Source organism: Condylostylus longicornis, unplaced genomic scaffold (assembly GCF_029603195.1).
Source record: "Condylostylus longicornis isolate FDR11 unplaced genomic scaffold, ASM2960319v2 ptg000020l, whole genome shotgun sequence".
Classification (NCBI taxonomy): domain Eukaryota; kingdom Metazoa; phylum Arthropoda; class Insecta; order Diptera; family Dolichopodidae; genus Condylostylus; species Condylostylus longicornis.
The window spans coordinates 807,288-879,376 of record NW_026577989.1 but is presented as its reverse complement, the minus strand read 5'-3'; the positions used below and the strand labels follow the sequence as shown (position 1 = coordinate 879,376).

Here is a 72,089-nt window from a genome sequence, read left to right as displayed (position 1 = left end):
AAAAACTTTTCTTTTTACTTTGTATGTATGGAAAAGTTTAATTTTATTACTTGTAAATTTTACAGATCTTAGAGCTTCTTTCAATAGCTAAATGATCTTGAAAAGGACCTTTTTTTTTTTTTTGCCTATTATTATCATTTTCCTTTTCTTTATTTTTTTTTTTTTCATTTATATTTTCCCATTTAATTTTATAACATCTTGAAAATATTAAATACATATGAGAATTTGTAAATAAATTTAATATTTTATATTGAAATTTTATTTTTATTTTTATATGCACATACTTACTTAATATATATATACAAGTACAGGGCCAAGTATATATATTTAGGACAATACTTTTATATACAAAATATTTTAAATGTGAAGGAGAGAGAGAGAGAGAGAGAGAGATTGTAAAACTTAAATATATTAGATATTTAAAGTTTGTTATACATTATAAAAGTATATGTTAAATAAGTGTATGTGTACGTGGGTGGGTTTCAGTAAAAAAAAATTTAAAAAAATCGAACATCTTTTACTGATTTTTTGTACTTGAGTTTGAACATCTCAAGAGGAAAAAATTATATGTAAATATTTTTTTTTTTTCATTTTGATTAAAGATTTTCAAAAAAATTTTTGTTTTTTGATCTAAATTTGCTATATATATATATATATATATATATATATATATATAAAATGATCAAATATTAGAATTTTACCTTTCAATATTAAATTATTATAAAAGTATTTCAAAAAAAAAAAATTCTAAAATTAAATAAAATTTATTAAAGAAAATAATATGCTCATAAAGAATATTTTCAGAAATTTTACAAATAAAAATTTTGACATTTTTGTATTTTAATTAAAAATTTATATGTGCATATAATAATGTCTAGGGTTTTCAAATATGTTATACAAAAATATGTGACATTTATGTGGCATTCTCTAATGTTAAAGAAAATACCTAATGTTTTCATAATTCATAATTTTTATTTTTTTGGTAATTCTCAAACAGTGATAAATCTCGCCTTTGGATCAACCAAATAACTAATACCATATACTTACTATCAGGCCACCAAGCTGAAATTATTTTCCGAAATATTTCAATCGGAGAACATTATACAAAAAAAATTCTTAATGCTCTATATGTTATCGAAGTATTCCGAATGAAGAAGAAGTACAGGGAGAAAACAGCTATCATAGGTAATGAAACATTTGCAACTGGAAAGGTGTAAGAATAAAAGAAGAGTTATTTCATCTTGCAAAGAATTGAGAGCAGTACCATACTTTAGTATCACGAATTCTATAGAATAGTTAATTTTCAATGAACAGAATTCGAAGGGTATGTTACATCCTTGTAAAGGATTGCATTTTAGAAAGAAAAGAAAAAAAATCATAATTTTTATTTGTTATTACAACACTTTAAATACTTCTTAAATAAGAAATGCTACTTAAAAAATTCCAAAAATAAAATTACTGGCACGTGTTATACAAATTTATATTGAAATTCTAAATTGTATAACTTAGTTATAAAAAAAATATAATTAATTAATTTAATTAATTCATAACTATTTATTAATTAATTATAATTACACAAAATGCATAATTTTTTAATAATTTCAAATCAAATTCCGCAAAATTCCAAATAACTTTAATTCTTAAGAATAAATGAAATTCCTTTTATAGTTCTTCAAATATAAATTAACTACATTAATACACATACATATACTAAATTTCATCTGCGTCAAAGAAACATTTGCCAAATATATAAAAAAAAAAACATATTTAACTTCTTATTAATTAAGCATTTGAATAACACAAAAAAATAATATGCAACCTGCATTTTAACCAATTAAACTTCTATTGACTGAATTCAATGTGTGTTTCTAAATACACAATTCATATACATACATACTTTAATAAGAACCTTATAATACTTATTCCAGTCTCGCTTATGTGTATATATATGACTATACACACACTTAAATATTATGCATTCACGTATACTGTGTATAAAGGAATCTACGAATTAAAAATTTAGATATCAAAAATTGAAATTAAAATTGAATAAAATTATGTTCCTGTATATATACTGTATATTGTATATGTATATATACTATATATTAAAGCTGAAAAAATATACATTCAACTTCTTCAAATTATAACTTTATTTTTTAATACAAATTTGAGTTGAATTAACAGAAAAGAGTAGCTAGCTCTCCAGAAGGCAAATAACAAAAGTATTAAAACGTAAATACAAAAAAAAAAATTTGGCTATAAAAAGAACCCTATGAATTGCATGCAGCTTTCTTGCCTTAATTTTACTTTAAATACAAAAATATAGAAAGAAAAAAGCATGTGAAACCTTTTCCATTTTTCTTTTTTTTTATATTTTTTTTAAATTGTGTGTATAAAACCAAAATTTATATACAATTTTATAAAATAATATTTTTAAATATAAAGAAGAAGAAAAAAACAAAATTTCCAACATAATCGTCGTCATCACTAACACTATCATCATCATCATCATCATCATCATCAACATCATCATCTACATAATTTATTATCAATATCATTTTGGTATGATGATCTCTATAGTATCAAAGTCATCATCATCATCACCCATTCTGAAATTTTATATCCCAATTTTTTTTTTTTTTTTGATACACTTTTCGTTTTTACAACTCAAAATCATTTTTAAGTAAGTATGTATGTTTTGTTTTTTTTTTTTCTTAACAATACACTCTTTGGGAACACCTGCTCTTCAATGATGTGGCTGGGGTCTTATTTTGTTTGTTCTTTCTATTTTTTTCTTTATTTTATTTTCTTGAATTCATCTGCTTCACTGTTGTTTTTTAACTTCTTAAGTTGTTTTGTTTTTATATTATTCTTAAATTTTATTCTTATTCCTAAAATAAATTCTCACTTTTTCGTTTTTTTTTTTTGTTCCCCCCCCCTCCCAAATCATTATAATTCCTTACTCGTTATATATTATTCCTCCATCGCACCCTGCTATTCAACCGATATAATTTTTAAAAAACAAAAAGGCAAGAAGAAGAAGAAGAAGTAAAAAAAATGCATGCCGCTTTTGTTCTCTCTTTATTTTTTTATTTTTTTTTATATTATGAAAATGAATAAAATGATACAGAAACAAAATTTAAGAAAAAATAACAAAAAAAAGAAAAAGAACGACGTCTCATGAACTGTTTTGTTTTTTTTCTTATCCAATATTTATAATGAAGAAGAAGTGTATAACAATATTGAGTGTATGTTTGTGTATTTGAGCTCATATAAAATTTCCGATAAAAAAAAAATTTTTTGAAATTCAGTTTTAACTCTTTTTTTTTTTGTATTACTCATTTTTGATTTTTTTGCTCATTTTTGTTTTGTTTTTAACTCTTTTTGATATTATCGTAAATTTCCTTTTTATATTTTCTTACTGGGGTGAAAAACAAAAAAATATGAGAATACATAAAATTTGTGAATAAACTTAAGAAAAAAAATATTGAAAAAAAGAGTAAAATAAAATTTAAAAATGTCAAAAAATATGACATTTTCATGTTCATATGTTCAAAAATGTACAAATGTACAAAGAAAAAAGAAAAGTACAATTCATACAATATAAACTTGCAATATATTTTCTACAATGTATCCAGTCAGTTCAATATGAAAGGATTATGATTATGACTTCAATAAAAATTATTAATTTACTTTATACATACTAACATATTTCAGAGAAAAATCAGAGAAACTAGAAAAAAAAAATACTCACAGAAAAAAATAACAACTACTTACTATACTAATAAAAAATTAAAGGAAATTTCTCATCATTTTGATTCACAAGAAAATAGAATTTTGCAAGAGAAAATTTCAAAATTATTACACAAATGATAAAATGGCATTGTATGAGTATTGAAGCAATTATACTTATATAATATGAAGTTATACTGTTATACTGAATATATAGTTTGTAAGTAGAAATGAATGTCAAAGGTGTTATTCCGAATTTCTATTTGTTTTGTTTTATTTCTCATTTTATATAATAGCAGAAAAAATGGAAATTTTTCAAAAAAAGGATATTTAAGTTTAAGAATAAAGAGAGTGAGTAATCATGAAATTTTTAGTTATATACTCACATTTATATAATATTTTATTTTTTTTTTTTCTGGTGTCTAAGTGGGGAATAAAAAATTTATTATTTTTCTAATAAAAAAATAAATGAAAAAAAAAATATTCTTTTTATGGGTAATACTTAGATTAAATTTGTTTTTGATAATACATAAAAAAAAAGCACAAAAAATTTTTACTTATTTTTCTCATTTCTCATGATTTCTTTAAGGATTTATTGGAAAAAAGCAATTTTTTTTTTTTAAAGATCATTTTATAAAAATAAAATTTAAGTTCTATATTTTTAGTTTTCGTTATTTTTTTTTTTTATATATCAATAATAAATTTATTTTTATAGATAAATTTCACAGTTTTTTTCATTTTATATTTTCAAAAAATAGATGAAAATTGAAATTGAATCATAGAAAAAATGAGAATATAATTTTAGTGGTATTTTTTTTTTCGGTCACTCTTTCTTAGTAAGTCAAAATTCATATTAAAGATATTTGAATTATATAATTTGAATATGGTAGTGTACATATGTATGTATACTGAAAAAAATTGTGGTAAATTTCTATTAAAAAGTGCGTTATTTAATCAAAAAAATGGTGTTCAAATAAATACCATAGAGCTAACAGAAACTTTGAGGGTTGTTTTACTACCCTCACAACAATTCTGCCCAAAATTGCCGTAAATTTCCAATAAATTTTAGCTTTAGTGCATTTAACATTTTTTGTGAGAAATCAACAGATAATTATATGCGTATATAATATACCACAAATTAAGTATGTCTTTTTGTTACAATTTTGTACATCAGTTGAAAAGTGACGCCATTTGGCCAGAACATAATTTTTTATGGGTGTTTTTAATGCAAATTTCTTTCAAGTTCAAAGTTTATTGGAATTGAAATTTAATAAAAGAAAAATGAATAAAATTAAAATTATCAAAGTATTTAATATTGTATATTATTAATATTCTTGTTACGTTAAATACAACCTCTAATTTCAGAGACAGATTTCGAAGGAGAGATACCTTAATTTATAATTTTACATAAGGAGATACCATTTCAATGTTTTTTGAAACATTCTTGTCTACTTTAAAAGTAGTAAAATTTAACCAAAAAATTTTAAACAGTGTCTACATTCTTATTTAAAATCTTTAAATAGAAAATTTCATTTTTAGTTTATTTTATTTTATTTGAAATCAATAAGTAATAAAAATATTTAATTTGTTATTAAAATATTTAATTCAATATAACTAAAAATATAATTTTAAAATAGTAAATTTAAATATGGGACGGCCAGAGAACATTAGAGATCCAAGTCCGATATGAATATTTCCAAAATATACTAAAATTGCAGGGTAATTGCATTATAAGTAATTACAATTACAAATTTTGTATTTTAATTTTTATCAAAAATTTCTCAAATAAATTTAAATTAAATTTTTTTGTTGAAAAATTGTTATACATCTTTTTTCGAGTTATTTAAAATTAGATTGCTTTAAATATGAAGTTTTTCAAATGAAAATTGAAGAAAGAATTTAAATGAGGTCACTTTTAAAACTCACCAATTAATTATAGATATAAACAAAAAACTAAAATATTATAACAAAAGCACATCCCATAGTAACATTTGGGAAAAAAAAAAATTAAATTTTGTTTTAAATTTTTACTTATATGCAATCGGGTTCGTTGCAAAATGGAGTATATTTCATAAAACAAAAAAAAACTCCCGCCAAGCTTCCGTAATTCTCAATGTTCTCTTTTTTGTCTTCCAAACAAAATAAAATATTGCAGAAGAAGATCGAATTTTTTAAAATGCTATTCAACTTTTCAACGTTGTATAAAATAAACAATGCAATTTACAATATAATTTATAATATTAAATTATTTTTATAATTAAATTATTGAAATATAATACCGTTCAACACTTATTAATACCTATAGTTGTACTTTTATTTTCACGTTTTCATTATTGTAAAAAAAAAAATTGAATTTTGTCCTTCAAGTTAACAAAATAGAAGACAATTCAATTTAAAATGTCAAAAAAATATTAAATAATATGAGCTGTGAATTAGAAAGATATAAATTATATACACAAAAACACACAGATAACACAATGTACATAAATAATTTTAATCTTTAAAATTTGACCGATTTCCCGCTAATAAAATTATTTGCGAATATTAGTATAGTGACATTTCCATGTTGGAATAACATTTAAAATAAAAATAAATACCTTAAAAATTTTGAAAAAATTTTTATAGCCATTTTGTTTTTTTAAATCTATATTTTTTATTTTATTTATTTGCATGCATATATTATAAAGAGTAGTGGGTCATTTATCGTTTTTTCTTTTTTAATTTAGTGAAAACTATTTTTGAAATAAAATTGAAAATTTGGCTGATATTTGGGTAGAAAAAACTGTAAGCAATTCAATAAAATGACAATTTTTTGTCATTGTTGAAAAAAGTTTGAAATTTTTTTCAAAAATAAAGTTAATAAACATAACTATTGAGAATTACAATATTACTGTCTAACACGTTATAAATTTATTGATTTTCAACTCGTATTTATTGTGAGTGGCCCACCCGATTTGTATATACATTGTTTATTATTTAAAATAATAAAATTAAAATTTTAATAATGTAGAAAAAAATTTAACCGAAATCGTAAACTATATATTATAATATAACGTCGGTTAAAAAGCAGAAAGCACTAAGTGCATTTTTTGAGAATTCGGATTTCATAGATGAATTAAATCAGAATAATATAATCTTTGTTGTGACAAAAAATCATGCAAATCCAGAATGTAGTTTATAAATCCAGAAATTAAAGAGACCAATCCCATTGCACTAATTGATTAGTTTTACAATTTTACGATTTTTTCAAATTGACTTTACTCAAAACACAGTTTCCTGACTTAATGCTTTCTGCTTTTTAACCGACGATAATATGTATACATATACATTCACATATTTATTTAACATTTATTTACAAAACACATAATAATAATGTTAAGCTAAAATGTTAAAAATAAAATTTATATGGTGATAATTTTTGTTTGAACAAAGAAATCTCATGTTATTATGAATAAATTAATAAAATACGAATTAATGAGTAAAAATTACTAAGGCTTACTGAAAAAAAAAAACAAAATGGAATTGAATAAGTATATTTAAAAAAAATATGCAATTTTTATTATTTTTTTATCGAACAAAATAAATAATAAATTTATTGATCTTTTATACTTAGTTAATAGTATTGTAATAATTTTTAAACCATTCGAATGAATTCAATATAATTTGGATTTGCTTGTATATTATAAGCAATAATAATCACTTATTAAAAATTTAAAATAATTTACAAAAAATATATGTATAAGTAAGTATTTAAAGAAAATATAAAATTGAATTTAATTGTGATTTGCAAATTTAATTTTTATTGTTAATTTCAAATGACGCTTCTGAGGAATTCATTACCCATATACGAATACTTATAATTAATTTTAAATATCAAATGGTTTTGAGTTTTGTTTTAAAAGAAATATGTATTGTACAGTAGCTTTATTTATAAGAAATTTAATTTATTGCTTTTATTAAAAGCGGCAGGCTTAATATTAATTGGGGGGTTCAGAAACAAAATGGCTTAAACCTCACTCCTAAAATTTTTAGGTTACTTTTGCACTGTAAAAATATTAAATTTTGAGTTTAGGCCAAAAAAAAATAACGAAATATAGGAAATATTTGCCTTTTTTCTCCCTATATAAAAAAGGCAAGATTGCAAATAGAAATATGCTACCCTTCAACTCACACAAATCAGTTCATGACAATGATCTAATTTAGTTCGATTATAATTTGATTTAGAAGCTGAACTAATGTTTAAAATTTGTAATTGTTTTGTCACTATACTGTTCGTATTTGCATCGGAATGACATATGGTATCACCTGAATCCAAAATATTTCAACTTAAAAAAATATAATTTTCTATTTAATTTCTAATCTTATACTATTGTCTAATAATCATAGTTTTAGTCTAGTCATAAAATTAGTCATAAAAGATCTTTTTTTAATTTACGCAACAACAACATTACTGTATTACCAGACAATAATTTTACGGTTCGAAAAATAAAATTGTTTCAAAAATTTCAATTTTCATTAATAGCCAAATATTAAAAATTCTTTATGAAAACTGGTTGAACTAGTTGTTTCCTTAATTCTACCTTTTTTTTTCGATAAAATCAATACTATTGTTGAGTGCAATTTTGACAGATCTTATTTTGATCTGAAAATGTAATGCGTTTTTGTGACAACCACATTACGACAAAAAGCAAATCCATTTCGTGTAGAGAAAGATCTACTCCCATATTGTCAGCAAATTATTTAAAGATAATTGCAATTATACTAAAAATTTTACTTTATACCTTAAAATTTAAATTTTTACTTGTATATTATTCGTGTATATATGTATGTACACACAAATAAAATTTAATATACTTAACATAAAAATTGAGAAATTTAAATAAATGAGAATACGTGATAATTATATTAAAATAAATAAATTCAAGGACTTTAATATTAAGTGAAGTGTTGCGGTTATATTGTAAAATTCACCACATAAAATTTAACATCTTTACATTTTAGAAAATTTCTATTCTTATTCATATGTACATAACTTATCTATTTTTAATTAAATTTAGTTATAAATGAGATATATACTTTAATGATTTTGAAAATTGTTTAGGTCACACCGCATATATTTATTAAGACGGTGTAATATTCAACCCGCATATTGTGTCAGAATTTAATTCACACACTTATTTCCACTTAAAATTTATGACCCCAAAAACAAAGAACGGAATGAAAAATAATTGATGTTTTGGAATAAAATGTATATTTATGTATAATATCAAGCTGTTTGGAATCGAACTCAACATTACCAATGAGTAGTACAAATACAAATGATCAACTTTAATAACTAAATTTATGAAATTCTGAATTAAGCACGAGTATAATAGTAAATTCATTTTAGTCATTAAAACTAGAAATTTTTAATAATTTCACTCATCTTAATAATTTTGTTAAATATCAAAAAATTTAAAAAGAAAAAACTTGTAAGTCGTCTTGCAATTTCCTGTACTAGTAAAAAAAAATTTTCTACAAATAAACTTTCACTGACTTTTTTATAATACAATTAGGTTACAAAAATTTTTTTTAATAGCACATCAATATAACATTAATATTATATGATAGAGTTAATTGCTGATAAGATCTTATAACTTAATTTAAGACAAGCCTCTAAAAAATTGTTAAGTAACTTGACTAGCTAAATTTTTTTTACAAAAAAATTGCAAAAATCATTGAAAACCGTGCATATTTTTCCATTTTTTTAATGTTTTAATTTTTCCAGATACACTTAATTATTTTATTTTATTTAATGAACTTTAAAAAATAATGAAAATATAATATTCATCATAAATTTTATCATGATATATTATGATTTTTTTATTAAAATATGAAAAAAAAAGCACATGACAAAAAATTTCATTAAATTTTTTTTAAAATAAAAGAAAACAAAATGGGAAAAAAAATTCATTGTTGCTGACTAAAAATGTCAAGATTAAAATCAAAATATTAATTGACTACAATATGTGGTGTTGATATAAATCAAGTAACTATACATACACATGAACATTATACAAAATTAGAAAAACAAAAAATGTTTTCGAACCACATAATACATCATCTAACAAAATGTTATACTAGTATACAACACACTGTTATACGTTTGAAATGTAAAAAGATTTGTACCGGCAGTACCAATTTGATGTTGAATAAAGTAAGAAATTCATTTCTCCTAAATTTTTCTACTATAATATTTGAGTGTTGTTCACAGTAGTGTGAATACGCACGTCCCGGTAATGAAAACTAACAAATATTAGACCATCAAGTCATTTTTCCGCATTATGAATTTTGACTTTTGTACACTAATACTAATTGTAACTCTAATTTAGTCACATATTTTAGTCACTTTCAAATTAAAAAAAAAGTCCCTGGATAAATTAGATCTCCCGACTTCTCCAATAAGATCACCATTTTATTTCCTCAATCTTGTTCACTTTTTCGTAATGAGTAATAGTCAGGCAAAAAATTTTACAATTACACAGGTTTCATAAGCGCAATTCAGCAAAACAGTAACTATGCAAAACGCAATACTGTTTATAATTTGTCTATAAAAGCAAAACAGTTCACTATGATTCAATTGTGATATACTCAAAATAATTTATACCATATTACTGATAATCAAGCAATGTATTTTTTTGAATAATTTAGATTAGCAAGATTTTTTGCACATAAGTACATAGCGCAGTTTTCGTTATATAAGTTGCAATATACCTATATGATAAAGCCCCATCTTCTGAACTTATCGTCACCTTAAAATAACTAAATGGTAAGTGAACATGATTCTTCTCATTTGAAAACAATATTATAGTTTATATTCCTATCAGCTGGTGATTAAAAACTTTTAAAACAAAAATTAATCGTAATTTAAGATCTAGGTGTACAAATAAAATTTATACAAAAAAAAAAGTTTTAAAACACTATACACTTATGTGAATTATGACATTATTTGTATATAAAATATTTTCCTGCATATTATAACATTTAAAAAAAAAAAAAACATTAGCCTTGGTTATTTTGAAACCTACGAAAACCATATTAACAATAAAAAAAAAAATTTTAAATACTGATACCTATTAATACAAGTATTCATATAGAACACATACCAACTTTTAAATGTGGTTTAATATTTCTGATTTATTGCAAACACATACATTTTTTTTTTTACAAAAAAAAAGAAAACACCATTTTGAGTACATTGTATAACAATAATAAAAAAAAATATAAAAATTAATTCAAATTGATATATTGTGTAATGACATTTTACACAATTTATTATTACATACATACATAACATACAGAATATTATGTATGAGCATCATTTAAATTTTTTTTTCAAAAAACGTGTCATGTATATCAAAGAAATTTGAAAGGTCAAAAATATTTATTATCAAATTATTGTTCAATGTTTTTGTATGAATCATTCAAAAAATATTTTAAATACCTTAAAAAAACCACTGCCATTGTAGTATTCATGGTATTTAGTACCTACTTATAGTCTAAACTATAAAATGAAGAGAATTAACCATAAATTCTCTTAAAATTTTGAAGTACATTAAAATTTGTTTCAAGTTCTAACAACTTAAAATATAAAAAAATTTTAATGTTATCTTTATTATCATCAGTCCACCATTTTTTTTTTCTCTTTCTCTTTTATTTCTCAAATTACTCAATTATATAATTAAATTTTGAAAATCCTTTTTAATGATAACAACATTTTTAATAACTTTTTTAAAAAAAAAAAAAAACAGGAGAGGAACAGAAAGGAGAAAATATTTGTAATTTTTGTTTAATTCAATTATATATATATATATATATATATAATATATACAATTATATATATATATATATATATATATATATATATATATATATATATATATATATATATTCAAAAACCAAAAAAACATTTTAATACTTTATTTATCTCTCTGTCTTCAAATTGTATGTACCAATACATTGAAAGATTAGTGATTTAAATGTCCTTTTTTTCCCCTGTTTCTTTTATTCTTGTTGTGTTTTTCTTTGAACAAATTTTTATAGTAATCGCATTAACGCATAAAATTTTTAAACAAAATACACCATAATGTACCAAAAAACCAAGAAAAAGAAAAATTATACAACAAAAACAAAAAAACAAACCGTAATAATAGAATTGAATATTCTCAAACACAGAGAAAAATAAAAACACAGAAAAAAAAAATTTATTTGGAAAAAAAAAATTCTTTTTTTTTTTTTTTTGTCGTGTCGTCTTTTAAGTGCCTTTTTGAAATCCAATATTACACAAACCGCACCAAAACCTAAAAGTAAAATAAAAAATTTAACAAAAAAACAGAAAAAACATGAGCAAAATATGAGAATTTATTGTTCAATATAAATTCCTTTATTGACTTTATCCATCAACTATATTACATTTGAAAAGGACACAAAAAAATATATATATACAAATTTTCATAAACATTGTCACATATTATACCAAATGTAGGTGTATATAGAGGACTAAATTTTGTATATATTATGCATACAATAATAATAATAATAAAACAAAAAAAAGAAAAATATTAGCCAGGATATAAAATAACAAAAATGTTTTTTTTTTTTTTTTGCTTATTTTTATGCTTTTATGATTATGATTGTATTTCTATAAGTATATATATATTCTTTTTCGGTGTTACTTATTGTTCCAGGGTTGACTGACATTGACCTAATGGCGCCTTTTAATTATTTTATCGTTAAAATAAGAACAATATAAAAACAACAAAGAGAAAAAAACAAGTACAAAAAAATAAAACAAAAAAGAGAAAAAAGGTTAAGATTAAGGATATATTTTTATTATTGTCATCAAAAAAAATATATTTATATGTATATATATATTTTTGGGTAAGATTATAAGGATGTTAGAGCAAAAAAACAAAAAAAAATTAATAAAATCATAAAATCAAAATCATAGATGAGTAATGTTCCACAAAAAGGATTTTTTTATTTTATCTTTTTTCTGTGTTTTCATTTCTCTCTCTCTCTATCTCTTTCTGTCTCTCTGCCTCTCTGATTTTTAAATCTCATGAGAAAGCATCATAAATTTCGGGCATTTTTTTTTTTTATAATTTTATATAATTTTTTCTTCTCTTCTGTTTTTCTATTTTTTGTTCCAAAAAAATAAAAAAAAAATAAAACGAAAATTTGTTAAAAATTAAATAAAATAGAATTTAAAAAGTAATCCTATTTTAAGGATTCTTCCATTTAGAAGAGATAATTGTATTAAATTGAGTAGGACAATTTTCGCCACTTTTTTTTTTTTTTTTGTAATAGATTTAACACAATTTTTCATTTTTATTATGAATTTTTTTTTGTTATGGTTTCTTTCATGTTCTCAATTGGATAATAATAAATGCGTAGGATTTTAAAAATATTAGTTTAATATTTTTATAAAGAAAACAGAAAAAAAAAATAACAATAAAATTTAGTTTTTTTTTTTTTTTTGGTTATCGGAACTTGTAAAAATCTTTTTGGATTAAGTATAAAAAAAAAATTGGAAAGTTAAGAGAAATTTGAATTTTTATGAAAAATTGTTTAGGGTTTAAGAACTTAAGTATTATGTAATTTTATTGATGTAATGAAATTAATTATAAAAAATTGTTTGTAGTTTTATCACTTAATTTGGAATTAAGTCCTCGTGTATTGAAATTATTTTTGTTCCTTTAAAATATTGAAGAAATACAATTCGAAATATACATATGATATGGAAGTACATTCCATTAAAATGGAAATGTGAGGAAATAAATTTTAATGTGAGAGCTGTATGGGTTTCAATATAGAAGCAAAATATAATAATAAACTCAAAATATTTAATTTAATTTGAATTTTATTAATATTGTATACTTATTGTATAAGAGTAGAGAATTTTATTTCAATACTGCAAATTTAATTATAGCATATAAAATTGATACAAGTACGTAATTTTATTTGTAATTCATATTTTCTATGTTACTTTCTTGGAGTTATTTTGAGATATTATTTTAGTCAGATTTTTTGCTATTCAAAAATATTTTACAAATATCTTATGAGAATCATCCTATTTTTACATTAGATTCCGTTGCAGACTAATTTTAATTTAGATGAACAAAAAACTATTAAGAATACGTATGTATGTATTATTTAGTTATTTGAGCTAGTTTTTTTTTTGAAAGTGGTGCAAGTCCAATTTTAAAAAAGACTAAGTTAATGGTAATTTTGATGAACTATAGACATCTTCTCTCTACAGTTACAATCACAATTTTAATAGAGTTCTGCTTAAACATAAAACAAACAAAATATGTTATTATGGTCAATATTTTTAAATTGATTCAAATGCAAAACAATAAATATCTCAATATATGAAATAATGAACTTATACCACTTTCAAAAAAACCAGCTCATTGATCAATTTTGAAATTGATTATTCTCATTAGATATACTCGTATAGTTCTCATTTAAATATTCTCATTGAATGAAAATTTTTGTATTAAAATACTATACTCATATCTTCCAAAACTTTCAATAATTTTTTAAAATAATCCTAATTAATATCATTGAATTTAGCATTTCAAATCTTTAAAACGTCCCTATGTATTTTATATAAAATTGAGTTTATTTCAGAAGAAAATATTTTATGTTTTGATGATGAGCTCATTAAAGACATAGAGCCTCAATAAAATCTATTTTCGGGATAATTGGGTCTTGTTTCTTAAGAAAATTAATAATGACGATATAAAATTCGATTCTCATTATTATTCATTAATAAATATTTTGAATAATAATTATGTATATGTGATAGTACCTTTTAAGACCAACATAAAACTATACCTTATGTTAAATTATAATTTATGATTTAAGAAAATTTTTTTTTTTTTAATTTTTTTAATTCCAATTAAATAATTCTTTTATTATGAAATTTTTCCAAGAAATATTCTATTGAAAATAAGGAAAGCTTGTAAGTTACTCATTTTATGCATATGTATGTCAATAAGAGGTGATAATCATAATATTATTCAAAGAGGCCAATTTATAGAGTTCATGAGAATTACGCTATAAATTAATATTAATTACAATTATGTTATGATGTTCCAGAAATCTTTTTCATTTTTAAAAAGTCAAAATTAATTTCATTAAAATTTTTTTCAATTTTCGTCTTCTTCTTCTTCTACTGAAAATGAGCCATATTTTTTTTTTTAAATCTTGTTAAAATATTTTGTTCTATATGAATGATTTCATTAAAAAAATTTTTAACTAAAAAGGTTCATCTTCTTATAATTTTAACATTGAACCAAAATCCATAATATTAATACGTATCACATAATTTAAGAAAGAAATAAAGAAAAATTTTTCAAGAAAACCAAGATTCGAAAAAATTAACAAAAAATATTGAAGGCGGAAATATATAAGGAATGAGTCATTATAGAGTGAGAGTATATATAAAAAAAAAAAAAATTAAAACAAAAAAATAATCAAATTACTGATGTCATTATTAATTTGAATAAAATTTTTTATGTATTTGAATTAAGAAAAATTGAATGTAAGCAAGCATCTATAAAATTGAATACTGTACTACAAAATGAAATCGCTGATTATGACTTATGAGTATATTAATATTAAGTTTATTCAAAAGTTTTTGATATTTTTAAAACAAATAGTCACAATATATTATTTTTGCCTATTTAACATTTTAATGACTAAATCTTGGTGGCATAAATATTAAACCCCTCTGTGAATTTAATTTCACAAAATATTGAAATTCACATATATTTATTTTTTTATTGAAAACAAAAGAAAGAAAAATATTGGTCATATCACACCGTTCCGAAATCTATTAATTAAGATTTTTATAATAGGTACGTAATTTTGACATATAGTGTTTAAAACAATTTTACAGCTTATAGAGATATACAATATTCCGCTCTCTATCTTTCATGATATTCTCCATAAATTTATTCAAATTTCAAATAATAAATTTAAATTTATATAATTTAAATTTATTATCATAATTTCCTGTAATTATTGCAACCGTATGTACATACTTATACATAATATAAATGCGTAACGTAAAAGAAACGATGACCATATTATATATACAAAGTCTATATAGTAAAAACTAAATGATTTTTGTAATTAAAAATGACTAATATGCTGGTCAGTTTTAAATTTTTTTCTTTAATTATAATTAATAATATATATGGGATAATATGATAAAGAAATATGTATGTATAATGTATGGGGATATTATGGTAATAAATTAGAAAAGTGTGTATATGTATAGCTTGTTATATTGTGTTAATATAGCAAAAATTAATTTTGATAGTAAGTAGATTATATTGTATGTTTTCTTTAATATTAAAGTGAATTTTTGTGATTAAACTAGATTACTAAGTAAATTTACGGTATTAGTATTTAAGAAGTGGCATACTTAATGAAAATCTTAAATTATTTTTCTTTCTTCATTTTAATTAAAATTTTCCAAGTAAGTATTTAAATAAAATACTTGATTATCAACAATATTAAAGTCATTTTAAGAGTAATTTCATTAAACATTATTTTAACAATTAGTTTCACTACACTAACTAAAGAAAAACAATAAGCATTTACTTATTTTATAGAATTCAGTTAATAGCATATTTTATAAAACAAAACAAAATATAGGATGCGAAATAATTATGAAAATAAATATTTCTTAAATTATTGATTATCCAGCCGAACTAGACAATTCTTAAACAAAACTCTTAAACTTGAATTTCGTCAAATTATTTTAAATAATTATTTAATTTTAATTTTGAAATTTACGCTAGTCTCGAATGAATTTTACAATATTTCACTATTTTTTTGCGATTGATTATACTTTTAATTATTGCACATAAAGCATTTGGATTTGAGATTCATACATATAATATCAGTTTATCCATTCAGCTCCTCAATGTGATCATTTTAGAATAGAATGTACTGAAATTATTATGTTAATTTTTAAGCGACATGAATTTTTGATGAGACATAAGCAATTTATAGGTTTCAATGTGATCAAAGCTTAAAGATGATAGAAATATACATATACTGACACTACATATGTATATATGTTACATATATATGTGTTAATTTATATGTCAGAAGTATATTTTTGGTATCATAAATATTTGTGAGATTTTTTTTAGAAAGAACTAACACTTAATATATATTTATATACATTTTGAGCCCTGTAGATTTATATAAATCGGAATTCATACATCTTCAGAGTTAAAAAAAAATTTATTAAAATAATGGTTTTATAGTAACAATTTGATATATAGATCACCGCAATTCTAAGAGATTAAATAAGTACAAAACGATTAATTTCAGCGAAATTTTTCTTACAATTATTAAAATATATTTCGTGTAAACTAAAAAAAGAAAAAAGAAACTTACCATAATTTATGAGAAGAAAATTAATCCATGAATTTTGTTTCTTGAATTCCATTTTGATTTTTTTTTTTTTATTATTCTATTCTAATCTATATTCTATTCTATATATAATAACTTATAAATTTAAATATATATATATATATGTATTTATAATTTTTTATTTATTTTTATTTTATTTAAATTGTTAATTTAATTATTTTTATTATATTTTAAAAATTTTATTTTATTATTTTAAATTTTTTTTCATTTTGATTTTTTGTAAATTATAAAAAAAATTAAACACTCAATTATATTTCTATGCAAGTATAGTAGAATTTTTTTTATTTCTCTATATAATTTATTTTTAATATAGTAATTTTACATTTATAAATTCTTAATTATTTAAAAACACTACTTTTTTTCTTCTTTAGAAATAAAACAAAAAAAAATCACTCTCAATTTATTATTACAATGAATTTTTAAAATTTTTATATTTTTTATTAAATATATGTAGTAGTAAAAAAAAAATTAATCAACTGATAAAAACACTGGATTGACTAAAATATTGAATTTTTTAATTTTTTTTTAAATTTTTAATATTAAGGATTTTTGTTTTAAATATATTTACAATTATAAATACATAAAATGTAGAGCTAAGGTAATTATTTTCTTTTTTTGGCAAAATTATATTGGCATTTTCTTGTTTTCTTTTTTAGTGTTTTTTTTTTTTTTTTGTATTTTTAAGAGTAATTAGGTATTTATATTAGAATAGAATCAAAAAAAAACAAATAAAAATAATTAAAATAACAAAAATCACTATTTTTAAAAAAATTAATTTTAAAAATTCAGAAATTTATTAATTGTTCACTTATTATTTATTTTGTGGTTTATAATAAATTATTTAATTTGAGCATTTATATTTATTTTTCAAAAAAAAAACAAAATTATTAATTTAATTTTACAATTATTTAATTGTTGTTTATTTATTTATTTATTTTTTTTTTAACAATAAATATTTATTTTATTTCGTTAATATTTTCGCACAATTTAGCTCTTTAGTTTAATAAACACAATAATATTTTTTCTCTCTTTTTTCTTTTTTAATTTTTATTACTTTAATTCGGATAATTATAAAAGTTATTATTTTATAAAATATTTCAAAATTTATTTTCTTGTTTTTTATTATTTGTTATACAATACATTAAATTATTGTTAGTTTACATTAATTGAATTTTACACATAATATATTTGCAGTATAACATTTAATTTTATTAATTTTAAAAATTTTTCGCTTTTAAAACGTTTCTATATATATAGAATTTTAAATATATATTTATTTACTTTTAAATTGTTGTAATTTTATTTAATATTTCTATTAAATTTTTTCCAAATATTTTTTAATATTGTAATACAAATCATTCGATTATTTAAAAAAAAAAAACAAGTATTTGAATCATTAATAATTTCAATTTATTTTGTTATTTAATTTGTTATACCTTTTTTGAGGTTAATTAAAAACGTTCATGGTAGCAAATAATAATTTTATATATAGTATTTTAATAATAATAATTATAAATTGTTAATATTCTCAATTTTAGAATTTAAACACGAAATTTTTTCTATAAATAATAAAATAATTTTTTCGATATTATTGTATTTTTTTTTGTATTATTACGAGATTAATAATTTTAATATTTTAAATTTTAATATTTTTGGCAAGAATTTTATGCATTATGCTTTGCATATTACAAGTAAGAAAATGTTTACAAGTATAAGTAAACTAATTTAATATTGTATGCAACTTTATTGCATAGGATTGGGAGGATAAAATAATAACAAGAAAACTAAAAAAGAAAATAAAATATTTAAATTAAAAAAATTTAATTAATTATTTTTGTTTTTTTTTTTTTATTATGAAATTTTAAATTTTTATTTTCAAATATTTTGATTTCGAATTTCAAAACACATTTAATATTTTCATATTGAATATTTTAATTATTTTGTAAATATTTTGAATTAAAATTTGGTACAGAGCTCACTGCTAGATATATTGTTATATTTATATTGTTATATTCGTAGAAATTATTATACAATAAATTTTTTTTTTTTTGTTAATTGTTTTTTATTTTAAATTTAATTCTTTTCAATTTATGAAACATTTTTAAAATATTTTTTGCTTTTGTTTTCGAAGTATAGAAAATTTCGATTATTCTTGTTAAAAGATTTTTGTCACTCGAATGATGACTTGTTAAATTTTTTTTTGACTTTATTATTTTAATAATTTTTTTTTTCTCAGTATGTACGTAAGTTGTTATTATTTCCTCTTTTTTTGTTTCTTTTTAAATAAAAATTTTTATTTAGAAATTTTTTATCAGCTTTTTAGTATCATTTTTAATGATTTTATGTATTTCATTTTGTCTTTTTTTCTCTCTATGGTTCTTGCCTATAATTTTTGTGTTTTATTTTTTTGAAAAAAAAAAAAAATTAAATGAAAAATTGTTATTTTCTATAAAACATATACTTATAATCCTTTCATTCGTTTCGCTTTTCTATTTTTCTGTTTTTTTTTTTTTTGTCCTTGTACAATATGATAAACAATATTGGAAATTTTTCTATTAATATTATTTTTTGTATTTTATTTATTTTTTTTTTTAATATTCTTTTGTTCGAAAGTATGTGTATATGGTAACCGCGCTACGATTCATTAACCGAACACGAACAAATAAGAACACTTTTTCCTCTATATTTGAAGAAGAAGAAGAATAATACAAAAACAATGAGCACAAACCCAAAAAAAAATCGAACTGTAAACGAAATGTAAAAAAAAAAAAAAAAAAGCGAAAAAAAATATGATAAACGATTTCGAAATTGATTGTTATTCAATTACAGTTATTTGCACATTTTCACGCAATTTGTATTAAATTTATGAGCGTTGTGTTTGTTATTTTCCGCTATTTTTCTTTTTTTATTATACTCTTGTTTTTTTTTCTGTTATACATATAATATTTTTTAAAGCCTTTGCTTACTGTTTATTTGCTTTATTTTTTTTTTTTTATTATTATTGAAAAATTTTACGCCTTGTCATTCTGTAAATATTTCAAATGTATGTGTGTAGGTGTGTGGATGTACATATAAAATATGTGGAATAGATTTTCAGGGTTGTTTTAGCATATTTTGCCTTAGTTTTTTGGTACAAAATATTTTCGTTTTTTTGTTTTGAAAAATCAACAAAATTAACTTTTCTTTTTCACTTCAGTAATTTTTTGGAAAATTTTTTTTAATTTGTTTGTTACAAAAAAAAAAAAAAAAAATTGTTATTTGCAACGTTTTCCGATTAATTTTAAAAAAAATTTAATTTTTTTTTTTTGCAGCTATTTTCATTAAAACAATATTTTAACTTTTACTTCTCATAAATAATATTCAAGTAGAAGCAGCTATTTGTTCTCTATATATAGTAAACGAAAAATCCTTCAAAGTTAAATTTGAATTCCTGAAAATAAAAGAAAATAATAAATTAATAAAAATTTTCTCATTAAATTTTTTTTTTATAAAATTTAATATTAATTAAAATTTGTATACATAATAATACATTTATATGTATAGATGTAAGTATGTTAGTTTGTAATCAGAAATATTGAAATATAATTAAATAATTTCACATATGTATATGTATGTATGTATATAGAATAAGTTTAATTATTTCAAGCGGAAAATTGACTTTTAACACATATTTAAACACATATGCACATATATTTTTTATATATATACATATAAAAGCAATAATAATAAACAAAAATAACATGTATATAACAAATAAGAACTAAAAATAAATTAATTAACTATATTATATACATATATACGAGTATATATATAAATATTATTGTGTATAATTTAAATAATGATAAATTTTAATAATAAGATTACCTAATTATTTTCAGCAGTTTTTAATTTAACCCGCGTTTAAATGATTTTAATCTGATTTATATTATATACTTAATATATAGAGAAATTTTGTTGGTTTTTTAAATATACATATATACACACGAGTATGTATACTTAATATGCCTAATTTCAAATGAAAGGAATTCTAATTTTATCTACATATATATATATAAGCTAATTGACTGAAATATAAATTATATACATGATTTTGTAATAAAATATGCCTAACTAACTAGTATTTATTTTTAAAATCACATGTATGCATATAAGTATACCAATATAATATCAAATATAGCATTTATTATATGAAACAAAATTTATTCAATTAAAAATCTATTTTAAAATTCAATGCTTTTGATTAATAAATAATATATAAATAATGATTAATTAAAATTTTAAATTTAATAAAGTGCATTTAGAATAGAATTTTGTATAATCTACAAACTTTGCTCATATTATGCTAATTTAGGTAATTATTATAGAAAAACCGATAAAACCTCTATTAGTAATAAATAATACCTAAAACTTCTATTGCAAAAAAATTTGCTATATCAAAATTTTAAGCTCATTGTGTTTTAAACGTTTAAACATCTTCTCTCTTACATCTTTTAAATTTCTTAAAATAAATTATTAAATAAATTAATCGCTGATATTAGCTTATTGTACAAAGCTCATACTTCTTAATTTTTGTAAAATTTTTATAATTTTCATTTTATACAAGATGAAACAATTTGTATAAAACAATTAATATGAATTTATTACAATTGCATTTATTATTTACGATATAATTAGTAAATTTAAAAATTAAGAATAAAATCATTTCAAATCCTTCAGAAATTTATTTTAACCAATAAAACACAGTAAAAATTCTGTAAACAAAATTATTATCCGAAATTCTATTACAATATTATTGTAATCCAGCAATCTTCTTTCAAGAAAGAGGACAAATATTCAACACAATTAAAAAAATAATAATGCTCATGCAAAAATAAATTGCTCATTAAGTAAATGATTAAGTATTGAAGATTTTTTGTTATATAAGGAAGAGTTTGAAATCCTGTTGCACTAAATTATATTCAAAATTATTATATTCATAAATAATTTGAATAAATATTAAAATATATTCAATATTGTAATTGCCTTATAGTAAAAAAAACTCAAATTAAAATAAGAATTAAAAATAATTTTTAGAAAAAAAAATAAACAAAATACTTCTATGCTTCAGGATAATGTAAGATTTTTGAATATTTCAAAATTAATTTAAGAATCAAAAAAATGGAATACGTTTATTCTGCATATTCGCTATACTTTTAATAAGAATTACAATATTACAAACACATAACAATATACAAATTATAGAATCAACAAAATAAGTAATTCCTTATAGAATTATCCGAGTGCGAGAAAAAGAAAATTAATATATGAAAAAACCAAGCAAACTTAGATAAAAGAACGTTAAATAGAAGAAGCGTTATAGAAGAAACAACAACAAAATACCGAAAAAAAAAAATTCAAATAGAACAATCATTTTTAAAGTGATTTCAAATTATAATAAAAAACAAAAACAAAATTGGAAAAAAAGGAAATTATGAAAAACAGACTAAAAATAACTTAACTGGAAACAAAAACGAAAAAAAAAAATAAAAAAAAATATTCACAAACATCAAAAATTTTGACATTTTCAAAAGAAAAATTAAAACAGCACAGAGAAAAAAAAATTTGGGAAGAACAGCAAAAAAGAATGTTTTTTTTTTCTTTCAATTTTAATTTTTTTTTGTTTTGTTTTTCTTTTTATTGTTATCCTTTAAACTTTTTCGTTTGGATTTTCTTTTTTCAATTTTTTTGCTTTTTTTTTTTTGTTTAAACGTGAAAATTTTAAATCAACTTTTCGGAAAAAACAAAAAAAAAAAAAAATTTTTTTTTTTTTTATTGTTGTTTAGGAAAAGTAACAAGGAAAAGAAAACAAAAAAAATAAAAATAAAATTGGAAATTCATATCCTCTCTAATATTAAAGTAAAGTTTCTTCATTTTTGTTCAGGAACAATTCTGTTTTTTTTTCTACTTTGCTTTGCTTTACTTTTTATTAAAAGGACCTAAAATAAAAAAAAAAAACAGAATGAAAAAAGGATACATATAATAAATAAATCAAAACAAAAAAAAATGAAGAATAGAAAAAAAAAAAATAAAATTTTACACTGAAATGAAGGATGTAGGAACAGTGAAAAATTTGTTTATTGTTTTTTTTTTTTTCTCTGTGTATTTATCTAAATATATCTTCGTTATATGTATATATATATATATATGTGCATATACGTAAATATATTAAATAATATAATATAATTTTAAATAGGTATGAGAATATGTAAGTGTAGGTTTGTATGTTCTTATACATACACACATATCTTTATACATAAATATTTCTTTTGCTTTATAAATAAATTTATTCACTTTTCGCCTTTTCATTTCATGGTTGCCTTTTTTTATTCTGCTTTTCTGGTTTCTTATATATATATATATATATATATACTTATATACGTTATATATTTGTATGTAATTTCTTGTTATCAAAAGTTTACAGGCGTTACAAAATGAATACATTTTTTTTAACAAGAGCACAAAAAAAACAAAAAATATGCGAATTTCTTCTAATATAATAAATTCATGTTTCATTTCTCTTTTTCTTACATATTTTATAATAAATTTACAATATATATATACTTATACATATAAATATATATATCCGTAATATATTAAAAATGAAATATATATATATGATTTTAGCCGTTTATCAGTGTTATAACAACAAGTCAGTCGTCGTCAGTATTGGTTGAAATGTCCTTGAAAAATGAATTTATTTTTTTTTTTTGTTTTGTTGTTCTTTTGTCTTCATTTAAATAAATACGCAATATACATAATAAGTAACTGTTATTTAAATATATATATACAATATATATACCAATATTTTACAGTTATCTAAATTTTTTTTTTTTTTGTTTTTTTCATTTAATTTTGAACTTTAATGGGAAAATATTATTATTAAGAATTATTAAAGAGAAAATGTGTTATACAATAATATTTTGCCGAATCAATAAATTGATTTATATACGTATATAAATGAAAGTTACGTTATTTTTAATATTTTTTATTTAATTTTAAATAAATATATATTTTATTCTTTAAAATTTTATTGTTCTTAAAGTGTTTTGTTATTAATAGTCTTTTGAATTTCAATACGGATTTTCTATAATTTTATTTTGTTACAATAAAACTTTATATATTAAAATATAATAGTATAATAAACGTAAGTATGTGACTCTGCATTTTGGCTTATATTATTGTTCTAGATAATCTGCAATATAAAGGTTTTATGTACTTTTGCAAATTGCACACAAATTACAACAACGAAATTAAACTTAAAACTCAAATATTATTTTACGAACACATAGTAAGAATGAATGGTTCATCAATAATGGAGCAATTAAATAAAATTAGAAAACCTCGAGAATGCTTAACTGAAAATATATATATTTATAAATTAAAAAATGAAAACCTAATACTTAACACTTGCATTATTTAGTTTCTTCAACAAACTATAACAAAATTACTACAAAAAAAATTTATTAATATATTTATTAATTTTAGTATAATTTATAATAGTCTTCTGCAAAAATTTTAATTAGTAATACAGACACTTAATAAGATACAGCTTAATAGCTTTTAAAGAATCTTTTATTTCCATTAACAAATTTTTATAACAAAATTCAAGGGACAGGAGATCAAAATTTTCAACAGAGGTTCCCTTGATTTGCAAACCTAAACTGTATATGTAATTAGTTGGACTCCAAAAATTCGCCTTAATTTGATGTAAAAACTTGAATTACCAAAACAAGTTCAGCAAGGCAATTTGGTTGAAACACGATCCCTAAAATTTTTTTACGTATAATTGATTGATAAGTTTTTTACCGTAACTAGCTTCACGCTACCTATATGACGCTTACGTGGCATTTTTAAGTTATACTTAATATGGTCCTAATGCAATAAAGACTTTTGGACAATGTTAATTTAAGATATTCTAGAATTTGTTAAGTGTGAACTACATCCAAATTAAGTATATGAAAATGAATGAAAAATTTCATAAATTATAAAAGAACCAATAAGTTTATGTTTAAAAACATTCAACCTTATATAAAATTCGAACTTGGATTAAACCCTAATATATAAGATTTTAAATATTGCAATATCTTTAAAAAATAATGCAAACCTAGAGCTTTGGTTTAAAATTTTGATTGGTGACCTTCAGAATAAAAATAGTTAATTAAAATTTTATTTAATCAAAACGTTTTCCATAATATTTTATTTTTTGTTAAAGGAAATTTTTAAATATTTTATAATATTTATAGCTATTCATATCCTTTTTTCCGTTTCCGTTCTTATTTTGCTATAAAATTTAAATATTTTATTCTATTTTATGATATATTGATATTGAATTATATAAATCAATTTACGATATTTTCTTTGGAATCATGCATTTATAGGATGGGTTATCCATCGTTTTTTTTTTGCTAATAAGTTATAAGAAATTTAGTTGATATTAATTATAGGGGTTGTCACGCAAATTGAGTTACAAACCATACGTAACGAGCAAAATTAATCCCTTTTTAATACAAATGACAGGCAATTAATAAAATTTTTTAATCCCTAATCGTAGCATTTTTGAAAACTAAATCCTAACTTAGCCATCCTCATCACAAGTACTTATACAGGAATCCATTTTTTTTTTTTGTAAAATTCAATTTTAAATTTATTTTTTCATTTATGATTACTTATACCATTCATTTGGTAATTCCAGAGATTTTTATAGAATTTATCCATACCCAAATAATTATTATTGCTTTAAAAATATCATGGGAAAAATTTTAAAATTAGAAAAAATATTTTCAATTTTAATTAATATGTTAAATCTGTTAAAAATCCCTCAAAATTTTGAACCTTAAATTTTAATATTTCAAAATTTATTAATTTAAATAGGTGTACCTAGTTAAATTCTTCTTCTCAAATTCTTTTAAATTGTACTCAGTAAAATTACAAAAACAAGTACTTGTTTAAAAAGAAATTTTTGTACAATAATCATAAAAAAAATTAATTGAATTACTTAATTATCCTTAATTACTTATTTATTATTTCAAATAAAATGCATAAGAATATAAGGATAATTTTAATGAACATTAGAGTGTAGAGATTAAGAACTTTTATATTTGTATTAATATTTGAACAACAAACTACGGCAGGCTAGTCACCTACCTAATAAACTCTATGACGCTATGTAACAAGTGCATGATATCATGCATTATCTCTATACCTCCTCCTAGGAGTGAAGAAGGAAAAAAAAAATATTTGAACAAAATTTGTCAAATTCCAATATTAAATACAAAATGAAATAATTTAATTATAATAATATTGATAGCACAATATTAATACTTAATATATATGTGTAGGTCAATTTTAAAAGAATGAACGAAAATAACAAACAATAAGAGATATTTCAGCTTGTTGAACACAATTATTAAAGAAATCTTGATTAAAAAAATAAAGGACATTATTATTTGCGTTGAATGGAAAAATTTTGAATTGAATGCAATTAAAATTGATAAAACATAAAACCCAATTATATTGTAATTGATTAAATTTGTGGTATTTTTATATTAAATTGTAATCGAAACTGTACCAAAGAAATATGTCAGGGTTATGCCAGGGTTATACAAAACACTTTTTCTAGAAAAATTTTATAATAAACTTTAATCAAATACTAATTACACATAACTACAATTATTACATAGCAAATTCTCTTTGAAATTTTGTAAATACCCTATACAATTGTAGTAAGATCAAATTAACCACTTTCAGGATAAAAAATAACTGAAAAATACCCTAAAATTTTCATCACTTAAGAATATAATTAATGTACCAATAACTCTGTAATAACTCTAATTAAATATGAAAAATTTCTGATTAATATGAAAAATTTTCCCCGAAATCCAATTAGAAATCAAATATTAATTTTGGTTAATCATGATAAAATATCGTAAATTTTCATATAAAATGTTGTTACTCTTAATCTATTTCATTTTATGAGAATTTTCCAAAATTTCTCTACTATTTAATTATTTATCTATTGCCATTGAAAAATAATTAAAATTTATTTTTTTTGGGAATTTTTCAAATACTGCTTTTGTGCTTTTAAAAAAGCACACATAATTTTTACGTTATTATCCTTTTGATATTCAAGTATGTTACAAGTAAACCAACACAAATTTCTTTTGTAAATTAAGTAATACTAAAATTAAATTATATACAAAGAGATTTAATTAAAATGAATTAAATGAAGAAAAAAAAACTATGTTCTCGCTCTCTCTCTCTCTCTGTGTTATTTAAATTTAATTTTTATATAACAAATTGGTTTTAATTAAATGCACAATTATAGGGCTAACAATATTATTTTTTTTTTTTTATTTGAAAGCAAAAAAAAAATTTTATACATTATTGACGTCATTATTGTGTATGCAAAATTTACATTTAACTTACTTTTAATATGATTTTTTCCACAATACTTTTAATGATTTTGGATCCACATATATCCTTTTTGTGTATTTTAATAAACGTACTCTTTTACTTAATAAAAAAAAAAATAAAGGAATTTTGTTTTCTTGTTTTTTTTTTTTGTGTATAATACCTTTTACACTTTTTTTTTTATCTTCTTAGTTTAATTTAATTTGTTTTAATAATAATTCTGTTACATCAAATTCAACTAAAAGAATTTCTATTTTCTTATCCTTTTTTTTCAATTTCATTTAATGTATGGTATATTTATATTTAAATATACATACATATATTATGTATAAAGCCATAAAAAACAATTTTCGTTGTATCGTTTTCTTACTTATTTATTTTTTTTTTTTACTTTTATTTATTTCCGTTTTTTTATTACATTTATTCCAAGTTTAAGTTTTAATACGAGAAAATAATTTTTTTTTTTCAATATTTTTTCTTGACAATAATCCTTTATTTTCTTATATATATATATATGTATATATATATATATATTCTTTTTCGTTTGCTTTTTTTTTTTGGCGAAAAACTGATATGAATAAATTTTTTCCCCTGAATTTATCTTAAAGGATGTAGGCTGATTATATTGTGTTGTTTTTGTTTTTTTTTTATTTTCACCAAATTTTTTCTTCTCTTTTTTTTTTTGTTTTTACAAATTTCACTAATAAAATGTAATTTAATTTGATATTTTCAATTTATAAACTTAATAAATTTTTATTAAAAAACAAATTAAATCGAAAATAATAGCAGAAAAATCTTTTTCTTTTTTATTTTTTTTCTTAATTAAAAATTCAATAGATTAATCACAAAGTATAAGAAAAAAAAAACCGCATTAAAATTTTTTATATTTAAAACGCATTCAACACTCATAATAATAATCTCTCTTCTATATAGCAAAATGGAAAAAAAAGCCCGTCAGTGCCGCAGCACAGCTAAATTTCAACTAAAGAAACTCATCAAAAATTTTTCGTATCAGCGCAACGCAGAATTTGGAAGCTGTGCCAAGTGTTTTTTATTTTTTCATTTTCGTTTTTTTGTTTTTTTTTAATTCTTATTTTTCTTACTGTTTTGTATACGATAGGAATTTTGTCAAGTAAAAAAAAAAAAAATAATATTAGAGAGAGAAAAATATCACAATAATTCGTTTAATAACACAAAGAGAGAAAATATTGAGAGAGAGAGAGAAAAAAAAAATACATGGAAATTTATGAGATATTGTATTTTTTGTATCTTCTAATTATTATTTTAGTTCTTTAATTTTGACATAAATACTCTCCTACTCATTTTTACACTAAAAACATATTCTTGTAGAATACGAGTTACTGATAAAAAAAAAAACAGTAAAAGATTCAATATGAAAATAACGAAACGCAAAAGTATGACACTCACCACCATACTCCTGACCAGATACGAGTATTATTATGACCATTATATCTTATCAAAATGAAAAAAAGGATACATGTAAAATGATTAATAAAAAATAATCTCATATTATTAAATTGAGAAATGAGAGAATTTCGAAAAGAGAGATTAAAAATCTAAGTAAAATTTTACTGAGAAATCCAATTCAGCTGCATTAAATTTAATATTTAATATTTTCTTATAAGAAGAAAACTTTAATAAAACTATCTGAGAGCTGAATAAATATTTTATTTATTTTCTCTTTTTAATTCTTTAACTGTTATATTATAGTTTCTTTTTATTATTACTATTAATTTACATGTTAGTTAGTATTCAATAACTATAGTATGTATAAGAACTTCATGAATATAGGGATTTGTTTTCTTTTTCAAATACATATTAATGAATTTCAGTATTGTAAAAGAGAAAATTGAAAAAAAAAAACGCTTAATATGAAAATTTATGCTGAATATGAATATTTTTATAAAATATAAAATACACCTGCTGAATGTACAGATGGAAAAAAAAAAATAATTTTATTTTTTGCTTATAAATACACACATTCTACGAGTATGTATGTATAGTAGAAAAAAAAAATAGGTATATTGAAAGTAAAATTTTTATTTAGATTTAAACAAATTAAAAGTTGAAGAGAATATTTTTCTTTCTTCAAAAAACACTAATTTGAAATGTAATAATACATGTAAAATTCGATGTCATGTCATTATGACAATAAATCATTTTTTACCAATAATTAGAGACAATATTAATTAACCTTGTTTACAGCAATTTCTGTACTTAACATTTCAATGTTATTTAACTTTTATGTCATAAATTTAAGGGTTTCTTTAGTTCTGTCATTTTTGTTTTCCGTCAATCTGATTTCTTTTAAAATTATCAACATATTATTATTATTGTTTTTTTTTTTTTTTGAAATGAGATTAGAGTTTTAGAGAGAGCTGAATAAGAAATATGTCTTCTGTTCCAGTTGAGAAATTCAAGAATTGAGTACTGAGTAAATGAGTTGAGTTGAGTGAGAATATTGTTTTCATTTATTTCTCTCTTCTCTCTAAAACATAAAACATGTTCGTTAATCAATAAAACTCTCTCTTACGCAATTTTTAAATTTAGAGATAAAATTATAATTGTATATTTTGTAGATACCTACACCACATTTTGAACCTGTGTATCTTGTATTAATAAAAAAAAAAATGTTTTTTTTTTCTTGAATATTATGTTTAAAGTTTATTGCGCTCTAGTGGGCTCTCAGCAGGGGAATATTTATGAAGAAAAAAAAAAAAAGAAGCAAAGTGTGTGTATTATAAGAATAAAATCTTAACGAATTCAATGTTTGGGTCGCACGACTTTTGTTTTTATTTATTTTAATTTTTTTTTTTCTTGTATACAGAGAACATAAATATGTGAAAAGGAGAGTATATTAAAAAAATAAAAATAGCATAAAACATAATTCTTATGGTCTTACATGTTACCAGTTAAATTGAATAAAACATATTTTTAGATTATCTTTTATATACTACATACATATGTGCATATTATAATATGTTCTTAATGTTTACATACATATTATATGGAAATTGTGTAGAAAAATTTTTTGTTTATTATGTATTATGAAAATATTGTTGTCAATTCTCGCATATGCTATTGTACATATTACTATTACTAGAATGTTTTTATACATTTTAATTATTTGGCCAATATATTGTGTAAGGATGTGTAAATATGCTGCGTATATATTAATACTATTTTTAATGTTATTCAAAAACTAAATTGAATCGCATTTTCCAGATTAGAATAGATGGGAGACTGTCTTTCAGTTCGGAACCACGATCAACTCGACTCAGTTGTGAGGAACGAAATAGGTTGTACGAGTAATTTTTATTGGAAACAGATTTATGTCGGTTATTAGTCACGCGTAGGTTTACATATCAGAGACAGTTGTAAGGGCCATTGAAGTTGCAACAATTTCAAAAAAATGAAGGTGCATATCAACTTGCAAAATTTGTGACATAAATTAAAAGATCGCTGGAAATAAAAGATGTAGCTGTTGGTTGTTTTCTAGATAAAGTGAGCTCTTGATAACACCATTAGAAATCGTTTTAAATATAAAGAGTAAAAATAAGCATATTTAATTTAAGTTTATCTGTAGCTTGTTAAAAAGTAGGATAATCACCACATTAGTAAGCAAGCTCTCAGTCATTAGCACTACAACTAGATGAGCACAAATACGGGGTGAACACAGATTTCTTCTTTTCAATGGTAAATTGTTGTTGATTCGCTACTACCGATTCTAAGTGACTTCACAACACAAATACAGTAATACTTTGATGGCATAATCATCCTCATTCGTAGAAAGTTTGAGAGCCAATCGCACTTTATTACTTCTAAAAAGCATTTAGACGTGCAAAAGCTTTCTTGGAATGAGTTGCACAGAAAGTGTTACATAACTGTATTGACTCTTTCAACACGCCTTTTGTTCATCCTTAAGAAGGCTTATCTAGTTCTCTACCGGTAACTAGCTGGCGAAAAAAAGCTAGTATCAGGCTTGACGACAGTATGTTTTTCGGTGAAAACAACAGGAATCCACTCTCAGTGTCATTATCACGTATAACTGGTCAACTAAATATAACATTTTTTTTACTTATTTATTTATTTATACATCTACTCAAAACAGCTTATAGATAGCTTGTACAGAGTTTAAAATACGATTATCAGTTTATGACGATGCGCGATAATTTTACCATTACAGAGGCTCAACGAATGGAAGTGGCACGGATCCCATCTGTGACATGGTAAATGTAATTCAGCTGTTCTTGTATTTGGGTATTATTAATGGTTAAAAAAATTTTTAACGCAAAAATTTACATCTACCTCTGTATTTGAAAACTATACAGATTTCGAAGTATGAGTACTCATTTGACGATAACTTAATATTCCACGTCCTCCTATTATTTTACTCATTATTTCTCGTATTTTCAAATATACTCGTATTCAAAACGAAATTGCTGAGAAAGAGAATTAATGTTAGAGGTGAACTGTAAAAGTAGAATGAGAAAATATTTACACAACTACTGTAAGTAAAATGAAAACAAAAATTACCTGAATGATTAGGTATATACACATAAATCGTATTCAGTAATTCTATATATTATACAGACATTATGAATTCGCCGTAATTTTTCGCTTTATTTTTTTTAACTTATCATTGTTAGTTATTCTCATCGTCGTTCATAAGTTATTTTTCTTATAGTTTTAATAATTTTTTAACTTCGTATATTCTTCTTACCTTTTTTGTTTTCATTTTATTTATTTAGTTTCTTTTTTTTTGTTTTTGTTGAACTTGTTATTTTTTTTCTTCTTTAATGTTATATTTTTTTTTTTTGTTTGCTGATGCGGTTTGGTTCATTGCATCTTAAAATATAATCGGTTCGCGTGCCAATAAACTTTTATAGATTAACGCGATCTTTTCATTATGTGTGTGTGTGTATGTTATATTTTTTGTGTTTTTTTTTTTTGCTTTTCTCATTTTGTTTTATTTGTTGGCTCATAATATGCGGACAGTTACACATTTTATATACTAATAATTATATTATATGTATACGAATAAGCCTATATACCTGTATGATGTTAGCAAGATATGTAAGAAAAAAATTGCAAAATTAATAGAATTGTATATAATATGTATATACGCTCATATGTACTATATTCGCGTAATATAGAATATATGAGCGTAAGATGAGAATAATGTATGTAATATATGAGCATATATAGGTAAGCAAGTAATTTAACATATTGTGTATACCGCAATGATTTTTAATTAAATTAAGCATGATGGTGTAAAAGCGTAACCTTTACATACGTTTATTCTATTTATTACAAATCGATTCGAAAATTTTCTGCGTGTTTGATTTTTTGTATTCTTTTGTTACTTCTGTTTTTTGTAATCAATTACTTTTTTTTTTGTAATCTAATGTCGTTTTATTTAGATTGAAAACCAGTTTTAATTCAAGTTAATAACAAAATATTCTGGACACACGTTTTCTTTACTTTGTTCTCTTCATTTCATTTTATTAATCAGGATTTTTTTTTTTTTAAATTCTGTCAGGTGCAATTCATTCGCGTCTTTTACTTTTCGTTTTCTGTTTGTTTGTTTTTTTTTTTGTTTTTTGCGTTCAGTTCACATATACCAACATTAGTTATTTTTCCATTGGCATTTACGCTGGCAGAAAAGTTCTTTTGTTTTATAATAAATTAGTGCAAAAACAGGTTGAAATTATTAAAAAAAAAAAGAAGAATAATAATTAGCAAAAACGGGTAATTTTCTACAGACTTGCAATAGTTACATTTGTAATTTAAAAATTTTCAGTCTCATTAAAGCTCATATTAACAATGATAAAAAAAAAACCAATCAACCAATTTTTTTATTTCAACTTTTATTTGACAAAAAGAAGTCATTTTTTCATCGAAGAATACAGAAGGAAAATATTTTAAGTACTTAAAAAAAAAATAAAAACAAAAATTTTTCTATATTGCTATAGTTATCAGCAAGTAGAGAAAAAAAAACCGAAAAAAAAAATCTAAGGAATACCGAAAAAGGAGAATTTTTTTACGCATGACCATTATTTTTGCAAATAAATTTTACTGAGATTTAAAAAATAAAAAAAAAAAACAACGAAGCGAAGAGAGAGGTCAAATATCAAAGAGACAGAAGTGTTAATTAGAAGGGGAAAATTATTATACATACATTCAAATTGAGAAGAAAAGGAGAAAACTTAGGGTTCATTTAACTTAAACGAAAGGAAAATTTATAGTAGGAGAATAAGTATACGAATTTTTCGAAGAAAATCTTTCGTTTAAAAAGGTTTTCCCCTAATCTGAAATTTTTAATTATACTTACTTTTAAATGTTCCAACAGTTTGGATTATGTATGTATCCATATTTTCTATATTTTCCTATTGTTATCCTTCTGACGTCATTATAATTGATAAAATTACCTTATATACAGTTTAATTAGTATGTATAATTATTTCCAAATACTGAATTTCTATTCTTTATTTCTAATAATTTACAAATTGGTAATAATTTTTAAAAATAAGTTTGCATATTATAATCAAATATAGAAAGCACTAGGCAAGCGAAACAAAAATATTTGTCAGAGCCCCAAAGCTTGAATTAGTTTAGCATAGCTAAAACTTAAGACAGTTTAGTGGCTGAGTCCCTAAGAACTGGCAACAACATAATTTGTTTAGAAATTGTACCCCTCTATGGAAAAAAGCTTAATTAGCAAACCACCTGTGAAAATTTATATAAAGGAGTGCAGAAATTTTCGTGTAATTACTGTAACCCTGGTTTCCGAAAATAAAGCATTTTTTAAGTCACATAGACGCATTGTGAACTATATTATAAATTGCAATTATGTATAGAGTTATCCAATATATATTGCTTTCGTTATTTCGGTATTCACACAACTGTTAAATTGAATTGGTCACTCTTCACAGTAATTTTTATACATTCATTTAATAATGAACAAAATTACGAAAAAACCACCAAAAGTCATCTAAAAACTTCGCATAAATAAAATGAAAATTGAGTAAATAGCCGCAACACAAATCAAATCGAAACAAATAAAACGACGATAACAGAAAATTTAAAAAAAAATTCAAATAACTTGAAATTATAACAACCAGCAATGGAGACATGGAAGATGACATTTTGGACTATGTTCAAGATTTCATAACTATGTACATTAACATGAACTACGTTCATAACTATGAACGTCAAGTAAAATGAACTAATAATCTAATTGAAGCATAAAAAAACTAAAAATATTGAATGCTATCGTAAACAAATGTTCAAATAAACAGGATTAAGTAGGATTCCAACTTTGAGCTCTGGCAGATTACATAATTAAAAAATTTTTTTCGATTCAAATAAAAAAATATTTGTTTTATATATATATGTATGTTAGGAATGCCCAGTTACACACCAAGCATTAGAATCCATAAAGTGATGATAAAGTAGGAGTGCCTCAAATGATTCGATATCGAACGATCAATAAAGAAAATATTGACATATTGGCAGAGCAAATGTAAAAATATAATAAACTATTTAAAATTACTCAAGACTAAATATTTACACCTTACAAAATAAGGCTCAATATATTTAGTTTCGATGGGAGTGAACAAACATTTTTAAATTTATTTTAAGGGTCGTAATAGACGTAGAATTCAAAATTTGCTGTTTATTTATGACAAAGAAAACTGTTTAAAATCTTCATAAACTTTTACAATTCAAAAATGTAATAGCAAAGTATCTAACACTTTATTTTTTTCCTATTGTTTTTTCTTTCAAATTGACACGTTTCATATGATTTATTTATTTACTTTAAATATAATAAAAATATATTTTTTTTTTTAATAATTTAGCCGACCGTAACACAATTTTCAAAAAAAAAACATGTCTAGATTTAATATATATATATATATATAAATAGTGATTAGATGATAACGTTTTAAAAGTCGTGTTCATAATAGTCTATATGGGTATATATATACGCTTATACCTTTCAAGGTCAAAATTTACACATTTTGAATTAAAAACATAAATTTTTAAAGGACTATATAATTTAAACATATACCCATATAAGGTATTACGAGTATTATAAAATCCATTATAATAACTTTTAATGCAATAACGTAGAAAAAATTAAAAAAAAAAAAATAGAATAAAAACAAAAAATTTTATCTCATCTGAATGACCTTGAAATTGAATAATTTTCTAAAACCAATGCCAAGGTAAATAAAAAAATATGACAAGTATAATAAATATAATAAAAAAAAAATATAAGAAGAAGAAAAAAGACAAATTTATACACTCAAACCCTATATTTAGCTACTTTTAGACTTAGTCTTTCAAAAACTTCTAACCATAAATATCTGAGTATATTTATATATTTTGTTATTGTATATATGTATATATATATATTTATAAAATGTCTTAACAGATTTTAACAAAAATTCCACCCCCATATAAAAATTTGTCAACAATATTCGATATTTTTTTTTTTCGCAAAAGTAAGTTAAAGTTGTTGAAGAATTTTGTTTTTTTTTTTTGTGCCTTACTTTTCAATAACTTTGTATTTCTATCATATTTTTTTTTTGTTGGTTTGGTGGTTGGCTTTAATTCTCTAACAGAAAATCCTTTATTTATACGCTAATAAAAGCATAAAAAGAAAAAAATTACGAAAAATATTTGAAGAAAAAAATTTTTTTTTTGGTGAACACAAAAATCACATGATAGATTTACGTACTAACTTGTATAATGACGACTTTATAGAATACAAAAATAAAAATATTGGAAAAAAAAAATGACAGAACAAAAAAAAAAGGAAGAAGAAATTTTTCATTTTCGATTTCTTAATTTTTTTTTGCCCTTAAAATTTATTAATTTTAGAATTTTTCTCTTGTTTTTATACCCCTTAGAACGTATGTTCGAAGGGTATACTAAATTTGCCTTACCGTTTGTAACGCTAAGAAATAACGGTCTTTGATATAGACTCGAGTGTATGTTTTTGATCAGCGTCGAATTCTGAGTTGATTTAGCTTTGTCTGTCCTTCCGTCCGTCTGTCCGTCCGTCCGTCCAAGCGATAACTCAAAAACTAATTGAGCTAAGTTCACCAAATTTTCATAAATGATTTATTGTAATAAGTGTCAGAACCCTATTTAAAGTGGGCACGATCGGGGTACCGGTTCGGATAGCTGTCATACAACTTCAAAATTTATTTGACTATATATCAGAAACTATAAAAGCTATGATATTGAAATTTCACACAAGCGAATATATAAGTAGGGCCGATGAGCTTGATAAAATTCGTTAAAATTTCTTGGCTCTTTCTGTTAAATATAGTAATACGGTAACTTAAAGTCATAGTCTGTCCCATAGTCAGTTAGGTCATCTTTATTCGCACATAAAATAATAAATTCGTGCGGGTATCACAGAGTTGACAAAGTCAACTCTATTTTTTCTCGTTTTTCATTTTGATAAATATTTTCCATACACACGTACATCGTATTTCATATAATACCAATAAACAATATAAAAGAGAGTGAAAAAAAAAAACAAGAATAATAATAAGAAGTAAAAATAAAAAAAATACAAAAATAATAACGAATTTCAAAATAACTGTTATCGTTAGACAATAACTTCCTCTATAAAAAGAAAAAGGCGCCTTTCTGATAACTAAAATCCCTCTCTCACTCAGATCGACTTTTCGCATTCCTTTATATTTTAATTTCACAGAAAAAAAAACAATATACAAGTAAATCAGTTCATTCTCTCTCAGTCTCTCTTTCTCTCGTCCTATATGTATTTTGGCACCCCCCATAACGTCGTTTCTTACTATCCATCCTTTAGGCTTCAATTTTTTTTTTCCATATAGCTATATTTCTCAACAAATTTTATATTTTTTTTTGATTAAAACAAGACTAAAGGCAATAAATGTAATAAGGTCCTTATCTTTAGTTTTAAACAAAAAAAAAAGAGAACAAAACAAAAATTGCCGCTAACTATTAAGGTATTAAAAGAAAGAAATTTTTTTTTTGTCACTCTCCGGTAGGTACAAGGTATAAATATTCAGGTAAATTGATAATAGACCACTAAATATGCGTTTCCAAAACAAAAAAAACAACAAACAAAAATATTGAATGATTCAATCGAATAGTAGAGTAGAAACTAAAGGAAAAAATAGAAAAGAAAACAAAAAAAATTAAATCTTGTTTAAATCATCATCATCATTTTCATCATCAATACACTAACATCAATAATTTTTATCAATTTTGTCATCATAGTAGCATAAGTAGTCACGATATAACTAGCATCATTGTTTACGCATTATTTTTAAATATATACGTAAATATTACGCATATATATATATATATATTATATATGTATACAGAAAATAGTATGTATATTCAATTGGATATATATATATATGATTCTATGTGTATTGAGTTACATAAAAAAATATTCATATAATAAAACAAGAGACCATATTGAACTTTATAAAAGGGCATAAAGACGATATAGCATTGATGATATTGATGATTTTACATATTACATAATATATATTATACGAGTATAAATATAAGCATTTATATATATTATTGAGAATAGGGATGATATTATATAATGATTATGATTATAATGATGATGATAGTTTGTTTCAATTTTTCCTTTAATATTCTATATGTGTATAATATTTTTGTAAACCATTCGTACAGTTCATATACATATTTTCGAATAACACCCTTGTATATATATATATATCAACATATACATAATATATATCAACATATATATATATATATATCAACATATATATATATATACAAAATATAATGTAAGTAACAAGCTAACATTTTATTCGTTTATTAGAAATGAATGACTCAGGACATTTAAATTTTTGTGTTCTATATAATAAAAGAAGTAAAAAATAAGTATACAGGGAAAAAAACTAAAAAAAGAATAGAAAAATTAAGGTAAAAGTGAGTGAGTTTTAATCATTCCTTATATTGATATTTAATACACACATTTACATATATACATTAATACACGTATACATGAAAATATTAAATATATGGGTACAGGGGAATTATTGATTCGGTTCTATTATAAATGTAGTCTTAAAAAAAAAAGTTTAGTAATTTTGTTAATAAAATAATGTTGTAGTTGCTCTTCTTCCAATTTTCCACTTCTTTTTTGTTTCAACACCACATTCTCATTGAGTAATAAATGTCATTTTTGATCAGATTATTAGGTGTAAGATTTTAAATCTTCTTTAGAAAAAGTTTTTTTGTGTCTTTTTTTTTGTTTTCTAATTTTTAGAATTTTGTTAGTTTGTTTAGTAGATAAAATTATGATGAGTAAATGTGTATTATTATGAAAAATGAGAAACTTTACTATATAGCCTTAAGGATAATATTTTGAAATCTAATTTAAATCACGAAGAATTACGTAATGTAAATCTGGAAAATAATAATATGATAATCAATATAATTAACGTCATAATAAGATTAGTTTTGTTATACATTTAGTTTAGAAATATTTTGAATGCTTTAATTAAAATTTTTCTCACAAATTATTGTGTGATGAAAAATAATGACATGACAAGATTATTTATAACAAAAATTTATTTGCGTTATTAATTTATTGATAATTAATTCAATAGGTATATAATATTTTGAATGAAATCCAGTTAGTAATAACATGGACTTAAAAGTTAAAGATCGTTTTTTTCAACATTATACGGATTTTATTAGAGTCAACATTACTATATATTTTTGGCGATGAAATCAATGCCGAAGAATTGGACATTTCATATGAGTCTGGATTATTTATATTTTTGATTATGATTTGATGAAAAGCATAAATGTTAAGCTTTCGGGCGAAACTGTATTCCTAGAAAAAAGACCTTGATTAAGATTCAGTTTTACATTTACCTGTATTATGTATGTATATTCTGTAATATGATTGGAAATTTCCATAAAGTTTATAATAAATTTCTTATGCATATTGTTTGGGTACCGACAATTCCAACAATTATTATCATAAATGGATAGTATTGTAAAATGTTAGTATCACAAAGGTAAAAAATATATTTCGGTCGGACATATGTTGATCACACCTGTGCTCAAACGTGTATATTATAAATAGAGTAAGTATACTATTGGTTTACAAGAAATATATATTTTAACTAGAATTTATATTATTAACATTTGTTTGCATACTTTTAGGCGATTTGTAAAAAATTATTATTTAACACATTGCCGACCGATCGGGGAGATCCCGCGTTATAAAAAAATGCCAGTATACGACCGATCGGGGAAATCTCCCCGTTTGAAAATGTAATGCAATGGAGTACTGCATACATGGTTTTAAGTATATTAAATATTTATATTATATTATATATTTTGATGCCCTTTTCTCTTCGTTGATCGCTATATATAACGGTATATCAACAATATTTCTGTTGAAGAAATATTGCTTATATTGGATCATAGCTTATAGTATCATTGTCTACAATTCCAGTCTGAAGACAATTTTTGTACTGAGCAGAACAACTCTATATCTTTTTTGTAATATATTTTTGTAATATAATAAAAGACCTCAATAAAATGTCCCAGGAAATTGAAGATGCTTTTGTTGAGGAATTTTACGTTGACGCTGAATCAGAATTTTCAGAAGACGATGTTGATAGAATCAAAAATGCGCGGTGGATAGCTTATATTCAGTTGAAATTCTTGCGGTCGGCAATGTGTTAAATTAGCAAATTATAGAAATTTTCTTTATATTTCTATAAAATATTAACAGATATACATACATGGTTTAATTAAGTAATCGAATATCACATGCCCTCAATTATACCCAACTGATATAAAATACTCAATTCGATATATATCATTAAAATACAACAATTTTTCGTTCTTATTTCTCTTCTAAACCTAAAATTTGGATATTAGTCATATTTTTTTTAAATGTGAATATACAACTATACTATACATTTATAATTATAGTATATGTTACTATTAAAAACCGAAAATTTTTTGTTTTAAATCTTTTAAAGCGGATTTCATTTAAAAGTAATACTGTATATGACATTTCTCTTAATAACAAAATAAAAATATTTAAAAATACCTTGACATCTACTTTTTTATGATCTCAATTTACTTTACCTAATATTATACTTAAATAAAATAAATTATAAATAATGATGGTTCATTTCATATTAAATGAAACAATACGGCAAGGCAATTTTATAATGACCTTGTAATAAATCTTTAAATAAAACGTTAAATTCCCGAAATGTTCTATTTCGATATACGACAGTAACGTATAAAACAATATAATGTAGTTAAACAACCGTAGAATGGGGTTAACTTTTGAAAATCTCTAGAATGTATTTTAAATAATATACATTTGATGTATATCAAAAATCGTTTGGGCTCCGAAATTCCTGAGCGCAAATTCTGAGAGTAGTAATTTTCATTTTACCAAATTCAAGAGAAAATTACTACTGAATTTTTCATCCAAAACATATTTCAGTGATTTTCATTAATTCGAATAATTTATCCAAGAATTCCAACAAAAATTATTTGGTAAACTGTGAATTAGCCGAAAATTGTTTGATATGTCTTAATTTGATTCAAATAATTCCAAATTTAATCAATTAGTATATTCATTCCAAACTGCAAAATTTCGCAATTTAAAATGCAAGAGTCAAATTTTCTTTTTAAATTTTTGTTAATTTACTTTTATACCCTTAATTACGGTATTTTTTAATTACACTCAAAATTTAATTATCCTTTAAGATTTTTGAAAATTTACCAAAAACTAGAAAGAGAAAATGAAAAATAAAACAAGCCAGCCTTGTTCTCAATTTCTTTCAAGTGAGTTCTCAGGCTCCATAGTTTCTGTACAGACTTAAAATAAATGTTTTTTTTTTGTATTTCAACTTTATTTGTACTTTTCATTAAGACAACAAAAAAGAAAAAAGTACAACAAAAGAAAATAAGTCGAATAGAATAAAAACAAAAAAAAAAATGAATATAAATATACAAAACATAAAAATCAGATTAATTTTCCGCGGAAATCTATTTCATGTTAAAAACAATTCAATTGTTTGTTTTTTAATGCAATAAAGAAAAAATACAGAGAAAAAAAAAAGAAAAATTCATTTTGGTTTTTAGTTTTTGTTCTTATAATATTCAAGAAATTTTCCCAACCCTTTTTGAAAACAGCAGCAGCAATAGCAGTAGCAGCAACAACAAATAACAAAATGATAAAAATAAGAAAAAAACGTTGTAACAAAAATAATAAGAACAAAAAACAAACATAAAAGACAAATTTTTTGTTGGAAAATTCTAATTTTTGTTTCGTTTCTTATACTTTTGTTCATTATAGTAATCATCATCATCACCATCATCATCATCATCACCATCATCATCATTATCATCAACATGATTATCATCATCAACACCAACATCTCAACTCTTGCATTATGCAACTATAATTTTTCAACGCTTCATTTTATAGTTATGTATATGTACATAGTATGATGGCAATACATAAGTATGCACATAACAAAACATGGTAATGATAATGATAATATATGCACCAAACAATCTTAAGTAGAATAGCAAAAAAAAAAACAAATTATAATAATATAAGGAAAAATTATGCATACACATACATAAATGGATGAGATAAAATAAATTTAGTGTGCGTGTCACTGTTCCAACTCAGTCATTGCTATCATATTAATAAACATAATACATATACACAGGGACATTAATTTTATATGAATATTAAAGTTTAATAACAGAAAAATTTAATATTTTGATGATTTTATTTTATGATAATAGAATTAATAAAATTATAATTAAAATCATTAAAAATTACAATAAATTTAATTGAAATGCTTAGTTTTAATATAAAATTTTCACGAATATTAAAAATAATCTGAAGATAGCTCCTACTCGTATTGTTGTCTGATAAGTAGCCTAGAGTACTCTCCAATTTATTGAAATTGAACCATCCCACTACTATCTCTAAAACAGTGTATCTTTGTTGTTTGTCATATTGTAAGTCATCAATCTATATTCTTTTCAATTCTTTTATCGAACATTTTAATATCCATTTGCCCTCCCGTTTCTAAGCGTATGGTCGATGAATCCTTTGTGATTCATTATCGAAAAAAATTTCTTAAAAAAATATACTATCTGCAAATAATTTCGATTTAGATAATTAAACAGCTAGTTAAATTTACTAGCATAATATTCCAAAAATCAATATCCTATATTTATACTATTTGTATAAATTTTGGCTAATCGATTCTTGGATTTCAGCAAAATTTCTCCTCGGGGTACATGGTTTTTATGAATTTTTATGAATCAACATTATACTCAAAAAACAGAACTCTTATTCTACTTTGAACAATATACTCGTATTTTGGCCGTTTATTGTACAACTATAAGTTTTTATAATATATTCTAAGGTTCAGAACAAAATGTATGTGGTGAGCTGTTAATAACCTTCAAACCTTATTTAAATGATATATTACTTCAATATCATCAATAGTTACTTTAGAATATTTTAGGCAAATTGGTGGTCGCCATTGTGAAAATATATAGAGCTTTAATATGTAAAAATGAATCCATATTTATTCAGTTAATCATTGAGAAATTGACATATTCTCGAAAATATTGGTGTTGTAATTAAAAATTGTTCGAATTAGAAAAAAAAATATCAAAACTATGTGTGTGAATTCAAATAATTTTTCTACTTAATTTCAAACAAAGAAACTAAATTAGAAGGCATACATTATATTTCTATAATTTTAGAAATTTTCTATAATCTAGTATTTTCTAAGAATACAATATTATTATAATAAAAAAACTTATAAGCATAACATATAAATTGCATTAAATTTAAATAAATTGATAGTTAACAAAATGAATCTTCCTCATATAGAGTCTTAAATAAGAAGATCATATTATGATGTTGATGAAGATGATAAATGATTAGATCTATTATTATATTATGTGATACATTTATTTAAATAAAAATCAAATTCACTTGCATATGCACGCACATCATTAGTCTTGTGAATTTTTAGTTCCCTTCTCTGAAAATTTCTTATTTCAATTTATTATTGTTCTATATATATAATATAGAATAAATTTAATTAGCCTATAGAATAATAACAATAGCCAGAGAAAATAAGGTATATACATATATTTACACTCACAGTGATTTTAAAGGAACAACAGAAACTGACAGAATAATTAAAAATTCCCATGTGACCAAGCAAGACATGTACTTCTTCTTCTTGTTTTTTTTTTCTCAAAATTCACACATATTAATTTTTAATTGTTTCGAATGTATTTTTTCTATGCTTTATATTTGTACAGGTGTACAGGGTCTTATGCAGCGAGTGTAATAAAAAAATAAAGAAGTAAAAGAGTTAAGAAAGAATAAAAAAAAGAGTAAGCAACAAAATGTTCTGAGTAACAATTTTTTTTTTAGTGTCCATAAATTAAATTTGAATGCCAATGGCTCAGAAAAAATCGTGTTTTCTCCTATTTTTATGCTACCCTTTATCATTTTCTATCAATATTTCCGATTTACATTTTTAGTATTCACTTTTTAATACATATATATATTTTTGTTTAAAATCAAAATATTATTTAAAATGCAACATTAATTCATCAACATTGTATTATAAATTTTAAAATGAAAATTCAAATTTAATTTTAATTTGTAATTAGTTTTTAGTTTTTAATTCAACACATAACAATAATCACTTTCAAAGCTTACAATTTTATAAAATATAAAATATGCATTGTCTACATATTATGTTTTGAATTAGGTTCATATCATTAACTTTTTAATATAAGATCTACCTAACTATTATAATTGTTTCTTATGCTGTATATAGCAAGCCCGAAAACAAAGATTTTTTAATAAACTAATAATATATATAACTATAAAATGTAGAGAAATTTTCTCAAAGGTATATTTATTCTTTCTTTCTTTGAAAAGAAATTAACCACAACAAAGCAAATTATTATCGTAACGTCATATTTGGCACTGTGTCAATTAAAAACTTTTATTATAGTATACAAAACATGTAAAAATATAATTGTACATACAATATGTACTCGTAAAATGAAAAGGAGTTTTGTGCAAATGATAGACACAAGAAATATTAAAAAAGTTATATTGAAAAATCATGTTATACATATTGTATAAAAATGGCGAATATAATAGTATATAACACTATAGGAGGTGAACAAAGTGAAATTGTATATATGTATTTATTTGAAAGCGGTTAAGAAAAGTGTTATATACTATGTGAATGAATGAATTTAAAAATTTGATTAAAGAAAAAAAAAAATTTTTTTTTTTGTAACAAAGTTTCTTAAAAATTCTATATATACTAATGTTAAGTATGTAATATAGTTCTTTCTTTATTGAACAAAATAGTTTCTTTTTAATTATGAATATATAAATTGAGACTATTTACATAAGTGTCAATTCCATTTTGATTTTATACAATAAATTCTATTGTTTGTACATCTATTTTATCTTGTTATACGTATATGAAATCAACATTTTAATTTTATGCCCTGAAATCTCGGTAAAAATTCGACGAAAAAAATTAAAATCTGTACAAACAATATCAAAATTTAGTTCTCTATAATCTGAATTTTATCAATTCAATAATACAAATTTAATTGTTATATAAGACAAATTTATATTTAGTGCTAGATTTTGGTGTAAGTACGCCCTATATTTTTATACCCGTACGAACGTATGTTCAAAGGGTATACTAAATTTGCCTTACCATTTGTAACGTTGAGAAATAACGGTCTTAGATATAGACTCAAGTGTATGTTTTTGATCAGCGTCGAATTCTGAGTTGATTTAGCTTTATCTGTCCGTCCGTCCGTCCGTCACAACGATAACTCAAAAACTAATTGAGCTAAGTTCACCAAATTTTCACAAATGATTTATTGTAGTAAGTGCCAGAACCCTATTTAAATTGGACATGATCGGGGTACCGGTTCGGGTAGCTGCCATACAACTTCAAAATTTATTTGGCTATATCTCAGAAACTATAAAAGTTATGGTATTGAAATTTCGCACAAACAAATATATTAGTAGGGCCAATTTGTCTGATAAAAGTCGTTGAAATTACTTGGCTCCTTCTGGTACCTGCCATACAACTTCAAAAGTTGTTTGACTATATCTCAGAAACTATAAAAGCTATTGTATTGAAATTTTACACAAGCGAATAATATATTAGCAGGGCCGATGTGCTTGAAAAAATTCGTTAGAATATCTTAGCTCTTTCTGGTAGCTGCCGTACAACTTCAATAGAAGTGTGGCCCACACAGTATTTTGAAAGACACAGTACTGAAATTTTGCATAAATTGATATGGTGATACGGCAACTTAAAGTCATTGTGTGTTCCATAGTCAGTTATGGCTTATTTATTCGCACATAGGATAACGAATAGGTACGGGTATCACAGAGTTGACAAAGTCAACTCTATTTTTTCTCGTTTTTTTTAAATTCCGATAATATCAATACAGAGCTATCGTATTGCATTGAATAATCCTTTTATATACTTGGATTTCTTTGATTGGGACACGATCCATACAGAACTTATTTCACTACTTTGTGTGTATAAGATTTGTAACGATTTAAAAGCTATAATCGTGCACAAGTATAAAACATTAAAAATACGATTTCAATAACTTACTCAAATTTATTTTGAAATCTTTAAATCTTTTTAAGTGGTCCTTTAAGTTTTTAATTGAAATAATTTGACAATAATATTTTTGCATTTCACATAATCGCACGTTACGTTTTTACTATTCTTTTAACAAAATTTCAATTAATACGATATTGGCTTCAGTTTAAATAAAATTTTTATTAATTTTACAAAAAAAAATCCAATTAACCTATAAGAAATGTTTGAAACAGCTTTTCAATGGAAAAGTTTTTCAAAGAATACTTTCCAATTATAATTCATACGCATAGGGATAAAAAATTCCTTGTAACACAATATTCCACCATGAAATATGTGTATTTCTTGAAAACAATCCAATTAAGATTATATATATACATATTATGTGGTTTACAGTACACACAGTACGTATTATTGGTAATAGAATCCTTATCAATAGTTTCTATAACTACAAAATTTTTAAAGGGATCCAACAAATTTTTTTGTCTTGAAAACAAACAACGCCTTATTATTTTTTTTCAATATAAACGAGTCAAACATTTTTTGTATAATAATTTAATTACTATCATAATACTTTGCTCATCGCATAGCAAAACAAAAAATAAAAAATTATGCAATTTAATCTTGAAACGTGAAAAATTAACGCGTTCACGTTTTCTCTTCTAAAAAAACACATGTAGAAAAAAATTCAAATTAATGCAATAATATTTAAAATTCAAATTATACAATTCAATTGTTCGAGGACATTGCATGATGAATTTAATTTTCTTTTTAATTTTTTTTTTATTGAATTAATTCTATGTACTTAAAAATTTGCATATAACATGAGCAAACATAATCAAATAATTTTAATACTATCAACTCATTTTACATTTGTTTTCGATAATGATGGGAAATCAAAAGTGAACTAAAGTCATCCATTTTTCTTTTGTTTTTTTTTTTAATAAAATTATTACATACAATCATATTTTATAATTTATTAACACGCTATTTCTCTAATTTTTTTTCGTTTTCATAATATGAGAAAATTTGTAAAAATTTTATTTCATTCTATAGTATTAATAAGACGTTTATAAACGAAAATCTAAATTGGCAAAATGAAATCCTTTTACATTGAATTGAATATTTGGAATTTCTTATTGCCATTTTATAAATTTTATCATTCTAAACCTTTAATTAAATTAATATAGTCCAAATAAAGAATAAATTAAAAAATATGCAATTTATAAAAATAAGCGCCAGAAATAACGTGCCTCCCCATCCACGTAAAATGCCTGAAACAATTCATTTATTAACTTTGCCATCTTTATGATACTAAAACATATAGAGTCTATTCATTGAATGCAACTTAAACCATTCTGGTCTGGCGATATTCAGTAAAAATGTTTTATAAACACAATTATAAGTCTTTCATTTATAATAAAAAAATTTCACAATAAGGACTTCACCTTAATTTTCTGCAAAAACTCCTACTCTATACGTAAAACCGAATAAATTTCAAGTAAGAGTAAAAAATTTAATTGTATAAGTGTGTATTTAAAATAGTACAACGTTGGGACAAGCCAATGGCTTGTAAAATACGACTTTTTCCTTCATCTAGTGCAAATCCAATTTAGCTCTATTTAAATTTCAGTTAAAAACAATCTAGCTTTTACATTATTTAAGTTAATTTCATTCATATACCGAAATATTTTAAAGATTGCATACATTTAGGATGAGGTAAAAAATAAACTGGAAAAAATCGTTAACATAGTACTCCAATTTAAAGATTATTTGCATGAGTTAAGAACAATAATTATATATTTTAATGGTATTTACTGTTAGATTTCTGCATTTATAGAAATTTGGAAAGGCTTACCGTTTCGGAAATAAAAGGTGGTAAAAATTTGAAATTTAAAAATTTCAAGAGGCCGGTAACTTGAGAGAAGAAGAAAGCGGAAAAAAAAATTTCTTCTAATTAAATTAATTATTTATTAGTGTTAACAAGCTGCTGATATTTCAAACTGACGATGTAAAAAAAAAAAACCATTTCTAAAATTAAAAAAAAAGCAGATTTTAGATAATGGGCAATTTTAGCGGCCATTTTGTTTTTTCAATATTGAATTATGCTGCGTCGTGGTGGAAAAAGCTGTACACTATTTTTGTGCGTAAACAAAATTTGAAAAATGTTTATGGTTTCTATAAAAGGAGTAGAAAAAAATTACATTTTTAGGTCTTTGTTTGGCTATAAATTTTAGACGGAGGAGGGAAGATGTGTAAAAATTTTCTTCTACAGAAATAAGTTTCAAATAAAAATCTCTATACATATACAATTTAAATTCTCTATCTTCAAGTGTGTAGAAGTTATGTGAACGAGTCCATGGACGGACGGAGAGAGTGAAACTAATAAATTTTTGTCTTTCATAATTTTTTTGGAAGAGATAAAAAATAGAAGATTTCTCTTAAAAAGAATTAATTTTTATAAATAATTTCATTAAATTTTTTTTTTTTTGTTCTATACCAAGAAGAGTCTTATTTTTATCATGAGCTTTAATCCTCTTCAAATAAAATTTTAAATTCGAGAAATTCATTAATACAAAAGAAAAACCATCATAGCTATATAACACTCTAGTATTATAATTGAAGAAGCCATAATAAAATAACTATAATATAATAAGAATATTAATGTACAATTAATGTAGATTTTTCAAAATTAATTTGCTCTTCTGCGACTTAATTCTTATTTTCTTGTACACTTGAAATTGCATTCCTTTTTTTTTTTTGTTTTGTAAATATTTTATAAATTGGATGGAAGCTGTTGAATAAATTCTTAAGTTGATTTAATTTTTTTCCAAAAAAAAACAACAATAATATTATCATTCTTGTGAATTAATGCATTAAAACTTCGCTTGTTGCGTTAAGTAAAAGAATTTTCTAGTAAGTTCAAATATAAATGGGATAACAAAATATTAAGAAATTTTTTATTGACTCTTAGTATATAAGTATATAAACATTTGTTGTTGCTGTTGTTTTTCTTTTTGTTTCAAAGAAAATTAATGTTTGAAAAATTTTATTTAGTTAAATAGAAATGAAGATGCAAATGGAAATAAAAATAAAATCGTATAAAAAAATAATTATAATAAATAAGAGACCGCTAATTAAGTTAATAATTATCTATTATAGAGAAACTATATAGTAATATTCAATTTGAAAAAAAAAAGCACAAAGTCCGACACACAATGATTCTTGAAAGGCCAAAACAGAGTAATGGAAGCTTATATATTTTGAAAATAAAAAAAAATTCTGGATGTGACGAACACATAACCGACCGTAAGGTGTATTGTACTAGGGTGCACTTTTAGTTAAGATACCTAGCGAAAATTGTGAATTTGGCTCTTAATGCAGTTTAGCTTAATGCCATTCGAATTCTCTGAAAAGTTGATCAATAATTGTCGATAGCAAACTGAACTCAAATATTAAATTTTAACAAATCCTGTCAATTAGTTCCTTAGATATGGTGAAAAATATAAATTTGACCTCTAGTTAGGTTTCCGAGACTTGAAATTCCCAAAAATTTTACGATTTCATTGTTTTAACATGGTTAAATTTCAAGCAAATTGGTTAATTGTTTCTCTTTATATGAACAAAAATGTAAATCTAGCCCCAAATGTCTTAATGCTGGCAACTTATTTCTTCCAAATGTTGAATTGTTTCTCGTACTTTAATATAACGAAGCTTTTATATATTAAATTTTAAGTTTATCTGTTGAGTATTTTCTTCAAAATTATCAAAAATTTATATACACTTCCTTATTATGGGGAAGTGAGTTTCTCGGCATTTCTTCAATTAGCCAACTAGAAAGCATATTTAGCCTTTTTTTACACACCTGCAATAGTACCAAAGTTAACGCAATTTATTTTTTTCAAATTCCGCCAAATTTAGTTAAAATTATCAAAACCCGCTTTTGAAAAACTTAATAAAATTTGTAAGTATTTTAAAATTAACATGATTTGCGTGCAACATTTCCTCTCAAATTGAAGAATATTTTCTTAATAAAAAAGAAAAAACAAAAAACAAATCGAAATTTATTATGTTCCTACTTATGATTTCCTATTCACATATTATTATGTATTTATAAGGGCAAAACAATAAATTTCTATTTTTATAATGAAATTATTTTTAAAACCATTGTTAATAAACAGATAGGCATTTAAACAATTAATATCTCATACATTAATGCTATATATGGACGCCATCTTTAATATTTTATTATTATATATAATTTTTATAAAAAAGTCCGGGATTAAAATCATCATAAAAGTGTTAGTGATGTTAATTATGTGAGAAAATTATCAATGATTTACGAGGCAGTCAGTATATTGTTGCGTGTTAAAAATACAATAATAATTATATTGCTTTCACAAATTATTAAGGAGTTGAATGAGTTTCGTATTTGATATAAAATTTATTTCCAAGTTCCTTTTTATTATTCCATATAATGTACTTACATATGTATATGAGATATTTTATATATTATAGTGATGTAGTTCCTCTTGAAATTCTATTATCTCTTATTTTAATATTTTATTATTGTCTCTTTTATATCTTTTGTTACAAATTTTCATTTCCATGGTGTTTCGGAAATAAAACTGATTTTCTAATATATGTGAAAATATATTTATGTATGTATGTATACAAATTTTTTTTTAGTTTAAAAAAAAAAAAACAAAATCTTTGAAATTATTTTCAATGAGAAAATTTTATTATCTTGATTTTATGATCATTTTTCGTTTCCTATATAAATATGCCGTATATAATATATAATTTTGTTAATCATAATAATTAATAATTATGGTATCATTTATGATAATTATTTTGATAATAAAAAAACATATATACATAATATTATAAATTAATATGAAAATTTTATTTTATCTTTTATGTTTATTGAACTTTTCAAGAAAATAAATATGTGCATGTGTGTATGTATGTATAATGGTTTTCTTGTAACAGGCATGTAATACAAATTCTCTTTTGTGATGTTAATTGAATTTGAAGTACATATTATATATAGCCCTTCTCATTATTTATTCTTCTGTTTAAAAAATTAATGAATAATGCTGTTTAAAAAACATGAACCGCTGAAAGTTTAACAACTATTAATTTTGATTAACATTATAGCTGTTATTTTTGAAACTGCATATATTTATGATTGATATTCAAGTGGACATAGAAGGGATTTTTGGTATAAATTTTGTAACATGTATGAATTAAAGTAGCTATTAAATTTTAAAATTTTTTTCTTAGAGTACACGGTAGTTTGCAATATTACTAATTCATATTAAACCTTAATATAAATATTAGATTAAAATTATAACAAGATATTAATACAATAATTTAATTAAGCTATATATGTATAACATATGATATACTAGCCAATTCTATATTACTACAAGTAAAAGCTGCACAATTATTTCAAGTACGGTAATATACTAATCACTCCGTCGAACAGCGTCCAAGACCAATATAATTTTAATATTAATATTTAATATTATATTAATTTTAATATTATTGATAGTTTAGGCATTTGGTATCACTGAACACATAATATTTTTCAATTGAATTTTACCACCTTAACTCATTGTCTCATCATACACCTGTTGTGTAAAAGAAATATGCTTTATTTACATTAAAAGTCAACTAAAATAAAATTAAAACTTATAAAATTATTAAAAAAAAAACGATATTATTTATTACAAAGCAATATCGTAAAAAAAAAATTTTTTCTTTTTTTCTGTCATTTCAACATTTTTTCTGCTTCAAATATAAAATATTTCTGTGTGTATATAAAAATTAAGGTCAAATTCGTTGATAATTTTATCACTTTGTGTTAATTTAAAGAAAAAACACAAAAAAAAAAAAACAAAACAGAAAACCGGAGAAAAATATCAGTGAAAAAAAAGTTGTTTTCAACAATATTAACGATAAATCTATTTACTCGTATGTTGATGTGGTGTTGATCTTTATGAAAACGCGACGATATGTGCTCCTTTTTAGATCCTTTCAAATTACACATTTTTTTGTTTTTGTTTTATTATTTGCTTCGGGTTTATTTCTCTTTTTATTTTTTCCGTTTTATTTTATTTTCCAGCTTTACCTTATATTACAATGATAAAAATTTGTTGGCTCATATGGTGAACATATTTTGAAAAATTACATAAAATTAAATTTAATTTTCAACTCTTTCTTTTTTTTTTTATTTTTTTTTTTACCCAACCATCCCATATATACTACGTGTACCCATATCATAATGCACATGTTGAAAGAAAAAAAAAAATTATTAAATATATCTATAATTATAATATATATGCATATAATATGTACATATATTAATTTTCACATAGGTATATATTACATCTGTACGCACACACTTCCATCCATACATATTGTATATATGAGCAAATAACCATGTATAATATTAGAATCATGTTTATTTGTATGTAAGTATTTTTAATATGGAAAAACAAAAAAAACAAAAAGAATAATTTTCATAACAGCAACATTATTATCTCATGAAATGAACAAATTCACAAAGTTTAATATGTGTATACATACACACATATACTTATATTATATATATACATATACATTTATTATATTTTAATAATAATATACCTATAAATATGCATTATCTTTTATAATAATAACAAAAACAACAACAACATATTATTATTATTATATTATGTATTATACATATATCACAACAAAACGCTTAACGCTCTTGATGATATAACGAGAGCAACATTTAATGTTAAAACATTTATAATATTTGCATAAAGTACAACATGGTCGCCAATTTAAGTCCTTGGTTATTAAGACCGCATGCAAACAGTTTAGTATAACAACAAACAAAACCAACCAAAAACATAAAATTAAAACAATAAAGAAATAAGAGGGAAAATGAAAATAAAAAACAAAACAAAAAAAAAAATGGAAAAACAGAAATTACAACATAATAACAAAAAAAAACTCAACCAACCAACAATAACAACAACAATATAAAATTACAGCAACAAATTTTATAAGTTTGAATTTAGTTGATAAATTTTAAAAAAAGCACATTTTTCATTCTGTTGCTGTTTAAATTTTTCTAAAAATTAACCAGCAAATTACAAATCAACAAAGCTCGGCCCATTCAACTGCAAAATGCAGCCCATCATTCAGTAAGAAAAAACTATATAAGCGACTGCGATTATTAAAATTTTCCAAATGAATTTTAAGAACTTAATCATAGATACTTGATATAGGTACATAAAATTCCATAAAATTCCATTTTTTTTTTGTAATAGGTAATGTAAAAAACTCGAGTGGCTCATACTCACATATTACGTATTTGCCCAAAACCCCGACAAAAGTTTGCCGACGGTTATTCAAAACAATTATCGAAGACAAAAACCTTATCATATTTTCCTTTTCACTATTTTATTGTTTTGCATTTATAGTGTAATAAGTAAATTTTTAAACCCACTAAATTAGAAAATGGAGTAAATTTAAGAATATTACGTAATATCTTATGAAAATTTGAAATTATTGGTTTAATAAACACATTCCTTTTCAAAATAAACTTCATTTAGATTGTCGTAGGAGGAGCAATTATTATTTTACTAAAGCACAAATCAACTTATATAAAAATTTATTTTTTGCTCTCTGTGCACAGTACAAGCAAGTAGCAGTCAAAGTCAATTATTTAAATAAAAAATATAAATGGTACACACTAAAAACAACTTTTATAGTCAATTTTTAAATTTTATTTTAATATAAAAATATGCTAAAAATAAACGGATAGACCAAGAAAATTATGGAAAGATTGCAAATTAGAGTCTCATTCAAATATAATATTTGTATTTTTTGTTTTCTTACTTTTGTTTTTTTTTTGCTATAGCACAAGAAAAATCCCGTGTAGTAATAAAATAAGTAACATAATTTTTTAATTGCAGTCATAATAATATACATACGTCTAAATACAACTTGGAATATATGTATATAGAAAGATCATTTTGTTTATAATAAAGGAAGTCATTCAGTTGATATTTTACTGTCCGTGTGAAATTAGTTCGTTGTTTCTTCGAAGATTGCAAAGCAGAGGCAAGGACAATTAATTTAGAAATTTTTAAAATATAAGACTTTTCCGATTGGCAAATAATTTGATTTATAATTTCGTTCGAAATATGCAACAAAAATTTTCCAACTTATTTATTTCTTAAAAAGTGAACTACATATTTCCGATCCATAGCAATATGAAATTTTAACACATATCACATTTAGCTAATACATAAACCATTGATATGAGAGGTCAATTTTTGATTAAAGTGCCATCTGTATTTTTTTCAATTTAATTAATTGAAGTTAAAAATTGCTTGACGGGTTTTAAATTTTTCAGTTTTTTATATATTTTTTTTTTGTTTCTTTTTGTTTTACTAAAGACACCAAAACCGCAGTTCATATATTTTCTTTTATTTTTTTGTTTTTTTTTTTTTTGTTTTTTCTTCATAATGATTATTTTTTTATTATTTTTTGTTTGCTTCGTTCGTTTTTGGCAAAGTAAACTTTTAGCAACATTAATTTTATATTTGTTCAACATTTTCGCATTTTCCTTCCCCATACATGTGTGTATATGTGAATGTGTACACAAACATTTTTCTCTTTCTTTCTTTTGTTTTTCTATATTATTATTGTTGTTTTTTTGTACTTTTTTTTTCTGGTTCTCATATAATGTTTTTTTTTATTTTTTCTATTCTGTTTCGTTTTTTTTTTGTTTTTTATTATATTTTTATTCTCCAAGTATATTTCGATTTATAAGGATTCATAACATCATCAAATAATTTTGTCGTCATCTGGTTATGTCTCGCAGAAAATATGAAGGATATAAATAGTGAAAATGTACAAAATTAAAAAAAAACCAAAAACAAAAACCAAAAAAATAAAATATACAAAATATATGGAGATATAGAGAAGAGAAAGGAATAAGAAATAAATTTACATGATTTAATAAACATGGTAAATATGGTGTAGATTCAAAATAATTTCATTTTATTTAGCGGTATGGTAGAATATCATAAACAAATCTTGAAAAGGATCATTGACTTTCATTTGTTTTAATATTATATTTTTTTATTTTTAATGACAATATAACAGGTATGACTGTTATAGCAAAAAAAATTGTGTTCAAGGAATTAAAAATAAGATCAACAAAAAAATACTTTTCATTTTACATTTTTATTTAATCTTTTAGAAAATTTTGTAATTACATTTAAGATAGTAATTAATTACTTTAATAATATTTAGTACTTTTATTGTTCTGCTTAAAATATTTAGTATGGAGGAAAACATTGTATTCTTAATGGTATAAGATATAAAAAATTTTAAATTCGAAATATCAATTGACATATTAATATTTAAAATAAGTTGAAAAATATAACCATCCTATTTAAAAAAGTTTAGACGCGTTTTCTGTCTTAACTCTCTCTTAAAATAGGGAGAATCATATTACAACGCGAATATAACATTGTTCAATTTCAATTAAAACAGTTTAATTGCATTAAAAATATTGTAAATTCCGAGTGTATTCCAAAAAAAGACGATTTCATTTACTTATGGTTAAACCTAGGGAGTAATTGAATTGCGTATATTAATCATTTTTGCTTCCTCTTACATAATATTCATTCTACACTTTCATTTTTTTTCAAAAATTTTTAACAATTTATTGTGCTTACTATATAATAGTAAAAATGTACAATTGCCTTTCTATATTTTTACCCCATAAGCTTTAAATAGTTTTTTTTCCTGCTCTACATATAGGGGTTCCACAAAGCTTCACCAATGAATTCTGTTCAGAGCTATTCGTTTAATTTCTGCTTATGTGACATTGCCTGTGACGATTTCTTTCTTTATTTTTCTTTGCTATGCATTCTTGGGTCATCTAGCGCTTTCTCTCTCTTACGTGTTCCACTCTTGTCTTGCAATTGTACAATACGTCTTGTTTTGCAATTGTTTCAGATGGCCATCGCAGTGTATGTCCTATACATCCCCACTTTTTTTTTCTTATTAATCTTGCAATAGGCTCTTGGTGTGTTATTCTTCTGAGCCAGAATACTTGACAGATGATTTTTTGGATTCTACTTATTAATACCTGTATTTTGTTTGTGTATTCATTTTTTGTTAGCCATGTTTCGGAGCCAAAACTGATTTCACGCATATGTTGAATATTCTCAATTTTCATTCCCAGCATTTTCATTGATTATTTCTATTATACTAAGAACGTCAGATCAACATAGAAATCCCACCATTTCCAAATAAATTTTTTGTATATTTTTATATATAAAAATTGTCACTATAAGTAGAGAAACTGTTAGATGAAACAATTGATTTTAATTTCTAATCAAAATGTGTAATGTGTATAAAAAGTGTTTCTATATTACATTAAAAACATTATGCTTCTGTCTTTGATTACATTCACTGTTATTAAAAAAAATGTACTTCTTCATTATCGAGAACAACATATTATTTTACCTTACTCTTTCTGTATAAAGCACAGATTAACTCAACAATTTATTTTAAAATAAGTACTATAACTTACTAATATTATATAACAAAACGTGTATTGTTTAGTATGAATTAGTTAAAATAACCAAACTAGTTTAAAAGCAAGCAATATACATTATGTATTTAATTAAGAATCGAGACGACAATCAACTTGTGACATTAATTTGAAAAGTAATCAATTCTTTGAAACTAGACTTGTGACTTGGAATGTACAATGAATTAATCATAAGATTTTCTTTGCAAATTTTAAAATACTTCAAGAACCACATGAGATATTTGTGTTTTAAAAATTTTTTTTTATTATTTTCACTTGTTTTATTATAATAAATGTAACATAATTCTAATAATTCAAAGTTTTAAAGGCTATAATGTATTTATGAATTGCACCTGAAACTTTTATAACACGAAATCAAAATTTTTGAATTGACATTAATATTGAGGTCTTTATTTCCGGTTTTCTTTATTTATTTCTATATAAAAGATAGCTGTTTATTGCATTCTAAAATCAGTGTTGCTCATTTGGTGTTGATTATACAATAGATATATAATTTCTTATTAATCTAATTGGGAAATTGTTCAAAGGGAAGCTTTAAATAGTTTTTTTTCCTGCTCTACATATAGGGGTTCCACAAAGCTTCTCCAACTCCAATGAATTCTGTTCAGAGAAAAAAGAGAGAAAAAAAGTTGCCATTGAAAAAACCAGTCCATTGCCATCGTTTGCAGAGAAAAAAGCGTGCGGACGATGGCAATGGACTGGTTGATGCCTTGACCTTGGGAGAGTTGAAGAAGAAATTAAAATAAGGGGGAAATTGGTCTGGTATGGCGGGCGAATTTGTGCTACGAGAAGGGCTCTGTGGTCAAAGAAGAACTGTGGATGTACGAGGGAGCGACTTGCATTTAGAAGGGGGAAAATCAGTATTTTGACGCGACACTGTTTCTTTGGAAAAATTACTAAGAGACTGGACATTTCCTCATCGGACATTTACCAGGGATGCCATGAAGTCCGGGTGGTGGAAGATGTGTATTACGTGTCTGTCATCTGATGCATAGGAGTTGACACTTTTTGAAAGACAATCGGTTCGAAGGATTGAAAAAGTTTGGATTGACTTGCACATATTTTCCTTATTTTCGTAATAGCAATAACATTATAAGAACAGTTTTAGAACCATCCTTATCTACAAAATAATTAACATTTATACTTAACTGATCTGATGTTTATGCATTTAAGCACGTATTTATATTCCTGTTTAAAGAATAATATTACTAAAATTTTTTTATAATTTCGCATATATAAATTCAAGTTAATGCCATCCTGAAATAAATTTATTTTTTCAAATGTTGTAACAAAACGCGCGTGGCAACGCTCATATTTTCTTCTACTTTAATTTTTGTTTTTTTTTCCAGTGTTTTCTTTAATGCCTCAATTAACATCGCATATCTATGGTTATCACTTTATGTATACAAAGATTTGTGTTGATATTTAGAAAGTATAGCGCGAAATGAATTATGTAGGAAAATAAATGTTGGCAGCAAATATACAAGTAGAGGAAAGAAAAAAAAATTATGTAGTTATTTTTCATACAGGTTAAACTATTATTTGAAAAATTTAACTTTTTTTTTTTTCTCCCTCTGAAATTTTTTGTTTTTTATTGCAAGAATCACAAAATCCAGTAAGGTAAATTAAAAAATTTTATAGACGGCGACAATATTGTTAAACGAATCGCGTGGCGTCTAACAGTAGTCTATTTTATATAGGTAAGAAAAGATTATAAGGATTTTTTCTCCTCTATTTCTGTAGAAATTAATATATGTACATGCTTGTGATTATTATTGTTTTTGTTGTTACTGGTGTCACCTATGTACATCGTACTTATTAATATTTTCATAGATGTTATGGTTTTTTTGTGCCAAAGTCAAAAGTTATAAGGCTGTAAGAAAATATAGTAATTTTTTTTTAATTTTATTTTTTTTTTCAAATGAATACTGTAAGATTTTCAGATTCTGTACATTTCTGATATTGCACATAATTTTACAATTCAAATCATTACCTGTTTATTCGATGAATGCAATCAAAACTAAACTATCAAACGGTTTATTGTAAAACAAACAGTTTATAATATGTAAAACAAACAGTTTAATTTATAATATTTGAACTGACTTAATCAAAAATTGAATTTAAGCTACTTATTATTATAAAATTGCAAACTACACAGAGGCTGGAAATCGAAACGAATTGAATATTCAAGTGAGTTCTTATTTCACTTAAAGTAATTCACTTTACATAATATTATGTAATTAAAACTTCACGGAAATCACATATAACTCCTTATATTATGGAATTATGAACTGCCTCTAATTACCAAAAATTGCTAGTTTAATCGTTTTAAAATTAATTCCTAAACAAAATTAAGCATTTTACAGCTATAACACAAAAAATTCCATTTAAAGTTCAATTAAAATTCACCAATTTATAACTGTTATAACAGTAAAATAAAATTTGTAATACTTCCAAGTTTATTACAACTTCATATAAAAAATAATTTATTGTCATAACAATGGTAGAATTTCGGAATTAATAAATCTATAAAATTAAATATTCACTATCCTCTGTTTTTTTTCTATTATTCGTTTTCAGTAGGTTCCGTTTGCTTTTTTTCTTTTAGTGAACTACAAAATAATATTAGGTTAAGTTTGACGCCAGAAATTTATGATTGCCGCCAAATTAATCATTCAAATTTTATATGTATATCATATTTTGATACACCTACATTATTGAATGAAAATAATTAAGTGTCATAGAAAACGTTTACTATGAATATAAACGATTAAACGTTAAATTTTGTTTCTCATATTAAAAAAAAAAGACAATATAAATTTTTAATTGCTTGATTGCAATGGTCTCAGACAATTTTAAATAGGTAACTGTGGTAGTCCAATAATTAAAAGAGTGACACTAAAATTCTTTTTAAAAAAAATTTTTTTTAATTTTTCAAATTGTTTTTGCCAAATTTCAGATTTTTGCTCTTTTAATCAAAATTCGAATTTTATTTCTAACAGAAATTCAAGAAAATAAATTGCATTTACTAACAATTAAACATATTGGACAAGAATATACGTTAATCCTGTCAAAATTTTTGATTTCGGAACTTGATATAAACTGGTATTAAATATCGAAACAAATTTGTTATAATTTTTATACCTTTTAAATTATTGGAAATTGTATAGACCACTGTATACCTAGACAATATTTTTGATACATAATATTCTCCGGGCCAATAATTTTTATAATGTAAAGGAAACTCCTGCGATTTTGCAGTGGGGTTTCCAACATATCGCTAGAACGCTGTTGGAAATTTTTTATGTCAGCTATGCGTGGGGTTACATTCTTCAGACATGGAGGATGGCTAAAGTGAAGTATATTCCGAAGGCAGGTAAGCGACCAGGTAACCACCCAAGGTCTTTCCGTCCCATCAGCCTTACTTCTTTTCTATTGAAAGCAATGGAAAAAGTGATTGATAGATTCATACGGGACGACGCACTGGAAGGCAATCCCTTGCATGACTCTCAGTACGGCTATCAATCGGGAAGGTCTGCAGAGTCGCTCTGTAGAGTCTAGCAGGGGTCCTTGAAAACTCACTAGAGGGAGCTTTTAACATCACTCCATATCATGTCATCTGTGAGTCGTTGCGACTTCAAACCAAGGATTGATGCGGCGACGAGCTGATGGGTTAATCGGATGCTACAGGATAGGATTATTAAGTCCACTATTAAGTAATTATTAGGGTTCTGTGGCCCGTTCTAGTGGATGATTTAATTGCTGCTCTCGGGGGCTCCGCTCCACGTGTCTGCGGTTACGCAAACGATGTGGCCTTCGCTATACGGGGCAAATTCGAGAGCATTATTTCTGATCTTCTACAGCAAAATTTTCGTGTTATAGAAAGGTGATGCGAAGGCGTTGGATATATAGGGTTTATCGGAAGGGCTACGGCGGCCTTATGAACGTGTAGGAGCTTCATCGGTGGGACCTGGGGAATCAGTCGGAGGATAGCACTGTGGCTATATACGACCCTGCCAAGTCCATCGTCACCTAGGCGTCGATTGTATGGTGCCGTAAGGCAACAAGTGGGTGTGCGGGCCAAGCTGGAAAAGCTGCAGAGGTTGGCCTGCTTGGGAGTGACCGGCTCCTACGGCCGCCGTGTTAGAGGTGATGATTAGGTTGCCACCACTGCACTTTCATATAGTGAAGGAAGCTCGGCTAGTGACTTACCGACTTCTCTCTGACTAGGGCAAGGCGGGGCGAAAGTTGACCCACAGGACTCACGCAGACTTCATTGAGAGCGATTCGATTCTAAGAATAACCATGTCGGATGCCTGTGTGATCGGGTTCTGTTTCCCAATCGATGAACGTGCGATCTGGGTGGCTCGGTACTTGAGCCGGGTTCGAGTGTGTAGTATGCAGACGGAGTCGGGTTTAGGTGTGTGCGGTGTCCGCCCGGCCATGCGTATATATGCGACCCTTGACCCGTATTGAACGGTGTTCCAATCCGAAATACATGCAATACAGATCTGTCTGAGACACAATTTAGAAAGGGGGGATAAAAACCGTACCATCTATGTGTTCCCGGACAGCACAATGGCCATGCGAACAACAAAGTATACGATGGGCTGGCGCGGAGGCGATCTGGGAATGACTTTGTGCAGTCGCTGCCTTTCTGTGATCTGCCTTCTTCCGCCGTTTCCATATAAAAATTTTGTCTACTCATAAGGTCCTGTACAATGGTAGATAACAGTGCAATCTAATACGAGACGCCCTGTATATAAATCACAATTACAGTTGATTTGGTTTTTTTTTTTGAACTTATCATTTGATCTCCCGTTAAGAAGAATTGGAATATCGAAATTAGAGCCCGAAGCATATATATATATATATATATATATATACAATAAAATTATTTCTTCATATTTCCATTTAATTAAATATTTGAATACAATTTCATCAAATGTTAAAAATTACACTTAAAATTAAATAATTTTATACAATTATATTTTATAATTCATAAAACTTATCAGTTACTACCAAATACGAATTTTCTTTATTGCTCACCGTTACTTCAATAAATACAATATTATAAACTATATTACGGTCTTAGCATAATATGCATTTGTATTTAAAATATATAGGTAGTCAAAAATTGTAAACAATGAAAATTTTCCTAATTTTTCCAATACTAACTACATTAAAATGTGTTGGCCTACATATATACATAAATTCTATCAATACAATTATTTAAAAATATTTTATTGCACCATTGATCTACATAAAAGTTTTAATTTTAACACTTTTCTTTAATATTTTTTTATTAACATTATTAAATTATAAGTACAATTTATCTAGAAAAAAAATTTATTATAATTCTCTATATATAATATAATCGGTTTATTTAAATTTAATGATAAAGTAGGTACCTATAAACATTGTAAAAAAATTTCTTAAGAAAAAACCCCGATTGAAACTAACGATAATAATAATTTTCTTTAAAAGCAACGAAAATACAAGCATTTTTTATTAAAAAAAAAAAAAAAAATTTTTTTTTTTTCTATTATCACCTTCTTTGTGAGAAAAGAAAAACGATATTGAAAGGTGGTCAATTTTTTGTTTTCTAATAAAAAAATATAAGAAGCAAAAATAAGATGCAGAAATAAAAAAAAAATTTTTTTTACAATAATTGTAGGTGGTTTTCTACTCTACTAACTTCCAAAAAAAAAAAATTTTTTTAGTTGGTGTCATAACAAATAAACTTTCAAAAAGTACAAAATTACAGTTGAACAAAGCAAAATAATCGGAACAAAAATAATAAAACGAATTGAAAAAAAATAAAATAATCAAAACGACCAAAAACGCCTCCATTTTCCCATTTTTTTTTTATATATAATAATGAACGGTAATAATAAAAGTGCTATTTTTAAAATAATATGATAAAAATGAATAACAAGAGATACTTTGATCTGCCATCAACACACTATTCATTTAATTTATACTTATATATACATGCATACATTATATAATATAATGCTAGTTAGAGTCAAACAAAGTAATAGGCATCATTTTTACACAAGTTAATTGCTTTCAACACTTTATAAGATACACAAAACGGGGCGATCTAATTAAAATATATAATTTTTTGCTCTTATTTTATCGGTCTAACTTTAATACTTACGAAACAACACCAGAACAAAATATTCTGTTATACATATACAGAATAACAGAAATAATTGGAGTATATGTATATATTCTTTAGAAGTGTATATTGTAGGAGTATAGAATTAGATTATAAAATTAAAATTTATTTATACACATAAAAGCGATCTAGATACTGTGAAAACTAAAAATTATTTATAAATATACACGATGTATACGAAAATCACCATTAATTCTATACAATATGATATTTTCATATACATATGTACTTTAACACACAATTTTAATAGTTTTAATGCAATTAAAATCAATTTAAAAATGATAATAATTAAAGGCATCATCATTTTTTTTTTCTATATCATGGATAATATGTAAACGCCACTATATATATAAGTATTATATATCATTGTCACTATATATATAAGTATGTAGTGTACAATTCGAATCACCATAATCATCTTAATCAATATCATTTCATAGAATGATCATAATAATCATTTGTATTTAACAGTTTAAACTGTAGTAGTATACCATAAAGTCATCGCAATAATAATAATTATTATTAATTTAAACTAATTTAAAGAGAAAAAAAAAATTACTCTCATTTTATCTCAGAATCATTTCGTGGAATCAAATAAAGACTAATCTAAAATTAATTCCTATTGCACTATCTTGAAGTATGATAACAACATATTTATTTATGTATATGTTTCTATTTACATACAAATATATATTTTGAATGTAAATAATATATATTTTGAATAAATTTTAAATTTCTGATTTATTAATTTATCTTAAATTAACAAATTATTTTAAATTTGTGGACATTACAATAAAAAAAAAAAAAAATCTAATGTGATCAACACATAACCGACTGCAAGGTGTATTGTCTAGTTTAATGAAAATGTTGCACAAGATTACGAAAATATCCTTCAAATACTACTTTCAAATTTTAAAAACGCTGGTAAGGGTTTAATTATAATGTAAATTTGGCCCGTGTTCACATGCTGTCTACTTTGTTGAATACTTTCTTAATGACAAAAAATGTTAAATCTACCTGTAATTAATATAAGTTAAAAGTTGATCCGTCTCTTTTCTAAAAATAAATCCATTTATAAAATTTCATTAAAATCAGCCTTGTTTAGCCGAATTTGAGATATACTGATCTGCACAGATAGATTAAAAGACAAGCCGGCAAGCGTCTCTTTAAAAATAGTTTTTTTACGGTTTCCACTGAAAACTCGACATGTGAAATTTTGTTGCCATCACATAACCTCCCTTTATTGTGTGCAATGTGATCGGTTAAAAACAGAACGAATTTTTTCTGATAGTACTACATTATTATAGTTTTCCTTTGTATAACAAAATCTTTTGTCCGATTTTTTGCTTTTGATATTCCATATTTCAATATTGTAACAAATTCGTGTACTTTTATATGGTTTATTAGTCTGGCAATGGGTCAAAACTTGAAAAACGAAAAGTATTATAATCGGTTTAAATTACTTTTATAATTATTTTCAATTACCTATTACATTTTTTTTTATATATACCTCAACCATATATAATTGTTTGTATAAAAAATCAATAACAATTAAAATATTGTCTTAGTTCCAACACCAAAGATTGGAAATTCAAAATTTTAATCGAGTACTATTGTACTATTGCCGATTTCAGTATATTCCTATACACTAAATTATAGGAACCAATATTTTTTTTTGAAAATCTCATGGTAAGAGCCGCGTTAATCACGATACAATAATATATGCATATGCAGCACTTAATTATAAAATTGTATATTAATAAAATAATCGCTCAGAAATTGCCGACTATTGGATTACCACGCTTAGCACTGTGCAGCAAGAATTATAATTTCTACAGACTTTCTATTCGATTAATTTAAGTTTATAATTAGAGAGCTTAATGTATACAAAGAAAAGGTAACAAATCCTAACTCAAAGCCAATATAATCATAACAGTTACTTCTCAATTGTTAGTATCAGTACACAATATTAAATAACTATGACATTAAACAGACGAAACAGTATTAACGAACCAAAAAAAAAACAACAACAGCAATTGAAAAACTACAAATTGAATGACTCAAAAAGAGAAGAAAATAAGCCGAACAACTATTTAATACAAAAACAGAAAATTGAGATGATAGTGTTGTAAGTGTAGACGGTAGACAATAAAAATAAAGGGAAATTAAAGTTTCGTTTTTTATGGTTATTGTTAAACTGGCGTTGAAGGCCATCAATCTATGTTTAGAATTTATTCATTGAAAAAGTTTTTAATTTGAAAAGACACGCGACCCCATTGGAATTTGCAACTATTTTTTTTTTTTATTTTTTTCTCCTTTTTTTTTATTTTTAACTGCCATTTTTCTACATAATATTATTACGTACTTATTTTAACGGTGGTTTATCAGATTATACACAATATAAATGGCATTTTTGACAATTAATTCAAAATATTTAAAATAATGAAATTATTCGGTAATTGAAATTAGTAAAATTTTAATTACTTTAGAATTACTCAATAATATTGCTGTATAATACTATCATTTCATTGATTATATAATTTGATACAGTTAAAAAAAATTTTTAGTAAATTGGGAATTGAATAATATTATTTGGAAATACATTTTATTAAAAGTGCTATACAACAATATAAAAATGTTAAAAAAGGAATGGAAAATTTTTGTTTAAAAATTAAATTAGAATCAAAGTTCATTAAATTAAAAATAATTCAATAAATTGTTGCTTATTGCGTTATAATCTCATTTTAATAACAAATAATAAAACAAAGTGAACATAAATGCAGTTGGCGCTTGAATAGTTCCAACCACTCCTGATTTAGTCCCACTACGTTTTACGGGAATTCGCAAAGATAAAATGTTTCCTTTTTGTCTTTCTCCTAACATTTGCAACTGATTAATTGAAGGGAGTATTCTCAGTTTAGCCACATGTTAACCCATCTACCTAAATATGTCTTCAAGAGTTCTTGGTTATTCCTAAACTAGTCAGATCTCTACATTCGTAAACCCGTGAAATGTGACGAACACATAAACTAGCTCTTCACAACCTTGGCCGACCAATTTCAAGAATATTTTCTACGATTTTAGAAACATGACTTTTTATTACCATTACATTACAAGCCGCAACAGTAACATACTTCAAAACTTCGTGACCTTAATATGACTTCATGACCTTAATATGACGAACACTTCGGAGCTGAAAGCATGCAATTTTTTTATAGGAAAGCAATAAGACTTACATATTGCCGTATTTCGGCAAAAATAACTTAAACTTAAATTTTTACAGTTAATGGCTTTTAGTAAATACATACTAGTTAAATGTTTTTGATCAAAAACCATAATATTATTTTAGAAATCTCTGGCTGAACAACTTTCAAAATTATTTTTTATTTTGTAAATGTATCAAAAAAACGCATTTTATATAAAACTTTATAAATTTAGTTTTCTATCAAAAAATCGAATTTAAAATCCCTGGAGTAATTATTCCAAAATTATAATTAAAATAATAATTTCATAATAGAAAATAATAATGATAATTAGTTTAATTCGGCTTGGTTGTCCCGAGATATCAAAAATATACGAAACAAAATGCAGGCGTCTATCAATTCGGGTTTTTGCTTTTTTTTTTTAATATTTTGCGTTGTACTAAACTCAATTTTATTTTATTTTTTATAGAAGAAGTATGTATGTATGTACAGTCATACTAAAAATTATTTGCGAACAAATTTTTATGGATTATTTTCAATAATCAGCAGTAAGTTTATGAAAATAAAAAATTAAATCAAATCCCGATTTAATAGAAAAGCAAGAACTGTTACACAAAAACAAACAAAGAAATTCACTTATAATATTCAAAATGCAAACCACAACAAAATCTTAATAGTTATTTGTGCAGGTCGAAAAAATAATGGAGTAGTGTTTTAGTTGCTGGAGATAACTTAAGACATCCTTATTTTATACCACCAGAGCAGGCAATTATTGAAACCAAAATCAAATAATTTTTAGAATGACTGTATGTATTGTATTGACGCGGTATTGTTCCAAATTCTATTTAAACTTTTTCATATAATAGTGACATTGAGTTTTTGATGTTTCATAATTAACATACGTATCTACTTTTACAATTTCTATAGCATAATTATGTATAATAGGTATAGCAGACTATTTAAACGTGTAACATTTTAGTTTTATATAAAATATTTACAGTGCTTTTCATTACGAAAACTAACTAATCATTGTAGAGTCACAACTAAAATAGAAGGTGGAGCTTCACTTACCAGATTTAACGTTTTAGGAAAGTATCTTTTATTAACTTTATAATGTGAGGCCTTATTTTAAAATCGAGGTATTTAAATATTTCTGGACAGTTCCTATTAAATGAGGTATTATGCTAATGTTCATTCAAAATTATATTCTCAAAAGTTGTAAGAAGACGGTAACTTTAATAGGACTAAAAAGGAGAGATACAGAATAATAAGGTTTGCCTGAAGATATTCCCTGAAGATTGTGCTTGTTCAAGTTTTTCTCTCTGTTTTTAAGCAAATAGGAATACAAAGAGAAAAATATTAAACAGACAAGTAAAGAAGGGACAGAGTCCTCTTTGTAAGGTCGTATTTCTTAATAAAATTGAAAAAGCTGAAGTAAGTTAATTAGAACAGTATACGAGTAATATTATTATAATAAGCATTAATAATGGTAATTGAAATCTTTTATATCCCGACAAAAATGTATAACTCAAATAATATCCTATAGTTTTGTTTTAATTATTAATTAAAAAAATATTCCTTTAATATACATTCTTTTCCCTATAATATAATCCCAATGATAATGTAAATTGTTTATGAGAGATCTACCGATGGTCTGGGACATATGATTACGTTAATGGTTCAAATAATTATAATTATAATATATGAGGGGACTAATATTCTAAAAAATATAAAACATAAACTATGAAAAATTTTTAGATAACTTTTTTGTTATATATTTTTTGTTTTGCTTAGTATGTTTTATATTTTAAGTATTTGTATAATAATATACAATCATATACACAAATTTACATACATATATGGTGTATACATATTATTATGATAGTATGCACCATTAAATTTTATCCCTATATTTTCACCCACTTTACATATTCATAGATTTAAAATAATATACTGGGATTATTCATATGTGTTATACATACATATATAGGTACATATATGTCTATACATATTGCTAAGTATTTATTTAAATGGCATACATATTATGTACATATACATACATATACATAATATATTTTCAATTTTTAAAATTAAAACTAGTGTACGGTAAAAAAAAAATATTAGATAAGAACGGACCACCGCCGCCATATTTGTTGTTTACGGTATCTTTATTTTCTTTTTCTATTCTCTATCTCTTTTTATATATTTTTTTTTTGTTTTGGTTTTTCTCTTAATACATTTATATTAGATTTGTATAATTGCGTCTCATCTTAATATTATTTATTTTAATTTAGAGGAAGTGTAAGGGAGCTTAAAAAGATTTTAATATTAAATGAGTGCTTTATATTTTGTTTATAAATTACCTGTTTAACAAAAAAAAAAAATAAATGTTAAAAATTAAGTTAAAAAATAACAAACAAACAAACAAACAGGAAAAAAAATACTGTAAATAAACCTAAAACTACTCATTATGGATCCCAAAGGACGGATAGAATACATTAAGAAACGATGATTAAAATAAGAAAACAAAAAAAAAATCATAGAAAAAAAAAATATTTTTTTTTTTTGAAACTGAATTATTTGTGCATTGGAAGGTCTGGGTTGTTTGTTATTTGTTCCATTTGTTTATTTGGAACGTGTGCTCAATGGTACACGACACGATTTTCATCATTTTAAACTTTTTTATCTTTTGTTTTTATGTGTGTGTTAGAAAAGGTCTATTTTATTATTATCAGCTTTAAAAAATGTCCATTCTATAAAATTTTATCTTTAAATATTTTTTTTTTTTAATAAAAAATTTAACTTTTTAATGAATTTTTTCACTCATTTTGCTTATTTAAACTAATCAATGAATTTTAAATAAAATTCAATGATTTCATTTTTGCCTTTAAGAAATTTCTATAAGAGTAATTCTATAATAAACTTATTGGAATAGGTCCTGATCTTAGAAATCATTAAGATGAGTCATAATTAAACTGTTTTAAAATTGGTCGTAAAAAAATTTGTAAAGAATACAAAATTTTTGACCTAACATTAATTTCTGTATTATTTCTGTACTTAGGTTTAGCTTGATTTATAAGATGAATACATTAGATACAAAAATACAGTTTAGATAAGAAGAAAACATTTCATCTTGAGGAAAAATACGGACGGAAAATTCAACAAGCTTCTTTGAATTAATACGACGTAGTTTGTATCAAATATCTAATTCACGCTAATAAGTTGTGAAAAGTTGGATTAAATTAGATAAGTTTGCTGCGGCCACCGCAAAATACACTTAGGCTTGATGGAAGCGTTTTGATACCCGATCTACAGCCAACTCCTTCCTCAGAATATACATAATTGGAAGATAATGGGAGAGTTTTTGCGCAAGTTGAGCGCATCGCGCCACCTTTCCACGTCTTCTTTGAAGAAAGGTCTTTGCCATTCTTTGAATTTTGCTTACCAATTTCAAATTGACGGTCGTGTTTAGCGCCAGCCACCACACCAAAACGTATTCGCACAGGTCTTGTCATCGTAATGTAAAACCAATAAACCATGCATGACCCATGGTCTCACCTCTTCGCCATCGCCCTTATACGAAAAAAGCACAGGTGAATATTTCGTTGGAACTATGCTCGCGATTTCATATTTCATGCTAAATATGACCAGTTTTGTCCTTTGGGGTAATTACTACCCCGCAGCCGGCAGCCCAGTCGAATACGAGTTCAAAATCTCTGGGTCAAACCAATTAGTGCATGAAAGGGCTTCTACGAGATGACTATAAGCAAGTATATTTTAATAGACGAAATTATGAAAAAACTGCTTTAATAATTTACTATTAAAACATTTAGTTCGCTTTTCAAAAATACAATTAATTACCACCTAAAACAGAATTCAATCTAAAATCTCAACCAAAACGACAAAGGAAAGTTTTTTAAATTTTTAATAAAATGACATTTTACCATTTTATAGCTCTTTATTTAGGTTTTTACCCAATAAATCAAAATCTGACATAGACTTTGTGAGAGTAATAAGAGATATCAGAGATGTGTCTCCTTTAGGTGACATATGATGATGGAAAATGAAAACACGGATCTTAACCGTTTTGCCTTTGATATTATTAAAAGTCCGATTTGCGGTAGAAAAGAAAGCCTTAACTAGAGCACTTAAATCAAACAAATAATTTGCCTCTTTTTCATGTATACAAATATCTTGTGTAACATACCTATATTTTTCTTCATAATCATTTTTCTGTTATATATGTATTAAACGGATTAAAATTTTAAAAATCTAATTTATCTAATCGTATCTATTCGTATACATTCCTCTGTACACCATAAGATTAAATTAACTTAATTGTATACTACATAACTTGTATATGATTATATTGCACGTTATATTGCTTGAACATTCTATTTATAAAAAAAAAATTCGAACCTAATTAAAAATTCTGAGTGAGTTTTATTATTTTTCTGGACATGAACGCAGCATTAAAGTTGGGAAAGGTAGAAAACTAAAAGAAAATAGTAAATGAGCTAGCAATAAAAAAAAAAACAAAATTTAAACAAACTAACAATCGTAAAGTTTTTTTTTTTAATTCCTTGAAAGTTTCGTTCTAACACGAGTAACGAGAATTTTTTCTTCTTTATTAAGAACGACATTTAATGTTATAAACCTATCATTAGAATTTTTGTGGTTTTGTTTTCCTTCTCTTTGTAATTGTCAACATTTTTATTACCATTAAACATTTATTTTGAAAGCACAAGATAATGGATTTGAAATTGTAGATTTTCAAATAATTATCCAAAAGGATATTTTCTCCCAATTCCAACTCATCAATTATTAGTAAAAAATTTTTTTTTAAATAATATTTGATTGCTATAAAAATATGAAGGGAGAAAATTTTAATACTAAATGTGTGTATGTAAGTTGCTATTTCGTGAAATAATGTGAATCTTAATTATGTTGGCTACAATCAAGAAATAATTTAAAAATTTTTTTTATCCTTCATTCTAATAACCAAAGAAGAATGTGTTAAAATATTTTCGTTCCATTTATAATAATAAGTGTAACAAAATTCAAAAATTTTAATTTAATTGTTATGCAATTTCCAAAATTTTAGAGTAAGTTAAAATTTGAATACTATTTATTACTCTATAACTATTGAAGACATTTTGAAAAATTGATTAAATATGCATTTGACAGAAATTAAGAGTATTTCGGGGACTGAATGAAAACCGAATACCTTGTTAAAAATTTCATAAAAAATAGTTTGAAATAAATAAATTCTTGTTGAGACCTTAAACTATATAGATGGGTCATATCAAGATCTCAATATCGAAAATTTAGGTACTGGACGATTAACATTTCTTCAATAATATTTATCTCAGTTTTTTCTGTAGAGCTTTTTTGAAATATCTAAACCTCTTTTCCTATCTGGGAGAGGGTTGCATGCATGTATATAGATTAAAGAATAAGATGGACTTTTCGTACTTTCCAACTCTTCAAGGCGCCAGGGGTTGATAGGACGCTGGAGTTAATTATGCCTTTTTTAATAAGAATATTGCGGTGCAGCTTGGTTCCCGGGTACGTCCCTGAGTCCTGGTGGGTGGCCATGGTGAACTTCGTACCCA

The 72,089-nt window shown here is 23.7% G+C and overlaps 1 long non-coding RNA gene across 1 annotated transcript; it reads right to left on the bottom strand.

The window, feature by feature from the left end:
• Positions 1–19,717: 19,717 nt before the first annotated feature.
• LOC129606658 (uncharacterized) lies at positions 19,718–28,680 on the bottom strand. Its single transcript, XR_008696771.1, has 2 exons — positions 27,697–28,680; positions 19,718–20,662 (listed from the first exon to the last, which is right to left on the bottom strand). It is a non-coding gene; the product is annotated as an uncharacterized LOC129606658 (long non-coding RNA).
• Between the last annotated feature and the right edge of the window lie 43,409 nt (positions 28,681–72,089).